This window comes from Vipera ursinii, assembly GCF_947247035.1.
Source record: "Vipera ursinii genome assembly, chromosome: 2".
Classification (NCBI taxonomy): Eukaryota; Metazoa; Chordata; class Lepidosauria; order Squamata; family Viperidae; genus Vipera; species Vipera ursinii.
The window spans coordinates 153,082,130-153,154,218 of record NC_139513.1 but is presented as its reverse complement, the minus strand read 5'-3'; the positions used below and the strand labels follow the sequence as shown (position 1 = coordinate 153,154,218).

Below are 72,089 nucleotides of genomic sequence, written 5' to 3'. Positions count from 1 at the left end.
GAAGGCCAAGAATGTGTTCTCGAACTGCAGGCTTCAGGCCTCAGCCTGTGATGCTGACCCTAGTAGCTTCATTTCCTCAACCTACAAAGAGTCCCTTGATACAACTTTTGCCCCCTCATAATTAAATGTCTTCCCCAGCTTCTGTGCTGGGTGCCATTTTCCATCTCCTTTGTTTTGATGACACCTTTATTTATTTCTGAATGTCAGTATGAAGAACTACAAGTGTCTGCTGGGCGCCATGGTGATGACCTTCGCAACACAAAGACAGAAATTTCTGAGCTTAATCGGATGATCCAGAGACTGCGAAGTGAAATCGATGCCTTGAAGAAACAGGTGATATTTTAATGGATCTTGTTGTGTAGCTTGTAGAATGGACTAAAGAATAGGTGCCCTTTGCTTTGCCAGAGCAGATTTTTACCACTGAAATGTGTTTATAAGGGGTGACTCAACAGTCTTCCAAGTACTAATTTAAAACATTCTTTGCATACAGAAAAGAAATACACTAGGGCTGTGGTGATGAACCTATAACACGCATGCCACAGGTGGCATGCAGAGCCCTCTCTGTGGGCACGTGCACTGTTGCCCCAGTCCTAGGCCTTCAGCTGGGTTTTATAAAACCTTTTCGCTTTAGGCCTCCACCGCTGTGTGCAAAAAAACCCCAAAGCATTCAATCAATAAATTTCAACTAGCGGGGAAAAAAAGATCTCACAAAGTTGGATTTGATTGATTGAACTTTTTAGTCCCACCCAGTCTGCCATGACCACCGCAGCCACGACCACCCAACACCATGCCCACCCAATGGGCCATGCCCACCCAGCACCCAATGATACATAAGTGGGTTTGGGGTTGCAGTTTGGGCACTCAATCTCTAAAAGGTTCGCCATCACTGCACTAGGGAGAAAACTACTTTGAATTATTTTTCAAGATACATCGTGAGTTTTTTCATGAGGAAGCACTCCTGAAGAAGTATATTCCCCCCCCCCAAAAAAAAGGAAGGGAGGGAGGGAGGGAGGGTGGGCAAGAATAAAGTAAGGGAGATTGGAGAGAAGGCAAACATTGAAAAACGAGATAGTTGTTAAGACTAGCAACAGTTAAATATATTATCTGAAATTCAAGCAGTTGCCATTTCTTGTTACCATTAACTGAAATTAATTGATTTGAATGCCAGTTATCACTAACCAGAAATGATGGTCATTCAGCATTCAAATGAAATAGATAAATAAAAATTATGGACTGTGGTTAAACACTGTGCAGTACCAGAAATAAATAGGAGGCATGTGAGGTGCCACTATACACAGCAAAGACTATGTCTGTGGAGATTCCTTGAAAACGTTTCACTTCTCATCCAAGAAGTTTTTTCAGTTCATGAACTGAAGAAGCTTCTTGGAAGAGAAGCGAAACATTTTTAAGGAAAAAACAAGTCCAGTTGCCTTTTGAAAAAGTACCCTTGGGACACCAAAGACTAGCACACTCAAAATTTCTTCTTTTTAAACACTACATTATTCTAATCATAACCACATTTTAGTGTTTCTTCTACTCTGTGGGATCTTGCTAGTAAATCCACAGATAGTACATCTCTCATTGTACAAATGTTGCAAGATATCCCCACAAGTTGAACAAGTTGCGGTTAGTTGCTTTGCAATAGCTCTTAGGCATTGCAAATTAAATCAGGAATCACCTCCTTCATCTTACTACAGCATAGACAAGCAGGCAGACAGGCAGGTTATTATATAAATTGTTCCACACCCTAATGTGTTCTAAAGGAAGGTAACCAAGCAACTACAGTGAGCCAGCTTTTCCATATTATTAAAATATTTTTGTTCTCTTATCATTAGTCTATAAAAAAATCAATGACAGATCAGCAGTTTCAACCGTTTCTTTTGGTATTATTCCATTTATGTCTATCTGGAGGAATTAAATACTTTTGCTCAGAGCCTGATAAATTACAGAAACTCTGTAAATAAATATATAAATTATCATGCAGTTGTTGAGAATTAGTGCTAACTAATTTGCAAGTGAAGCTTTATAGAATTCTTCTCAGTTCCATTGCATGGGACAGATCCGCTGTCACAATAGCTGAGTTTGTATATTCTTCTTTGCTATAATTGTTTAACTATAGTTTTAAGCCGTAATTGTCTGAATGTGCACATTATGCTAAGGCATAAACGGATTGTAACTAAAATGGTTTTAGATTACACAACACACTGAGTCAAAAATGAACAATCAAAGTCTGGCTTTCACAAAACCTTATAAATAGCTTGTTTCCATTCTTGGAGAAAACCTGAGCTAATGGAGTCACTTAGCCCCTTTTATGGAAATATTATTGCAGCTTTGATTCATTGACCCACAAACATTTGATTTAGAGGGAGATGTGTACTCAGCACCTATGTATTTTATATACTAATATTGGTAGTATACAATTGTTTCGTTGCCCAGAAATATGTTTTGTCTTTAAGAAGAGATTTTTCAGGTTTTCTCTGATTACAGGCTGGGAGAGATATTCTTCCTGAATTATCCAAAGAGAATCCATTGTAACAGTTTTCACATGAATGGCCTCCAATAATAACACTAATAATTGTTATACCCATTCCCAGTGTGCCCACCTTCAGTCAGCCATTGCGGAGGCTGAAGATCGTGGTGAACTTGCCCTCAAAGATGCTAAGCAAAAGCTGAATGAACTTGAGGAATGTTTACAGAAAACCAAACAAGAACTAGCCCGGCAACTCAAGGAGTATCAGGAGCTCATGAATGTCAAGCTGGCCCTCGACATTGAGATTGCCACTTACAGGAAGCTGCTAGAAGGAGAAGAAGTCAGGTCAGTTGGGGGGGGAGGGAAATCGCAGCACTAAATATAATCAGTGGTGGGATTCAAATATGTGAACAACCGGTTCTCTATGTGGATGCTGCTTCCAGAAGTCCATTTGGGGCCTGGGCAACAAAAAATTAGCTACCGGTTCTGCCGAACTGGTGCAAACTGGCTGAATCCCACCACCGAACATAATGCTTTTAACTAATTGCTAAACCCATAGCTTGCCTCCCGTTTTTCATTAACCTTCCTTTTCACTTTCTTCCAATAAAAAAGAGCACTCCCATGGATACTTCATCTGAACAGCTTGCACCTTGAAATGAAACTGGAAAAGCCCTTTTTAAAAGTTCCTGATGGCCTTAAAAAAGTCTTCTTTTTGTTAAAAAAAAATCTTGCTTGTAAATAGAAAGATTAAACTGATCTGAGCTGAATGCTGTTTTTCTACATTTGTCTCACTGATTGGAGGATGATGGAACTGCATGTTTCCATAATATTAAGATCATTTTTTTTTCTTCAAAAGAGAGACACATTGCTGTGGTTCATTTTTTAAATTTGATTTGCAAGGCCCACAGAGCACAAATCTGGTGGCATTTTTGAGCCCATCCTTTTCAGGTATCCAACATCCAAATAGCCAAATATTCTCAATCATCCAAGTCATGGTTGTCTCAAAGGGGCTTTTTCCAAAAGGCAACTGGACTCTCTTGTTGTTTTCTCCTTGACAACATTTTGCTTCCCATCCAAGAAGTTTCTTCAGTTCAATTCAGTTCACTTCAGAACAGAAGAAGCTTCTCGGATGAGAAGCGAAATGATTTCAAAGACAAAAACCAAGAAAGTCCAGTTGCCTTTTGGAAAAAGCACCTTTGGGAAATGCATTAAAAGTTTCATATCATCCATGGCTAGCCACAGTGACATAAACAAAAAAGATACATATGTGATGACCTCACAGTGCAAATTCCACCTTGCTACACTTCTGCCCCAATATGTGACGGCAGTCTGTCAATTGTGACATTTGTGCTGTGATATTATGATGCATGTTTCATCACTTGCCCCTAACCCTGTAGACACATGTTGAGTTCATATTTCTGTCATCGCAATACTTCTTTTTATATTAAAATGTAGTCATCTTACTGTAAGTTGAAGCATTAACTCCAATTATTATATTGCTTTTTAGGCTGCAAGAAGGCGTTGGAAATGTGAGCTATTGTAAGTATCATCGCCATTTATACGTTTGTGTGTCTGTGTGTGTGCTTTTTTTTTTAAAGGGACCCCGACATGAGTTTTCCCTTTAGAAATCACAGAAGCAACTTAACTTTCTCCCCACCCCCACCCCCACCCCTGTTTTCCAGCTGTAATCAGCAATACTACTACCAGCGGATATGGTAGTGGAAGTGGCCTTGCTTTGGGAGGAGGATTCGGTGGAGGAAGCACCGGCGGACTCGGAGGAGGATTCGGAGTTGGAATCGGTGGTGGTGGCGGCTATGGCATTAGCTCTGGCAGCAACTATGGAGGAAGTGGCTTTGGTTCAGGGTTCAGCAGCGGAGGTGGGAGCAGTTTCAGTACTGGAGGAGGTCGCCATTCCTCAGGGGGAGGAGGAGGTTCCAGTGTAAAAATCGTATCAAAAACCAGTACAAGCAGGAAAAGTGCCTATTAAAGTCGGGCCTCCTCCTGAATGACAATTTGCATGACCATGCTCATCATGCCTGATGTGTAAATAATGCAAAGGGAAAAAATGCGCTTTTCCTCTCTGACACATTCACCTTTTCCATAAAGGTCTAGCTCTAACATTAATCTGGATATTTGCATCCAAATCCAACACACTTGATCTGTTCCTCTATTGGAATTTGATCTGTCATGGCTTATAGAAGGAAATGCAACCACATTAAGTGAACCGTTGGTACAATCGTTTAAAGAAGGGTCTCAGATCAAGAGAGTCTCTTTGTAGATCAGTGAGTGGGTGGTGAGCATATATAAAAAAGAACGTCTATAGTATACCATTTGAACATTACTGCTACAATTAGAGCATCAGCCATTCAATGAACAGTAGAAATCTAATGGGGGCAAATCTTGTGCTAAACATTTCTCTAACAAAACCTGTTTCTGCAACCTAGCCATGTTCAACTGCCTCAGTATTTGTATTTTGCGCAAGAGGCATTCCAGTTTGCCAGTTATTGTAGTCCCAATTATGTGCAAAATAAATTGATTTCAGAGAAGAAAACATGGAGAAAACCAATAATTTTAAACACCTTCTTAGTTTCTTTGATATAATGTGTTATAAAAAAGTTATAATGAGGGTTTCCAGACTGGCAAACCTCATGGACTTGTCTCATTCCAAACAACATTTCTGAACTCTTCTTCTTGTTGAGCATATTCTTTGGGTTTTCAGATGGGGTCAGTATGAAGCTGCAAACTATTTTAACCATGTACTGTTCTACAGTAAATTAGCTTTGAGACACAAATGATCTGTTCCCTTGCAATGTTATGTTTCCACACACAGTTATAATACTCGTTCTCATTCTTTCTCTCTTTGTCACAAGACCTCTTTTCTTCCTTTCTTTACTGTGAAAGCAATATTGGAAAAGGTGATTGTTACTGCTGCTGCTATTGTATGAATTGTAATGCTTGATCCTATGCAAGTCTGCATGATAAATAAAGAGCAATTTTAATTTTTGAATGTGCTGTTTTCTTGTCATCTTTTCCCCCGTGAAAATCAAGATAGTTCCTGATCTGCTAGAGGTATTTCCATACCATATTTATCTTTTAAAAATAATCAAGCCTTCCCTTTTAGTATACCTGATTTGGGCCAACCCTATATTCCAAAGATAGCAAGCAATAAAGTCTAATTTCTTCCAGAATGGTGCTGTAAGCTTCATTATCTCTGCCCCTTCCAAATCTCTGACTCAAAAGGTTTTTGTTTTTCCCCCCAAAATTCTTAACGGGGATGCACTCATGCGAAATGTGATTTGAAAGGAGTGCTACAGGTATCAGACAAACAGAGTACCTCTCTATTATTCCTTAAGGAACTCATCCTTTTCTCAGGGCACAAACCTCACAAAAGATAATGATTCTTGAAGTGGTGGATTCATTAAAGGTGCAAGCCTTTTTTTTTCAAAATACCAAGGAAGTCTGAATAACAGAATAACAGAGTTAAAAGGGACCTTGGAGATCTTCTAGTCCAACCTTCTGCTCAAGCAGAAGGGCCTATACCAGGGGTAGGCAACCTCAGCTCTTTTATGACTCACGTACTTCAATTCCCAGAATTCCTGAGCCAGCTTGGCTGGCTCAGGAATTCTAGGAGTTGATGTCCATGAGTCATAAAAGAGCCGAGGTTGCCTACCCCTGGCCTATACCATTCCAGACAAGTGGCTCTCCAGTCTCAAAAGCCTCCAGTGATGGAGCACCCACAACTTCTGAAGGCAAGCTTTTCCATTGATTAATTGTTCTCGCTGTTAGGAAATTTCTCCTTAGTTCTAGGTTGCTTCTCTCCTTGATTAATTTTGATCCATTATTTTTTCTTGCCTTATTTGGAAAATAGGTTGACACCCTCTTCTTTGGGGCAGCCCCTCAGATATTGGAATACTGCTATGATGTCACCCCTAGTTCTTCTTTTCACTAGACTAGACACATGCAATTCCTGCAATCATTTTTCATATATTTTTTAGCCTCCAGCCCCCTTAATCATCTTTGTTGCTCTTTTCTGCACTCTTTCCAGAGTCTCAACTGTAAGCAGTATTCTAAGCGTGGTCTTACTAAGGCTCTATAAAGTGGTACTAATACTTCACAACATCTTGATTCTGTCCCTCTGTTAGTGAAACCTAGGCTTGCATTGGTATTTTGATGGGTGTTGTATGCTGCTGGCTCACATTTAAGTGATTGTCCACTAGGAACAAAGTCGAGCTGAAAAAAGTCAGGCTAATTTAATTGAGAGCTGCTGTGCTTATATGAGATCTGAAGCATTTCTAAATTGTTTTCAAAACATGCCCTGCTCCCATCTTTACTGTGCTTGTGAAGGTATTTGAGTTACTATATTTGTGGGAATGACTTAAGGGTGCTTAAATAGGACAATGGCAAAATTAAGTAATTCTTTATTTAAAATACAGGATGTGCTTTTAATAGCTTCTATTATGAGGGATTTGGCGGGTCGAATCCCGAGTGCCGCGTAACAGAGTGAGCGCCTGTTACTCGTCCCAGCTTCTGCCAACCTAGCAGTTCGAAAGCACGTAAAAATGCAAGTAGAAAAATAGGGACCACTACGGTGGGAAGGTAACAGCGTTCCGTGCGCCTTTGGCGTCTAGTCATGCCGGCCACATGACCACGGAGACGTCCTCGGACAAGCGCTGGCTCTTCGGCTTTGAAACGGAGATGAGCACCGGCCCCTAGAGTCGGAAACGACTAGCACGCATGTGCGGGGGAACCTTTACCTTTACCTTTACCTTATGAGGGATTACGCACAGGTTCTGTCACTGTAGGTTTATTCTACAAAATTACACTTGCTCGATTTTTCCTTGTTTAACTATCATGCTCTTATTATCCTAGGATGTTGTCCTTTCTAGTCTCCTGCATATCTCCTTAAGGCTCTATTTTCAGTATGAACGGCCGTTGAATAGAATTAGGATTAGTTTTTTCTTGTGTGAAAACTAGGAAACAGTATTAAGATCTCCACTGATATGAAGAAATGAAAGCCAATGTGGTACAATAATTAAGGTGCTGTATTAGAAGTGGGGACGCGGTGGCTCAGTGGGTTAGGACGCTGAGCTTGTCGATCAGAAGCTCGGCAGTTTGGCGGGTCGAATCCCGAGTGCCGCGTAACAGAGTGAGCGCCTGTTACTTGTCCCAGCTTCTGCCAACCTAGCAGTTCGAAAGCACGTAAAAATGCAAGTAGAAAAATGGGGAACGCTCCGGTGGGAAGGTAACAGCGTTCCGTGCGCCTTTGGTGTCTAGTCATGCCGGCCACATGACCACGGAGATGTTCTCGGACAAGCGCTGGCTCTTCGGCTTTGAAACGGAGATGAGCACCGGCCCCTAGAGTCGGAAACGACTAGCACGCATGTGCGGGGGAACCTTTACCTTTACCTTTATTAGAAGTGGAGATGTAGGTTCTAGACTCCTTCCATAAGAATGGAAGCCAGCAGGGTGATTTTTGGCCAGCCACTCCTAGTGACAAGATGACTAATAGATATATACACATGCATATACATATACCAACCTATACGCCATCATATCATGCACTGATACCTTCATTCTTTTTTACTGAGTGCAATCTAACTACCAGCAGATCCTGCCAACATGCAAGTCAAACACGAAAAAAACCACAATATTAATGTGAAGATTAATTTATATGGTATAATGTCAATGGCCTGCCTTTATTTTGGGTACTAATCAACCTTCTGTTTTGTAGACATGCACATATGGTATTAATATGGGATATCTTTTTTATAATTGATCTGAAATGCTTTGTCTAATTGCAACACTCAGTCCTGTAAAGTAATTACTAGGGTGAGAGGGGGCTACAGTAGAGGTATCAGGCAAAGAGATGCAAAGTAGACAAAACTATTGTGTCTTTTATTAGGTTTGTAGAAGAGATAATTTTAGCAAGAACAGTTCGTGGGTACAGGAGCCCTGCCGTCTTTACATTTGGCTGGAATTTTGGCAGATCCAGTATTGCTCCCAAGGCTTTCAAAGGAAACTTTTCCCGCCCTACCCATAATTTCCAGAGACTGAATCAAAAATATTCTGCCTTTACTAGCTGAGAAATCTCCACCTGTGTGGGCTTCAGCTCCCAGAATTCCATTACCATCGCTAAGATTTCTGGAAATTGAAGTCCACTGGACAGAGAATGCTTCCCTTAGAGAAGAACATTATGTATGGCCTCTTACTTTCCATCCTGAGACATATGGGGATAAGTATCAATAAAATGAATTAAAGTTCTTTTCAGATAATACTGTAATGCTATAAACCAGCATTGTAGTAAAGGTGCCCTATAAAACAGATATTTAGCTAGTTTTATATTCAGATCTTGGCTCTTCATCAGGAATATTATTATAACCTATAACAATAACACTTAGTAGGATAAAATTTTGGAGAAGAAAAGAGGCTAGTAATGATTAAATTTAGAGCTATGAATTCAGTAATTGTTGTTAGACAATGTTTCCAGTACAGAAGTAAAACTGCACTAAGTTAAAAATGGTGAATTCCTCATAAGAAAGTAAAAAAAAAATGGAGTCTCATCCTCACTTCTAATTAGGAGGAGAAGGATAGAAGAGCCACCAAGATGACTTTGGAGAAACTATACAGAGATCATTAGCAAAACATTAATTAAGCCTGGGAAGGGAAGAAGGTGCTAAAAAAGAAACTGAGAGTTCTCACCTGTTCCCTTTAGTATAAGCACTGCCAGGCTTTCAAGATCCTGTTATTATATATCAGTAATGGTGAACCTATGACACACGTGACATTTTAGGTGACACTCCAGCATTCACCAAAACCTGACAACTGTTCTCGAAATCATGCTCTGTTCTCACACAATTTTTGGAAACTGTGGAAGACCATGAAAGAGCTGGTTCAAGAATGAAGGTCTCATGCAACCCATGGCAGACTCAGGTAGCCGTAGGGCCCGTCAACAAAAAGAGGACGGCGGCTGAAGGTAAGGCACGTGGCAGATCATGGGGAGCACTGGGCCATGGAAGTAATTGTGCTGTTCCCCAAGTCTCAGGTGCCTTGGGGACTGGTGTGAGCTGGCCTTTTTGAGTGGCAGTGGGGGTTTTAGGGTTGAAGTCGAGGCCTGTGCCTCCACTTTAGTCTCAGCCTCAGTGTTGCTGCTGAGTGCCACTGTTCAGGATAGGCTAGATTGTGTGTGTGTGTGGGGGGAGAAACAAATCTAGAAAAGTGTTAATCTTTTGTTGGGGGAGGGGTAGCATGTTGTAATACTCCAGCAGAATCATTAGGCATTTTCCTAATATCCGACACCAAGTCCAAAAGGTTTGCCATCACTGACCTATATCAATAAAATAGAACATCTAGTATTTTTGTGGCATCTATTTCCTGAGCTGCTGTAAGAAAACAGCAGGCAGAGCTGGGTGGCAGAGTTAAGTGAATTATTAGCCTAGAGTCATTATATTCCCACAAATGGTCTAAGTCCAACCCTTCTTAAATTCTGTTGACCATTATCTGGTGCCAATTTAGTATTTAATGTTAGTTGACAAGGTTCTTGTATACATGTTTGAGCAATAAATCTTTCTAACTGCAATTAATGTATGGTCCTGATGTTTTTGCACTTGACACCTAGCCTACCTCAAAAAGCTAACAGGGGAGCCTATTTTAAAATATATTTTATTGTCAAACTCAGTGATAAAAAGAATGTATAAAACATTTGTATATTGCATATAAATAGAGTATATGTTGTGCCTTGGGTCTAATTCTGTCCTCAGAAATCTTTTTTAAAAAGTATAAAGAACAGCAACAAGGGTTACCAAACTGTAGAAACACGGCTGAAAAATGTCACTTTCCAAGGAATTCCACAGGGAGGCCCTCTGTGCTCTGAAGTTTTAGTGAGTTTAAGTATTATTTGGTTTGGCTTCAAAATATTTCTAGAAGAAATATTGAGGCAAGTATCACTGCTAAATAACAAAAAGGAAAGAGAAGCAAAGTGAAGGAAGAGAGGGGGGGAGGGAAAGAAAGAAAGAAAGAAAGAAAGAAAGAAAGAAAGAAAGAAAGAAAGAAAGAAAGAAAGAAAGAAAGAGGAAGGAAGGAAGGAAGGAAGGAAGGAAGGAAGGAAGGAAGGAAGGAAAAGAAAGAAAGAAAGAAAGAAAGAAAGAAAGAAAGAAAGAAAGAAAGAAAGAAAGAAAGAAAGAAAGAAAGAAGAAAGAAAGAAAGAACACAATCATTTAAAATATTTTCAAAAACATTGTTTTGGTACATCATTCTGTGATGTTCTTTGTTTTGAGGGAGTGGGGAATCTTTTCATGGCCAAATAAATTAAAACCTACCCTCTGTATTACAAAAACAACATTCTTTGAACATTCATCCAAGTCTCTTATTATCAAGACACAATGATTCTTGGAAGAGAAATGAAAGTATTTGCCTCCACCCCTATTTCCCTTGAAATACAATATTATTAAAAAAAATGGAGTATGGGACACACCTTTACCAAGTTTCATGTCTGATTCTCAGTACCCACACAGAGCAGTCCTAATTATAAAACTTCCTCTATACTCTCCACATCAAAGACTTCAAGATTTTTAAGAACATTGTTGCTATAAACCTGCTATAGACATAAAGACATAAAGATGAGGAAATGTTTTTTATATGATCTATTGTTGATGCTCTTTGAGCTTGAATGTTTGCTTGGAAACATTTCAATACTATCTAGGAGTACATTTTCCATTAGAAAAAACTAATCTAAATCAGCAGATGGTTATGGAAGAAAGGAATGGAGCAACAGAAGGTGGAAGGAAGGGAGGGAGGAATGGAGGGAGGAAGGAATGGAAAAAGGGACAGACAAAGGAAGGTACAGAGGAAGGGAGGGAGGGAGAGAAAAAAAGAAGGAAGGAAGGTAGATAGATTATAATGAGAGGGAGGAAGGGTCTGAGGGAAGTCCTGCCTTAGCAATTGGCCATGAGCAGCCCTGCTGCTCTTTTGCCATCCCTTGTCCCCTCCTCCTGACCTCTCCTGGTGGTCACCCATCCTATCGCTGGGTCTCCCGCACACACCATGGCCAAGGAGAGCAAGCACAGCAGCAGCAGCCTCAAGGAGGAGGTAAGTGCAGCTGGGTGCCCCCTTGGGGGCTAGGCTAGGCTGGGCTGCGGAATCCCTTGAACTCCACTGTCCACGGCTCTGGGCAGCCCGTGTCACAGTCTGGGGACCCCCTAGACAGCCTGAGAGGGATGGTGAGGCTCCTCCAGTGGACCAGAGCTCACCCCGGTCCCAGCCTCCTCTGCCGGAGACCCTCAGATCCGCCCCAGTCCTGCCTAGGCACCTGTTACGTGAGTGATGTCGAGCTGGCCATGGCCACCCAGTAGGCTATGCCCACCCCAGCCACGCCCACACAATAGGCCACGCCCATACTAGCCATGCCCCCCATCCCCCCAAGGACAACCACAATACTGATGCGGCCCTCAATGGAATTGAGTTTGACACCCCTGATCTAGCATGTCCAACATCAAGCAAACTAGCTTCAGGAGATTGATGAGATGGATAAAGGCTCCGGACTTTAGATTCTAACCCACTACCATAAGGAATCTCTTTCAAATTTCAGAGCAGATTTTCAAAATTATGCTAAGTAGGTTTACTTTTCAGACAAAGCTTCTTTTTGGCAAAGCTCACTGACCATAGAGGTTATACATTAACAGCCCGGAACAGTAGCATTCAAAAAAATCAACATCAGTTGCAACGTGGATAAGTCAAAAGGGAGTAGATGAGCTGGGCTGAAGAGTCTAAATATTCCTGTGATTATTTAGAAATATTTAGGAATCTAACCTGCAAGACTGAATGATAGATTGTTGATGATACAATTCCATAATGGAGCCATTTAAATTCATCCAGAGCAGTGGTGAGCCAATGCATTGTTTCAATGCAAAATACTTAGCCAATTTAATTTGTTACTAGTGTTTCCTTTAGTAACTCTCCAGCATGACAATGGCATTACACCTTCAGGAGTATCTGGTAATGAGGTAACTTTATCTTTGAAAGTTTAGGAGTATAAGGCTGCTCCACCTAGGACCTGGCAGTAAGTTACAAATGTCTTCTCCCACCATTTCATAACTCAGCTTCTCGGCTTGACTAGGAGGGAAAACTGCCTGATAATCTTGGCTAGACAAAAATCTTTATTTTAGACAAGTATAAAGCCATGCAAAGCAATTGACTGCCCACAGCCAGTGCCAATAGGAGGTGGCATTTATACCTTCATGGATTTAGAGCTTCTTCCTCCCACTCTTCAAAATTAACAGATGCGTGGCATATCTTGGTGGCCTCAAAATTGAGCAATTGCTACATGTTTACATAGTGGCCATCTGTTACCTGAGAGCTTTTGGTTTCTGCCTTGTCTATCTCAATTCATACACCCCTCTCTTTATTCTCCCTCTTCACTCCCCCTCTGACTGTAGAATTGCAATAGCAATAGCATTTAGGCTTATATACCACCCTTTACTGCTTTATATAGTACTCTCTGGGCTATTTACAATGTAAGCATTATGTGCATATTGTCCCCAAAAATCTGGGTCCTCATTTTACTGACCTTGGAAGGATGGAAGGCTGAATTAACCTTGAATCTCACCAGGATCGAACTCCAGGCTGTGGACAGAGTTTGGCCTGGAATACTGCACTTTAACCACTGTGCCACCAGAAGTGTTAGATGCTCCACGCAATCCTTCCTCTTGCTTTTGTGCAGTTAGAGAGGATTCTCCTTCTGTCACCATTTCTTATTCCTCTAAAACTCCCCCACCCTCAAAGAACTCCTCACTTCTTCCTCTTCTTAACTGGGGCAGCAGAAAGGGAGGGAAATTCAGGATCTCCCTCCCCCTACTTCAGCCCTCGTTTTCATGAGGCAATCCTGAACATTTTGTTTACTTGGCAATCATGCAGTTGTCACCTCCCACAATCAAGTCCCCCATCCCTTCAGTGTCAGACTATCTGGCAGGGGCAGATACCTTTTTGTTCAACCTGTTCAGCCACTTTGATTGTAGGGGCACTGCAGTGCAAATATAACTGTCAAAAGAGGCAGGGTGTGCGTGTGTGGTTCATCCGTCACCTCTCAAAAACATTTGGTATCTGAGTAGCCCACCCAGTGAAACAAATTAAAATCAAGCCTACGTCTCCTATACAGAAAATCAAAATACCCTCTGCCTTGAAGTCTTCCTCCACCCCCATCTCTTGCACCAAGCTGGCTGGTAGAGGAGAACAGATGCTATTTGTAGAACTGCCTTTCTGAGGCAGATTGGATAGGGTAGGTGAAAATTTCCCACCTTTTGGGACCTAAGGGATGTGGTGGTTCAGTGGGTTAGGATGCTGAGCTTGTCGATCAGAAGGTTGGCAGTTTGGCGGTCGAATCCCGAGTGCCACGTAGCAGAGTGAGCGCCTGTTACTCGTCCCAGCTTCTGCCAACCTAGCAGTTTGAAAGCACGTAAAAATGCAAGTAGAAAAATAGGGACCGCTATGGTGGGAAGGTAACAGCGTTCCATGCGCCTTTGGCGTCTAGTCATGCTGGCCACATGACCACGGAGACGTCCTCGGACAAGCGCTGGCTCTTCGGCTTTGAAACGGACATGAGCACCGGCCCCTAGAGTTGGAAACGACTAGCATGCATGTGCATGCGAACGTTTACCTTTAGCTTTTATTGGGACCTAGGAACGGTACCTTTTCCACAGCTGTCTCTATCTTGTGGAATACCCTCCCCCCCCAGTGATCCAGAAGACCTCCATCACACAAACACACCCTTTTTAGGTATCTTTAAGTCAGTCTTGACTCCTGGTGGCTGTCTGAACAAGTCCCTCCAGTTTCCTTGGCAAGATTTTGGAAGTGGTTTGCCCTCGCCTGCTTCCTGGACTTCTCAGGGCCAAGAGAGAGACTGGCCCAAAGTCCCCAGTTGTTTTGTGCCTAAGATGAAACCAGAACTCACAGTTTGCTAGTTTTTAACCTGATGCCTTAATCATGACACCAAATTGGTTCCTTCCCATACTTTTAGCTTTTCAGAAGTTCATTAAGACTTGACTGTTCACACAGGCACTGTGGTATGGTTGATGGAGGCCTATGGGTGATGTGGAGAAGATGACTGAGATGCCAGCTTTATTTCTTAATTTTGGTTTTAGTTTTGTGTTTATGGTTTTATGGTTTGCACTTTTATTATTTCTGTAAGAACACCTAAAGTTGTGTTTTAAAATGGGTGGCCATACAAACTTTCAAACAAACAAACAAGAAAAAAGTGCACAAGGAACAGGAAAGGTACCACGGAAGTAGGAAACTAGATGTAATGCAATCTGTAAATGAAGTGTTGCAGGATTAACCTGTCCTATGTATACTAGTCCTTTTAGACATCTCATTAGCCACCATATTCCTCCAATGTTTCAAATTCTAGTCCAGGAGTCAGAGCTCTCTGAAATTCTGTTCTGTTATCATATGGTTTTGCATTCAAAAATTCACATTTTGCGAGATCTCATAATCTCATGCAAGAACCATAAAATCATATGACTGCTCTCGCTATATTCCAGCCCTTTCCTGCAAAATTCCTGAAGTCTCTTGAGATTTGACCAACTCATGAAATTTCTGCCTTTTGCATTTTTAAATTATTTTTTTAAATATATTTTATTAATATTTGATAAACAGTGTGTTGTCTGAGTTTATATTTTACAACAGTCAATAATAATTTCTATAATTCCATAATCCACACAGTAGCTTTCCTTGATTTTCTCTTCTTCCAATAATATTCTCTTTTATCAACTTTAAATTAGTACATTTCTTAGTATTTTGATAGATAACAATTGAATATAAACATTTTTCTAGTATTACTACAAGTAACAGTCACATCAATATAAAGCTTCTTTTCTAATTGATCATCTTAATTACCTTACCAAAAATCCTGTTTTTAACGTTCTTATTTACGTTTGTATTCCCTGCAGTGTTCAAAACATTCTTACCAGTTGAGATTTTCTCAGAGTTAATTACATTTAAGTATTTAAATCTTTTTCCACATACAAGCCATCCCAACAATTTTACATTTCTCATTTCTTAAAACAAAAACAAAAAAGAGAGAAGAAAAAAAGAAGGAAATAATACACTACTTGAGAAACATGTCCCTCTTATGCTAAAATACATTTAAATCCAAAAATTTTCTATTATTTTTAACCATATTCCAACAAATGTTTAATCTTTAAATTTTCCATCTAATACATCCAATCATCTAATCTTTTAAAAACATTCTTATCGATTGAAATTTTCTCAAAATCAATTACACTTAAACGTCTAAAACATTTCCCTCATATAACCCATTCCAACATTTTTATATTTCTCATATCATTAAAAAATACTATATTACTATATGCCCATCCATCTTAAACTAAAATTCATTTATATCCAGAATTTTTCTATTTCTTTAACCATATTCAAACAAGTATTTAATCTTTAGATATTCCATTTGATATATCCCATCATCTAATTTCTTAATTTCTAACTTTACCCTTTTTTTGCCAAACATCTTTCCTAATCAGTATGCTCCACTGGACCAGAAGGTTTTCCCATAGTCTTGTACATGTTGTTGTAGGTACAAAAGACAAGTCAAATATGATGTTTTTGTAGGAATGTTTCACCCCTTTGTATTCATTGAAAATCTTTTTCTTTCATTCTCTCTTAATTTCTCTTATCATGTTTTGTCTCTCAAGTTCTCATAGTTCTCCTGACAGCTCTATAATCCATTTTGTTGAATCTTTTTTCTTGTCCTCAGACTTATTTTGCAATCTTGAACTGTAGGTTATCTTTTCCATGTCCACTATTTCCTGCAAGTTTTTCTCCATCTGGGTTAAGTCATAATTCCTTCCATTGTTGGGTTCCATCTTTAAATCTCTTTCCTCTGGTTTATGTTCAGTTGTCTGTTTTATTTGATCGCTCTTTTTTATTTTCTGAGATTTTTTTTGTTGTGAGGTTAAATTGAAGATGTATTCATTTATATTTTCAAAGTTGTTTTTAATTTCCTCGTAGTTTGAAGTCATTGTCACTTGTATTAGTTGCAACATAGCATACATTTCCTCCTGGAAAGTATTTGTTTTGTTTTTTCTTGATATGTTCTTTCTGTAGATCTCTGATGTTCCATGATAGCCAAAAATCAAAGTTTTCCTTTCTCTGCAAACAGCTTTAGAGTCACAGTTCAATAAATATTTATAATCCAGGAAGATCAAGTTTTTCCCCCTAAGGTTTATAGCTTTTCGTTTGTAGATAGCCCAAAAGGTTTTCTTTTCTTTGTTGCAGCGGTTCTTTGTTTAGTTAAAACCCTGAAGGTCACAAAAACAGGCTATCTTTTTCTGGGCTTTCTGCCAATTCCTGTATCAGAGCAACTACAATTGTATATTTTCATCCACCATTAGAAGTCAGAACCAGTTCATTTTTCAGTTTTCAAAACAAGCAATTACTTTCTTCTGGTTTCATCAGTAATCTTTTGAAAAGAAAATCTTAACTAATTCCACCAATTTCAAACTTATATAGATTTAAGTCTTATATTCATTTCATTTCAATGTATTTCTGTCCCCAATAAAAGTTTAATTTGCTGCTTCCGTCTGTGGGAGGGTGGAGCAAAAGTCCCCCTCCTTCTCACTTTCGGAGGATTTTTGCTTTTGGTTTTTTTTCCCCAGGAAGTCAGTTATCATGTAGAAGAGAGAGAATCAGTATTCTTACCCAATTCCAAACACGTTTATGATCAAGCTTAAATTAGTGCTTTTTGGCTTCAGCTGCTTATAGCTTGAGCTAGACTCTGAAGCAATGGTGGGATTCAAATATGTGAACAACTAGTTCTCTGTGTGGATGCTGTTGTGTCTGTAAATAGTTGCAAACATGTAAAATAGCAGGTTGCAAAAGTAGGTTCTTGAAGCGGGAGATTCTGGTGCAACCATTGGTTAAAGTAGCAAGAAGCGGGAAAATAGCGATTGATGATTGGTTACAGTTTAAACAGTTCTACTATAAAAGCTTGAAACATTTGACAGTTGTCAGTTGACTTATGTGTATTGAATAAACTCCTTTCATTGTGAACCACTCTGAGTCATTGTCTACCTGAACCAAACAACTGGCGACGAAGGTGGGATTGACGGCAGACCAGAGAAGGTTCAACGGAACAGCTGCGCAAAGGCGGCAAAATTTGAAAATAAGTCACAGTCAACCACAAGCGGCCGCGGCGGAATTCAACGATCCTCCGAATGGCGCAAATCGGGTCCTTAAAAGAATTCGACCCAAGCTTCCCAGAGGACTGGGAAGAATATGTAGGACAGGTCAAAGGATTCCTGCTTGTTAACGGGATAACGGACGACCGGAAAAAGGCGGCAGCGTTACTGACAATTTGCGGCACACCAGTATATCGGATCGCTGTAGGACTTTGTCAACCACAGCCGGTCTCAAGTGTTCCGTATGCCGATCTGTTAGCTAAACTAAAAGTACATTTCACGCCAAGGAGATCCGAACTCTTTTGGCGTCGTATTTTCGAAAAAAGGAACCAGAGGCCGGGCGAATCAATTCAAAAATTCGTCGCTGCAGTCAGAGAAGCCGCAGTACGATGCAAGTATGACAACTTGGAAATCAGAATTCGGGACCGAGTAGTACTGGGCTTGCGAGACGAGCATCTACAAAATAGAATAATCGCCAAGCCCACCGGCGATTTGCAAGAAGTACTGGACGAACTATTAACGTACGAATCCACCGGGTATCGCGACCCCCCCCCGCAGTAGCATGGCTGCGTCTGCCAAAATCAATCAAGAAGGCCTTGTGGACTGCGGGGAGGTGGACCAGCAATGGGAAGATGACATCGCCGAGGTCACCAGACGATTTGGGAAAATGGCGCCAAAACCATCCCGAAGTGACGGGCCTGAACCGAACCGCCGATTACAAACCGCAACACCACAATGACAAGGGACAATGACCCAACGACAATGGAGAGACACCGCAACGAGACCGCGCGACAACGACAACCGGTGTGGCAGCTGCGGGGGCAACCATCCCCGCGCAACTTGCAGATTTCGTACCGCCAGATGTAGATCGTGTGGGAAGACCGGCCACATCCAAGCCATCTGCAGGGGTCGTGCACGCGACAATCGCCTACATGAAGTCGACGTTTGGCCCGAAGGTAAGGTAACCCCTTACTATAGTGGCAAAGAGACCCCTAGACCGTGGGCTAAATTTTGGAACCGTGGGGTGGTGGCGCGAGTCAATCATAGTAGGAAGGGAAAAATTAATTTTCCGGAAGGAAAATTAAAAATCATAGTCCAATTGCAAGGGGTTCCTTGCAAAATGGAAATAGATTCAGGGGCCTCCGTGTCCATAATATCCAGTGAAACCCTGAAAATGATTGAACAAATAAGTGGCAGAAAAATTCCACTTAGTTCAACCAAAATCCATTTGACCGACTTCCAAAAACCCCCAATAAAAATAAAAGGGAAAATTACCCTTAGTATTAAATTTAAGGGGTTTAAGGGAGCTTTAGATTTAATAGTTACTGAGGGCCAGAGGACTAGTCTAGTTGGCCTTAACTGGTTTCCTGCCCTGGGCATTTGGATAGGGGGAATAAACACAGTTATTAAAAATAAGACCCTCGAATCAGTCTGCAATGAATTCGCAGACGTATTCGATGGGTCTTTAGGTAAATACAAAGGGCCCCCAATTAAATTTAATCTAGACCCATTGGTTAAACCCATCAGGCTTAAGGCCCGAAGGGTGCCTTTCGCCCTGAAGCAAAAAATCGAGGCCGAGCTCGATAAGCTTGTAGGCCAAGGCGTCGTAGAACCAGTCGAGGGTGGTTTGTGGGAAACGCTGATCGTCACACCCCTTAAACCTAACGGGGATGTGAGGATCTGCGCTGACTACAAAGCCACCCTGAACCTTGGAATGAAAAAACACGCTTACCCGGTCCTGACGGTGAAGACCACTCGGAGGCTTCAACTGGTGCAGAATGCGGCCGCGCGAGTTGTAATGGGGGTTTCCCGATACTCCCATGTAACACCTCTACTCCGCGAGCTGCATTGGCTTCCGGTTGCCCTCCGGGTGAAATTCAAGGTGCTGGTTATCACCTATAAAGCCCTACATGGCCTGGGTCCGGGTTATTTGAGGGAACACCTGCTGCCGGCATCAAACGCCCTTCGCCCAGTGCGCTCCCACAGGGAGGGGCTGCTCAGGGTTCCGCCGGTGAGAGATTGCCGGCGGGTGACACCCAGGGATAGGGCCTTCTCGGTGGGAGCGCCTGCCCTCTGGAACCAGCTGCCAGTAGAGCTGAGGACTGCTCCCGACCTCCGATCATTCCGCTGGGGCCTGAAGACCTGGCTCTTTGAGCTCTCGGGCCCAGGCTGAGGAGAAAATTTTAACTGGGGTTTTAATCTACAGGGTGAATTTAATGCTTTTTTAATTGGTTTTAACTTTTGTATGTTTCGATTTTAATTCCCTGTAAACCGCCCTGAGTCCTCAGGGAAAGGGCGGTATACAAATGCAAATATTAAATTAAATTAAATTAAGCAGGTCCTCGCCACGATACAGGACGGCGCCATATTTGCCAAGTTAGACTTGGCGCAGGCGTACTTGCAATTAACTGTTTCTGAAGAGGCTGCTGAAGCTCAGACGATAGTTACCCACAAGGGGGCGTTCCGAGTCCACAGACTGCAATTTGGTATTGCAGCAGCTCCAGGCATCTTTCAAGAAGTGATGGAGAGGACCTTAAAGGGCATACCTGGTGTATGCCCTTATTTTGATGATGTCCTGATAGCTGGAAGAAATGAAGAAATATTAGCAGAGCGTCTGGAACAGGTATTGGAAAGGTTTAGGAGGGCTGGACTGAAATTAAAAAAGGAAAAATGTTGCATTGGGGTTAAGTCCACTGAATTTCTAGGATTTAGGATAGACAAAAATGGAATTCATCCTACCCCTGATAAAATCAAGGCAATCAAATTGGCACAAGAACCAAAAAACAAGGCTGAATTACAAGCCTTCCTTGGCTTAGTTAATTTTTACCACACATTTGTGCCACACAAAGCTGCCATAGCAGAACCTCTTCATAGACTTTTAGATAAAAAGACCCCGTGGCAGTGGCTTAACAAACATAGAGTTAGTTTCCAAACATTAAAAGACATTCTTTCTAGCCAATCAACAGTAACCCATTTTATTGAAAATAAACCAATTTATTTAGCTTGCGATGCTTCACCTTACGGTGTGGGGGCTGTTATCAGCCACTTGGACAGTCATGGTGTTCAAAAGCCAATCGCATATTATTCCAGGACGCTTACTAAAGCAGAGCGGAATTATGCACAGATTGATAGGGAAGCATTAGCAATCGTGGCAGGAGTAAAAAAGTTCCATGATTACCTTTATGGTAGGAACTTTACCATACTCACTGACCATAAACCATTATTGGGACTGTTTACCACTGATAAACAGACACCCCAAATAATGTCGCCCAGAATGCTGAGGTGGTCAATTTTCCTCTCAGCATATTCATTCTCCCTTCAACACAGACCGGGCAAGGAAATGGGACATGCAGACGCCCTTAGCAGACTGCCATTAAATATAACTGAGGAAGACCCTGCCCCTGTGGGACAAATAATGTCTTTACAGGACATTCCTGAGTGGCCCTTAACCGCTAAAGATATAGCTGTGGCAACAAATAACGACCATATCCTAAAAAGAATTATGGCCTGGGTCCTTAGTGGGTGGCCAAGTACTAACCCGGATGCCAAGTACATTCCTTATTTTAGAAGAAAGGATGAACTGTCATCCCATTTGGGATGTGTTCTGTGGGGAAACCGTGTTGTCATTCCCGAAATCCACAGACCTACAATTTTATTAGAACTACACGAGGGGCACCCTGGAATAGTACGTATGAAGGCATTGGCTAGGAGTCACTTATGGTGGCCAGGACTTGACAAGGACATTGAAGAATGTGTTTCTAATTGCTATTTGTGTCAACGTTCTAGGCCTGAGCTGCAACACACACGTACTCATAAGTGGGAGTTAGCCAGGAATCCTTGGTCCAGGATTCATATTGATTTTGCTGGACCTTTCCAGGGGTTAACCTTTCTAGTAGTAGTGGACAGTTTCTCTAGATGGCTAGAGGTGGTACCCGTCAGTTCAATGACTTCTGGTAAAACAATACAAGTTTTAAGGGGCCTCTTTGCCACTCATGGGTTACCTGATGTAATTGTGTCAGATAATGGGCCCCAATTCACCTCTGTTGAATTCCAGGATTTCCTCAGGGCCAACTTGATTAAACACACGACATCAGCACCCTTCCACCCGTCCACCAACGGCTTGGCTGAACGAAATGTGAGGACCACTAAAGATGCATTAAAGAGAATCATCCGTGGCGATTGGCACCAAAGACTGGCAGAATTCTTGCTGACCCAACATACGACCCCGTGCATGGCTACCGGAAAAAGCCCAGCAGAAATGAGGTGGGGGAAAAGATTAACCACCAAACTGGACAGGTTACATCCTGACAGACTACCATCAAGTGCGGAACCGGACATTCCAAACAGATCATTCAAAATTGGGGACCTAGTCTGGGCCAGGAATTATGCACAAGGGGACAAATGGGTCCCAGGGGTGGTCACTGAGATATTGGGACCCTTGTCTTACACTATTGAGGGGGAAGGGAACAGGGTTAGCAAAAGACATATAGATCAGCTAAGGAAGAGGACTATTGGTTGTATGCCAGTTGAGGGGGATCAAAGTATACACGGGGGGAACATTGCATCAGGGCTTATTGATAACAACCTGCCAGTAAGTGGGGAAGCAGAAATGCAAACCAGCCCGTCCACAGCTAACCAACAACAACACAGTCAATTTGACTGGGAGCTGCCCCCTTTGAGCAGGCCGGCAATAGCTGAACATCAAACACAACAACAACCACAACTTGTTAGCAGAGAAGCATCTGAGCCAATTAGCCAAGAGTCCAGGTCCACCAGAGTAAGCCAGCCAAGCAGACAATCTGATAGAAATGACTTAGGTATCCAATGCAATAGATATCCTTCAAGAGTCCATAGGCCACCCAAATATTTAAAAGACTATGTCAATAAATAACAACAACTGGGGGGTAAGGGGTGTTGTGTCTGTAAATAGTTGCAAACATGTAAAATAGCAGGTTGCAAAAGTAGGTTCTTGAAGCGGGAGATTCTGGTGCAACCATTGGTTAAAGTAGCAAGAAGCGGGAAAATAGCGATTGATGATTGGTTACAGTTTAAACAGTTCTACTATAAAAGCTTGAAACATTTGACAGTTGTCAGTTGACTTATGTGTATTGAATAAACTCCTTTCATTGTGAACCACTCTGAGTCATTGTCTACCTGAACCAAACAGATGCCATTTCTGGAAGTCCATTCTGGGCCTGGACAACAAAAAATTAGTTACCAGTTCTGCCGAACTGGTGCGAGCTGGCTGAATCCCACCACTGCTCTGAAGTGAAGCTAGCCTTTCTTCTGATGGTTTCTGGAGGGCGTTCCCTGGATGACGGGATTGACCGCCATCTCTCTATGGTCAGCAGGGCACCCATCCTTCTTTGTTGCCTCTCCAGGGCATGTTTAGGCCCATTTAGGGTCCCCAAACAGAAAAAAAAATCAGCCATAGGGTGCAGAGCACGACAATCCTTCAGCTGCTGCACTATTGCACAAAACCAATTACACATTTTTTAATTATTTTATTTTAAATAAGTCTTGGAGAGCCATGGACATGTTTCAGCAATACAACAGATACCTTGCTGCTTACAGTGGAAAACTCTGGGTCCATTAAACCTTTCCCAGGATGAAACCACTTCAGTGGGGAGGTGGCTCATGATCTCAGGCTTATCAGCTCAATGACTTGGCACAAAAGAAAAAGGGATGGGGAAGAAATCACACTAAGATATCAGTTCTTATGAAAATAGCACAGATAGTATGGCGTAATGGCTGCTGCCAGGCGACACTCAACAAAAGCCTGAGGCAGTTAGTTTCTCAGTAGATCTTCAGTTTCTCTTCTCCTTCAGCCGTGCAGCATGTTGAAAGGAACCAACACTTCTGTGTTAGGAAACAAATAGTTTCTAAACAATCTCAGTGGTAATTCTGCTCTTATCATTAATCACCCCTTGACTTGTAAATACAAGTAGAATATATTTTGCTTTTTTTGTTTGATTTATATTTAAAATGTAAAGCCAACTTTGTCTTTAACAGTTAATGGACAGATGGTCTGGTCTGATCCATTAACTGTTAAAAGACAAAGTTGGCTTGACATTTTAAATATAAATCAAACAAATTCTCAAGTTCTCCTTGTTACTATTCTGCACCCCCAACCAACACCCCCCATATCACAACTTAGCATAGAATAGCTCAAATGCACTTCCAGTCATTCACGCCTATAACGAAACATCCTGACTGATGCATCGTATCAGAAAGTATTGTGCACAGGTCACAAAAATCTACCATTTTTTGTCTGATATACTCACCAATCAATATATTCCAAGAATTTCCAGATGGCAATAGTTCCCTAAATGTGGATCAATGAGTACTTTCTAAAAGTTAATTTGTGCTATTTTCAATGCTATCAAAATATTTTGAATAGCAACTCTACCAAATATTACAGCACGAAGAGTCCAGCTTCCTAGCATGACCCAGCCAATTTCCTCCATTTCAGCCTTCTTTCACCTCCCATTTCCCAATTCCAACAAACAGCAACAAACAGCAAACTTAGGCCTTAAAGGTTTGTCTTTGATTTCATTCACTCATTCATTCATCACATTTCTACACAGCCTACCTCACATAGGTTACTCACCTTCCCACCTCATATTTTGAACTTCTGAAAATAAGATTCCTCTTCTCACACTTCTGCATTGGAAGTTGCCATACACTAAGTATGTAACCCATATAATACCTCTACTCCGTGAGCTGCATTGGCTTCCAGTTGTCCTCCGGGTAAGATTTAAGGTGCTGGTTATGACCTATAAAGCCCTAAATGGCATGGGTTCGGGTTACTTACGGGAACATCTGCTGCCGGCATCAACTTCCCTTCGTCCAGTGCGCTCCCACAGAGAGGGCCTCCTTAGGGTGCCGTTGGTGAAAGAGTGTCGACTGGCGACCCCTGGGGGGAGGTCCTTCTCTATGGGAGCGCCAGACCTTTGGAACCATTTACTGGTGGAGCTCCGGACGGCTCCTGACCTTCGCTCCTTCCGACGTGACCTAAAAACATATTTATTTGAACAAGCCAGCCTGGTCTGATGGGTTTAGGGGTATTTTAACATTTTGCAATTTATTAAATTGGGCTATTGTATTTAATATTTTTTAATTTTTATATATTGTATTTTATTGTATTGCCCTGTACACCGCCCTGAGTCCTTTGGGAGAAGGGCAGTATAAAAATTAAATTAAATAAATAAATAAATAAATAAATAAATAAATAAATAAATAAATAAATAAATAAATAATAAATAAATAAGTAAGTAAGTAAATAAGTTGGGAGTGGACAACATTATAATTGCTAGAAAAGGATTCCTGCTTAGACAAGGATTGGGTTTAGCCACTGTCAATAAGTCATTATATGGTCAGGGTTTTTTGTTTTTTTTTTAAAATATATTCTTCCTCACCCCAGCCTGAGAAGAAAGGGAAGGGAGGGAGGGAGGGAGGGAGGGAGGGAGGGAGGAAGGAAGGAAGGAAGGAAGGAAGGAAGGAAGGAAGGAAGGAAGGACCATATCAGTTGACATCAAAGAGAAAGCAAAAGGGGAAAGACAATCTTGACCTATAAATTGATTGACACCTGTAAAACTTGAACCTACAACTCTCTTCCCTAGTGCAGAATGTTCGTACAAAAAGGAGCTTCAGCAGGAAGTTGTGGACCTCATTACTAGAGGAGAAAAAAGCCATTTCCTTGGCATGCCTGGCTTGCCTGTTGGGACAGGAATTTCTCTTACTAAAATGACTTATCTCCTCAGTAGGACATTTTCCTTTTTTAAATAATTTGGAAAAGTCAAACATTAAAGGACCCTTCCTTCCTTCCTTCCTTCCTTCCTTCCTTCCTTCCTTCCTTCCTTCCTTCCTTCCTTCCTTCCTTCCTTCCTTCCTTCCTCCCTGCCTTCCTGCCTGCCTGCCTGCCTGCCTGCCTGCCTGCCTTCCCGCCTTTCTGCCTTCTTTCCTTTGAAAGCCTTGTTCCTAAAAGCTGTCTTCAAGAATTTTCCTTTTTCTTGTGGAAGCCACGTACATTTCTCTTTCAAGAAAGGGGTCACTAACATATAAAGGAGCAGCCACTAGTTTAGTAATGGTTCTCTGGGTGGAAGAAGCACACAGTGTGTGCCTTTGCAAATGCAACCCTTATTTTCACAACAAGGCATCCATCACAATGTCAGAAATCTTGTCATTCATTAATAACTGTCTCCTCCTTCCCTTAATGAACTGCATACTTTATTTGTTGGAGAGAGTTGTTGGCATTACATAGGGTGTCTCAGCTATTCTTGTTTTTCTTAACGTCCTGAAGTAGGCTAGGTTCAGACAATATATTACGCTACAGTCTATGACTGTAAAATCATAATAGGTGGATGCCCATGAGAAGCAAAGCCAAAATTCAACAAGGAACATTATGCTTTAGTGGCAGTCTGTGGTTGAGTATTTTATTTTAATTTTCAACCTGGCTTATAATAAAAGTCAAGACTATTGGTAGTCTAATAATAAGATAACAACAAATAATGGGGCAAACAGAATTGATGGGAGACAAATGAAGAAATAAATAATATTCAGGGACAAAACTGCTTGTAGTTCAGAAGCACTAAGATAAGAAATAAGAAAAATGTACAGTGAACCAGTTTGATTACAAATTCTGGAATCCAGACGATTCCTTTATCCTTCTCCAAAACAAGGACTAAGTAATTCCAGAGCATTCCAACCTCCCAGGATGCTCTATGGCAGACCTCAAAGTATGTGTTTTAGAAAAAAAAAAAGGGACTTTAACAGCACCTGCTGTGAGAAGTTGCTGAACTCACATTGTTTAAAGAGTTTCAGTTATTTCAAAAGAACAAATAATGGAGATTTAGGCACTTAGCACAGAGAATTAAATTCTTGGTTATGTTATTAAAATGATCTAATGTTTTAAATGTAATGTTTTCCATGGATAACTTCTAATCAGATATACACTGAGCACAACTGTACAAGCAGGGTAATTCCTTTGTTCATTTGTAGATATTGTGTTTCTGGAGCCATTATGTTTTTCTTCTTTTTTTCTTTGCTTGTGGTTTGCCCCTATTTGCATATATCCTAGGTTGGAATACAGAATCGTCTGAGCAAATGCATGAGTTCTGCCCCTGAGTTATGACTACATGTTTTGACCTACATCAGCTCCGGACACTATGAACCATAGTAATGGCTTATGGGAGCCCAAACGTTAGAAGAACTCAGTTGAAGGAAAATTATAGTGGCTATGGAGGGTGGTTGATGTAGTGCACAGATGGAGTAGAGTTCTCGGTAAATAGGGATCCTTAGTTATCTCCTATTCACAGGAAAATCATGATTGCCAACGTGATCTCATTTCTAAGCTATGCTACTTTTACCACACACAACATTTGGGTTTGGATCATTTCTTCAATAAAGAAGTGAACAAGTGGAAATATCTTTGATTCATTTGTTTCAATGGCTTCTCTTTGTTTAGTTTTAGGACTTATATGGAGAACAGATCGTAGTTTAGGTTATATTTTAGCAGAAATATTGAATGTTCAAAAGAGTTTTGAATGTGGCAACTAAAACAGAGCAAAAGTGGGATGATGTATCATGGTAGAATGATGTTGGAATCTGCATAATTTCTTTGCACCCATGAACCTATTTTGACTACTAGGGCAAACAGCAGAGATAGTTGAGGAAAAGGTTTTCAGACATTCTCCCTGTATCTGTTTCTCAGCTGGCCTATGGTTGAATAAACACCCTTCTAATTTTAAAAAGGAAAAGGAACTGTCTGATCCTTTGTCTTTCCATTTCCTCCATGTTTCCTTTTTATCAAGATATAAAAGATTTTCAATTCAGATATATTAATAAGTCTAATGTTTATTTCAAATATATTGAATGCCTATTAGCATTCCCTCTGCATTGTGACAAATATTTTATGAGCCCTTTTTCTAAATGGGACATTCAGCTTCTTAGTATTCTTCCAGTACTCTCTTTATCTTCATAAATCCACATTTTAAAAGGGTTCCTGCTGAATTCAGATCTCCAAGCGGGGATGCATTTTGCATTCCTAAATAAAAAAAATGGGGAGAGGAGATCCGATTAGCCTCTGCTGTGACCAGCAACTTCATACCATCTACTAGGGTTAGAGCCATAGCCCAATATAATAACAATGTTCCATGAGCTAAGGCTTGTTGTACAGATGGAGTAGACCTCTTTTGCCATTATCATGATGGCTAGACAAAGATCCTATAACTGTGGGGGTGAAAGTAGTCAGTCTAGGACCTTAATGGCTAATCACATGGCTCTTCAGCACAAGGAGGGATTCAAAATGGCAATCACATGGCAGCAGCCATGTAGGGGGGCCTGTCTTTGGACAATTCAGTAGATTTTTTTTTCTTCATTTAATAGAGTGGCTGTGCTGCCTAGAAAGTCTAAGGGGGCTTACCGTCAGAGTCACTGTACTAGACACTATATATCTGATCTGTGGTTTGAGTTGTTTACAAGCTGATTCAGTATCAAAGGGAAAGGATTATTCAGGACGGTTAGGAATAATTGCTGTAATGTATATCAATTCTAGGCTGTTTAGCCAAAATCTTCAAGGAATGGGAAACAAAGAAAACAAGATCTTAGCTGTTGCGCCATCCCAATCTTGCAACCTGCAGACACTCCAGCAGTGAACTATGAGGTTCACTTTGTGGTATGTGTCTGGGAGACTGCTTGCATAAACCAGTTCAATCATCAGTCACCTTTGCATAATGTGGAAAGCTGCATATTGCAACTCAGACAAATAAAGTTCCCTCTTTCCTCTCATACTCTGCTCGTATACCAGATATGTTCTTGACAATCTGCCCATTACAAATTTTAATTTCCAAATTGTGCGGTGAGAAAGTAAAGGAGAAGAATTCTAAGCAGATTAATGTTTAGAAGAATAAAGGCATACATGCCCATCAAAAAGTCTGTACTTTGCACTGTTTGCTTGAAAAAAAAACTGCTCATTCCCTGCCTAAGGACTGGAGCTGCCATGTAGTTTTCTTCATCAGATTAATTAATTAAAAATAGATTGATGCCTTTTTAGTATGGCTGATCCTTTGAGTGATGCCAGCCAGCTGTGTTACTTGAGTAAGAAGCAGCACACAAGTGACAAAACTCAGTTTTTCACTCAGAATAGTTTCTGCAGATCGATGCAGTTCAGAACTGAAATGGAATGAAATTGCAACCATTAGATTTCTGAGAGCTTTAAAGTTGTTTTTTTTAAAAGTTCAAATTTGATATGTATATCAAATTCGAGATAAATTTCAGAACAGGTTTTGACATAAAAGTAAAGCCTTCATCCAGTTCACTTTCACTTTTGGTGTTTTCATTGATATCTCTGTATACTAACCAGATGTCTAAGCTAGTTTAACTTTCTTCAAGAATGAACCAAAGTTATTAGTTACTGTAAGCCATGGTTGTCAAACTCGCAACGTAACGTGACTTGTTGCAACGTATTGCGACTTTTTTGCTATTGCAGGCAAAGGGGTGGGCGCGGTTTCACTATGATGCATCTGGCCCACGGGCCAGCAGTTTAACACCCCTGCTGTAAGCAATTTTTTAAAAATAGTTCTCAAGGGATTGTATTTTTTGGCTGAATAAATAAAACTTGTCTGATTTGATTTACATGTCAGGTGACTGAGAATGTGAAATTCTGACTGCTGCTCCCTGTTAGGAAGACAAAATTCATTTGATCCAAGTTCAGTTCCCATGATCACATCCAGGTAACATTCTTGGCAACAGTAAAGAATTAGCTTCTCCTTGCCTTTTGAATGTCTACATCCAAGACCAGTGCATAGCCCTGATATTTACTAATAGCTTCTAATTCAAGTACTAAGTACTGCAGGACCAATCTTAGTGCTATCAAATATTGGCTGGATTCATGTGTAGTAGGAAGGTATGGTTGAACTGTGGTTTATTGAATATAGCTGAATTGGGTGTTTTGTACAATCAATCAGCATAGAGTTGGAAGGGACTTTGGAGGTCTTCTAGTCCAACTCCCTACTCAAGCAGGAGACCCTGTATCATTTCAGGTGGTTGTCCAGTCTTTTCTTAAAAACCTCCATTGATGAAGCACCTACAACTTCTGAAGGCAAAAGCTGCTCCACTGATCAATTGTCCTAAAACAGCTGGAGATGGGTGGGTTAGGCTATGTCAGGGGTCTTCAAACTTGGCCCTTTTATGACTCATGGACTTCAACTCCCAGAAGTCCATGAGTCATAAAAGGGCCGAATTTGAAGACCTCTGGGCTATGTAAACTAATTGAGGAAAATGGGGGAGGGGGAGACAATTTCATCCCTAAATACAATATATAAATATTTTTCAGATAGTTTCATGTCCACAAACAGAAAGACAGACACACACACAAACACACACACTCACACACAGAAACATGCTCTCCATGGAATTCAGTGGAATGTACTCAGTGGAACTATTTTTTTTTAATCCCATTTATATCCCACCCTTCTCCATAGACTCAGGGCGGCTTACAATTTAAAGCACAAATCAATGTGCTTAGCAATTTATCTGAAGCCTCACCATGAAGTCCACTGCATAATTACGCAGGAATAAGTGCTAAATGAAAACTATTCCCAAGTAAGAGATCCAGTGTGATAAATGATGGGCTGAGAGCAAGGAGGCCTAGTTAGGCATAGAGGCCAGCTGGGGGGGGGCTTTGCACCAGTCACTCTCTTAATTTTGGACTGGGGAGTAGAAAAAATAAATTTCCCAAAATAATAGCAAACAACCTCTGGAGAGTTGCCAAGGAAACAACATGGAGCTGTCCATAAAGATGCCAAGTGCTGGGATTGACATGAAGCCCCCACTCCCAAAACTCTCAGTCAACACAGAGATGATTTGCAGTGTTTATTTTGTGGTTGTTGAATTGCTTCACATGCTGCAAGAGAGTGATGGCATCAGGCCACACAATTTCTGCTGTGGAGTGGGTTTTTAAAAATGATCTCATAAACGTCTGGATGTGTGGCAACCTTATGTAGGGTTGCCAGAATTCTATTGAAAATATATATTTTTATTGATCTCTATTCAGGGGTATGGATTGATTTGGTGGATTATTTAGTGGACTCCAGAATCACTCTGGGCAGTTTACAATTTTATTTTTTTTAAAAAAACCAATAAAGAGGAACTAGAGTGACTGGTTCATAATATCCCCACCAACAAAACACCAATAGGCCTCCAAAAACACCCCATCCAATCCTGGGAGAACAACCATGTTATGAAAGACCTCCAGAACCTCACTTGTGTGGGAGCCATAACAATTTCTGGTATGATATCATTCAGACACTGTGAAAGAGAAGGCGTGCTTTCCTGGCATTGATTGATAGAAGGGACCTGAAGCAAAACTCTGTCTGATCTTAGGCGGAAAGTGTATGAAATAAACCAGGGGTGTCAAACTGCTGGCCTGTGGGCCGTAAGCATCATAGCAAAACCAGCCCACCCCATTTTCCCACCCCAGTGGAAAAAAAGTCGCGATACGTCACGACACATCACGTGACGTTGCGAGTTTGACACCCCTGAAATAGACAGTCCTCAGATACTCTCTACCAAGGAGGGTTTTATAGGTAATAATGAGCACAAAAATGCATTGGCTTACCAGAAGCCCTTCAGTAATTTATGCAACTTGTGGAACAATGGAGTTGCATGAGCATGTCCCACAATACCTGCACTACTGAATTTTGGACCATTTTTTTCTTCCAAATAGTCTTGAAGGGTATGTACCGAGTATATTGCAGGAATCCAGTGTGTGGTGATTATGGCATGAATGACTGTGTCAAGGACCTCCCAGTCCAAGAATGGATGCAACTAGTTTACCGGATGAAGGACCTACTGGCCACATGCTCTGCAAGCAGGAGCTGAAAGTCCAAAACTGCCCCCAGTCCATCTTCCTCACAAGCTAGAGCAACTGATGTGAAACAAGGTTTCCCACCAGTTTGGTATTTTTTTTTTCATTGTTGTTCCTTGGATACATTTCTCTGGCTCATTTCCATCATTTAGTGCATAACTTCAGGACAGTATTTATCATTCCCAAATGACAAGCAAGCATGTCTTAGCTGGTTGCACTTCCCTTTAGCTTTTATGTGGGGTGTGTATGGCAGGACAGACTGATGTCACCATTCAAAAAAGCCTTAGAGCATGCCCAGCAACATTAATCAGAAAGTTGATCAACTGCAATCACATCCAATCCCACTTCCTTGACAATATAAATAAAAGAAGAAACCTTAAAACGTAGAGCTCGCAACTACACCTGCCTCTGCAACACAGACTGCGTCCTCTCTTTCTCTCTGTACCTCTTTCTGCCTCTTTGTTCTCCAGCTCTTCGCCAGCTAACATGTCTCACCGAGCCAACATCAGAATTCAGAGGAAAGGCTTCAGTAACTCATCTGCCATCCTACCTAACTTGTGTCACACCAACTGGAGCTCACAAAGTGTGGGCAGAGGTGGAAACTGCGGCATTGGACGTGCTGGCTGGGGCCGGGCCGGTGGGGCTGGTTTTGGCAGCCAAAGCCTTTACAATCTTGGTGGACCCAGGAGGATAGCAGTTGGAGGCAGTTATGGCAGTGGCATCGGTGGAGGCTATGGGTACGGTGGTGGAGTTTGTAATGGCTATGCTGTTGGTGGTGGTATCGGTGGAGGCTATGGGCTAGGTGGAGCTGGTTTTGGTGGTGGGAGAGGGGACCCTTCCTTCCCAGTTTGCCCACCAGGTGGAATCCAAAAAGTAACGGTCAATCCTCACCTGTTGCTGCCTCTCAAGCTGGAGATTGACCCCACCATAGAGAAGGTCCGCAAAGAAGAAGGAGAGCAGATCAAGACACTCAACAACAAGTTTGCCTCCTTCATTGATAAGGTGAGGATAAATAAAGGCTTTGTTGTTTCAGAATGCAATGAATTGGGGAAAGAGCTCAAGAGCTTTCCCACAACTCCTTTTGCAATTTTCACTGATTTCATCACAGTTGTTATTTATCACTGGCTGGTACCAACTAGATGAAGTTACAAAGCTGCCAATTTTTGCCCGGTCTTGCTGCTTCACTTGGAATAGCAACATGACTGGAATAATGCAATGGGGATTTTTTTTTCCTGTTTCAGAAAGTGAGATTGGAAAGATTTCTAAAGTTAAGATTATATTTTCTCTGAAATGAATCTCAGTAGGTCAATAGAGTTTCTCACTATACAATAGTGGTGGAAAAATGAGATCTAAGCAAACTTTATTTATTTATTATTTATTTATTTGTTTGTTTGACTTATGTGGCCACCTACATTGTATGTTAACTCTAAGTGGCTCACAATAATCCATAAAAAACACAGTGAAAAGAAAAAAGTACTCTTCTCCCAGGTGCCAGACAATCATCCTCACAGCTCCACTCTCATCACAGCCCAATGCTTGGGGAAAGAGCCAGGTCTTCACAAACCCCCCACCCCACCCCTGAAGGTCAAAATGGTAGGGATCTGTCAAATCTCAGGTGGGAAGTGTTCCAAAAGACTGGGGTGGTCATTGAGAAGGCATGCCTCTGTTATACATACATACATTTTATTCTTACAGATAGTGGAATTTGGAGCCACTGAATCTTTTGTTTCCTGGCTAGTAACCATGAATCATTGTTTGGACAACCATTTGTCTGAAATGGTATGGGGATTCTGGCCTGAGCAGGGGGTTGGACTAGGAGACCCCCAAGGTCCCTTCCAATTCTGTTACTCTGTTAATCAAACTGCTTTGATGCACATGACTATGACCCTTTAGCCAGAAATATAAGTTGCGCAGATATGATGTAGCTCTTGCTCAAAACACCTTTAGGAGAGTTGGAGAAAGAACTGAATCATGATGAGTAATGTGGGATATAGAAGAGGCAGGTGCCAGATAATGCCTGAGTAGGCTTAGAGTTCATTCACTCATTCCTGCATTCACTCATTCATCTACAATTGCAATTTGCCTCATTATGCAATACTGGGATACTTTTTGAGATGAGACTTGCAGTATTGGTGACGTACAGAATTGCACGGGTAGCTACATTCCCATACACAGACTAGTCTAGAGGAATATGTTCTTATTTGTATACCGCCTTTATTATTATTTTTTACAAACACTTCAAGGCTGTGAACATATACTACACATGTTTCTCCTCCTATTTTCCCAACAAAAGAATACTGTGAGCCGAGTTGGGCTGGGAGACAGTGACTGGCTGAAGGTGAACTAACTAAATCATAGCTAGAGGGCATTAGGCACAGGAAGGTTAACTGTCAGAGAGTGCAGGTGAAAAGGGAAGGCAAGGAGGGAGGGAGAGAGGGAAGGAAGGAAGGAAGGAAGGAAGGAAGGAAGGAAGGAAGGAAGGAAGGAAGGAAGGAAGGAAGGGAGGGAGGGAGGGAGGGAGGGAGGGAGGGAGGGAGGGAGGGAAGGAGGGAAGGAAGGAAGGAAGAAAGGGAGGGAGGGAGGGAGGGAGGGAGGGAGGGAGGAGGGAAGGAAGGAAGGAAGGAAGGAAGGAAGGAAGGAAGGAAGGAAGGAAGGAAGATATTAAAGCAAGAAAAAATACGGTAGCCTTTTTTGTACAATCTGCTCAAGAATAAGTCAAAACAATTTTTAAAATATGCCAGGGATTAAAAAAGGATTTGCCTTTTAATCCCCAAACTCCCAAATCCATGTTTTTCTTCCTCCAGGTGCGTTTTCTTGAGCAACAGAATAAAGTGCTGGAAACAAAATGGACTCTGCTACAGGAACATGACCAGAAAACTGTGAAAAGTAACATTGAGCCACTTTTTGATGCTTACATCAACAATCTTAGGATGCAGCTGAATGATCTGGAGAAGGAGAAAGTAAGGCTGGGTGGAGAGCTACATAACACCCAAAACCTTGTTGAGGATTATAAGAGCAAGTAAGACTTTCATCTTACTCCCTCTTTTATGCATGTTTGTGCCAGGAAATCAGGTGGGGTTTTTTTTGTTTTTTTTTATGCCAGGTGACAGCCTGGATTGGTCCCTGTGGTTTTCTTGGGAAGGTTTTCCAGAAGTGGTTTGCCACTACTTGCTTGCTAGAGCTGAGAGTAACTGGTCCAAAATCATGGAGTTACTTTTGTACCTAAGATAGGACTTAAAGCCACAATCTCTTAGATTCGAACTTAGTGCCTTCACCACTATCCCAAACTGGCTCTTAAGATTTTGAGCCCTTTTTTTAATACCCTTTGCTTATATTGCAATGAAGGACCTCACACAGTTCATTGCACCTAAAAATCTCACAACAGGCTCTGTTAAAGAGAAATGTGCAGAGGTGCTTTACCAGGTGGTGCTCTGTACATAGCTGGATTTCAACTTCCTAGGATCTCAGCATAGTTAATATTCCTGGGTTGCACAAATTCGGATGGCCATTACACTGACACAGAGAATCATAGAATTGCTAACTCTTTGCAGATGATTGTTCAGCCTTGTCCAGGCAAAGTATGGCAGGCCTAAGTCAACAAGAATGTTGGTACAGAATGTTGGTAGTAAAAGAAACCGTGCAGAAACGCTCAAAACTTTGTCCATCTTTCTATCTGTCTGTCCTCCTTCAGACCTTGTAGGTCCAGTTCCAGAACAAAGCAGATTTTTCTCAGACAATTTTGTTATAATTGACCAGTCACTTCTGAAAATCACCTCTGGGATATTGTCAGGACCCTTTAAAAAAACTTTCAAGCAGTGCAGCATCTTTACCAGATTTCTCTAAGATGTTATTTTTCCCCCCTCCTCCGCTGGCCCAAATAGGTACGAAGATGAGATCAATAAGCGCACGGAAGCAGAGAATGACTTTGTACTCCTCAAGAAGGTGAGAGTCTGCATGCAGTGTGAACACTTTGCAAAAAGGCAGCCCGTTAAAAGGTGGGGCTATCCCAGAAACAAGTATAATCTCAATTAGGATATACATACATACTGTATACTGTACATACATACATACATACATACATCGCATAAGGATAATCAGGAAGTAATAATGGACTAATAAACAGTCCTTTAACTTCTCACCATGTGTTTCCTTCTTAGGAAGTGGATGCTGCCTACATGAACAAAGCAGACCTAGAAACTAGGTTACAATCTTTAGTTGATGAGATTGATTTTCTCAGACTCCTACATGAAACCGTAAGACTCAATATTATTTTCTTTGAATTCTGCTCATTGTATTATGCAAATAAATTTTATGTTCTGCCAAAGAGATAGCTACAATATTCATTTACTTTCTTGAACTAGTTTGAGAAGTCCCCTCCTCCTCACTCTTAGATAAGATGGTGCTATAAACAGGGTTGGTAAACAGAACTTTGTAGCATAATTTGTTATAAAATGGGAAGGAAGGAAGGAAGGAAGGAAGGAAGGAAGGAAGGAAGGAAGGAAGGAAGGAAGGAAGGAAGGAAGGAAGGAAGGAAAAGCACAAAGTAAAGAATATCAGAGGAAAGGCAAACATTGAAAATGGAGATAATTATTAAGACTAGCAATGGCGGGAACAAACTTTATACCTTTAAATTGTCATATTAAAATCAAAAGATGTTGACATTTCTCAAGGAGTTTAAAGAACTTTAAGAATTTCAAAATAGGATCAGAGTTAATTAAAGAATTTTCTTAGTAATCTGCAGTTTCAGAATCTAATGATAAATGCTCTCATCAGGAACAGTCATTTCATATTCTTTTACTCCAATATTTACTGATCCTTTATGGATACAATGAAAATTACTAAAAGTAAAGAAATTATGCAAAATGAACACCCCCTTCCAATTTCCTTACTTACCTACTAATAGAAAGGAACGCTAGCTCTAACTTTTGAATTAGGTTCTTGCCAAGGCCTGATAATTTTATGTATGTTTTCTGAGTGGACTATTCCCGTAACATGTGCAGGAACTGGCAGACCTACAGAGGCAGATCTCGGACACTTCTGTGATTTTGTCCATGGACAACAATCGCTACCTGGACCTCGACAGCATCATTGCGGAAGTCAAAGCCCAGTATGAAGACATTGCAAAGAAAAGCCGGGCTGAGGCTGAAGCTTGGTACCAAAGCAAGGTAAATCATCACCAAGGGAGTTGGGTGGGTGAGCTATTACACTGAAGTCACTGTAAGAGGCGGTCAAATGTTTTCTTCCAGAATTGGAATTTAGCAAAGTCAGGTGTTGAAGAGACATTGCCTCTTCTCCTTTCTCATTGTCCCCCCTATTGTAAATCTATTAGTAATTAGGGAAACCGCATGCCATTCTGTCCTCTTGTAAAATAGAAGGGAGGAAATTCTAACTCCTCCTTATTTCCTTTTCAATTTGCTGTACTTGCACTTTTAGAAAGGCACTTTCTCCAAAGGAGATTGTGGTAAATGTGTGTATGCAGCCTTTCTACTTCTCAGCTAGAATTCTCAGTTTGGGAAATGTAATTACCCAAATTTAATATCATCTTAGGATTTTTTTTGCCCTTTGATGTTATTATTCTATAATTTACAAATTTTTGACCCTAGTTTAGTTTTAGATTTAATGTCAATTATTCTTGTATTTACTGATTATATTATATTGTACACTGCCCAGAGCCTCTCTTTGAGGGAAATGGGTCATTTAGACTTATGAAATATAAATAAACAAATAAAAAATGTAAGATTTGCAATGCAAAATACCTTGAGGCACCAGATTGCAGGAGACCAATAGACAAACAGATGCATACACTCTCACAAATGAATCAAACTGACTCATTCAATTAAAAAATTAAACTACAGTAGCTGCTTTCCACTTTTTTTTTAGTACGAGGAACTCCAGAGTACTGCTGGAAGACACAGTGATGATCTTCGTAACGCCAAGCATGAGATTTCAGAACTAAACCGACATGTCCAGAGAGTAAAGGCTGATATTGAAAGTGTGAAAAAGCAGGTAGGTTACTGCATTGTTCCAGAGTTACGATAATACAGTGGTACTGCTCAGCCACATTTCTGGAAGAACATTGTAATATATATCATCATATTATGTTCCCAACAGATTATTCCCAGGTTGAAATGGGAATATTTATTTTTATCATAACATAGTGCTGTGGGGTTGTTGGGTTTGGTTTTTTTTGCATATATTTAACTTCAAAATTAGCCATACTTATACGTGAAACACAGAGATGCTGACAGACAATCACCTCTTTACATTACCTGCCTGCAAAACAAAGAATAGCACAGCATCTACGATGCTCATCCTCATGACTTTCACAAAACCAATTATTCTTTTACAAACAGCTGTAACTGTTTAATTCGTTCATTAATAATTAATTCATTGTCACTTAATTGGTTTTGTAAATTACTAAGTAGACAAACTCACTGGCCAACAGCCATCTTCTCCCTGGTTGTCTTCTTTCCTTTCAACCTTCCATTTAGACCACACTCCATCCTATCTAAGGAAAAAGCAACAGCAACATGGCTGATCCTATTACTGCACTAACTAGAATATGTTGGGGAAAGGGAAATCCTATCACTAGTTACAGTGCAACAGACCAATTGCTGCCTACAGGATACAGAAAATGCCCCATTTCATTGCAAGCTGAAATATTTCTCTCCTGGAGTTGTGGGTGCTCCGTCACTGGTGGTTTTCAAGAAAAAAATGGGCATCTATTTGTCCAGAGTAGTATAAGGAATCTTGCATTGAGCAGGGTATTGGACTAGAATTCCAATGCTTTTTCCAGCCCTATGATTCTTTACTTGAAATGGCTCTTTCAAAGCTGGACTATTTTGCAGATAGCCGTATTATTTCCTTAACACTATCCATGCTTATAATACATGTTAGTCCTCGACTAACAACAGTTCAAAGTTGCAACAGCACTGAAAAAAGTGACTAATGACCATTTTCCACACTTACAACTGTTGCAGCATCCCCATGGTCACATGATCTTGGCAACTGGTCCATATTTATGATACTTGCAGTATCCCGGGGTCATGCAATCAGCTTTTGTGAACTTCTGACAAGCCAAGACAATGGGGAAGCCAAATTCACTCGACAACTATGTTACTAATTTAACAAATGCAATGATTCACTTAATAACTGTGGCAAGGGGGGAGGATCGAGAGCATCCTGTCATGCAGCATCACAGTTTGGTTTGGAAGCGTCACTGCTTCAGACAGGAAGGCGGTGCAGAGAGTGGTGAGGATGGCCGAAAAGATCATTGGCAGTTCCCTCCCTCCCATCCAGGACATAGCACAGAAGCGTTGCTTGAGCAGGATCCATAAGATTATCTGGGACACTACTCATCCTCTTCACAACCTGTTTTCCTTGTTACCTTCTGGGAGGAGGCTTTGTGGTATCCGTAGCAGAACATCCAGATTCAGCCATAGTTTCAATCCATACAGCATTAACCTTGTGAATTCTCAGGCTTCCTCCTTCCATTATATATTCAAGATGGACAGTGTTTAATATGTATTTGTTATGTACAGTATATGCAGGGGTGTAGGTCTATACATATGTTGTATATAGTATGTTTAGGTGTATGTCATGTATGCGTTCACTTTGAGAGCGGACAGCTAAATTTCATTTTTGATGTGTGTCGTTGTGCCCAGAGTAAAAAAATGACAATAAAGGTTATCTTATCTTATCTTAAGAAAAGTCATAATATGGGGCAAAGTAGCCCTTGACATTTTAGGTAAGGCCTCAGACATCCTGCTAAAGGCCAAGGATGGTTCTTGGTCCAATAAAAGTTATATATCTCTGCTTATGGGATAATATAACTGAAGATATTTTGATCTGTTCTGAAGGGAAGACCCACTATGCTAATTTCTCTTTCCTTCCTCCCCTAAGTGTGCTAATCTACAGGCAAAGATTGCTGAAGCAGAAGACCGAGGCGAACTGGCGCTCAAAGACGCAAGGCAGAAACTGACTGAACTTGAGGATGGTCTTCAGAAAGCCAAGCAAGATATGGCCAAACAACTCAAGGATTATCAGGAGCTACTGAATGTTAAGATCACCCTAGATATTGAGATTGCCACCTACAGAAAGCTTCTGGAAGGAGAAGAAGATCGGTCAGTGATAGCCCATCTAAGTAGAATCTTTACAGATCTGTGCAAATCTTTGTACTCAAAGTCTGCCTTTTTACTATTATTACTTCAGTAATGAAATAATATGGTGTGGCCTCCAGAAGCCTTGGGTTCAGTCCACAAACTCCCCCCAAAATTTCATCCCATTAGCATGTAGTTCTGTGGGCACAGTGAGTCTTTTTCCCTTGATGTTCATCCTTCACTGTCCTGAAGGATTTGATGACTTTGCAACAATAGCCATACAACATTGGTTTTCTTTCAGCCAACTATATATGTTCAGAATACATTTGAATTCTTACCAATGCTTGATTCCTGTTTTGTTTCCTGCAGATTGGCAAATGATGCAGCGGATGCAGTGAACATCTGTAAGTATAATGAAGAATATTCACATTGTAGGACCTTTGCTATACAGAGGTGATTAAGAGGGTCCTTACCTCTATTTAGATGGAGAGAACGGCACGTTGTGTTGTCCTTTAACCCTCCTGCCTTTCCTCTTCCCTTGCAATTTTAGGTTTTGCAATCATAACTGCGGCAATTATGCTAGCAGTAGCACACCAAAGTTCTTGGTGTGTTATGTCAATATAGGGCCACAGGTATGGGATGAAAATTTGCATCTGTTTCTATCTACTGTTTTAAACACCTGTAGAATGCCATGGGGCAGAATTCAACCAATTTTTCAGGACTCAGACAGCAAGACGCAACTTTCTATGAATTCTGATCCATCACTAGATCTCACAAAGTGTTAGTAATTTCATCCTGTGGTCTCCTATGGCTTTGGAATTCTTGTATTTGATCTCAAGCAAGATCATCATACTCTTTCATCTGACCTTTGGCACCATTGAGAAATAAAATAAATAAAGAGGTTTTAAAATCAATTAATGAGTCCTTCGGGAGAAGGGTGGTATAAAAATTAAATTAAAATTAAAATCATTCCATTTGGTGGGAATGTTTGAAGGTCCCACAGTCCATAGTGATTACCCTTCTCATAATTTCCACAAAGTAGCTGCCTTTCTGAGAACTGAAAATGCCCGGGGTCTTCTCTAAGTCTGTCTCTTATTTTTTGCAGCCGTTTTCTCTTCACGTCTTTCACGAGGATCTGCTGCCGGCAGTGGTCTTGGCTACGGAAGTGGCCTCAGCATGGGTGGAGGTAGTTGCTTTGCAGTAGGAGGTGGCAACTGCAACATTGGAAGTGTCGATCTTGGAGATGGCAGCTGTTCTAGCATGAAGTTCATTTCCTGTCCTCCGACAGGTTACATAAGCTAAAGGTCCAATTCCTTGTACTTTGAAAAATGAAACACGTGAACCATGTCTTCCCTGGACCTCTCCATGCAGTATTCATACATCTGTCCTTAGCTTCATGTTCAAATTTTGTAAGACAGGCCATTTCTTTGCTTGTATGTAGACAGCATTCTGCTTTTCAAATGATTCAGACTATATTGAGGCTTGCTTTCTGATTTTTCCTTCTTTCATCCATGTCAGATTTCTACATTTTTCAAGGTTTGTGTAAACTAGGTAATCTTCTGCATTGTTTTTTTATGCTTGAAATCTGTACTTTGAAATATGGCTTTACTTTTCGATATGTATATTCAATAAAAACATGATTATGAGGCAATTCATTAAAAATAAGTCTTAGCATTATTGTAATGTTGTCAAGAAGCAGGCCAGAATCATACTACTGCAAATGGGGAATTTTGGACACCTATGATCTTCAAGGGAATATGTATCGGGAAGATTTGAACAAAGGTCAACCCAATTCTTGAACATTAAAGTTTTCTCTTTTTTATTTTGCTTCAAGTCAATGTTGACACCTGGCACCTGCCTGGAGAAGTCTCTGCCCTTTTCTTGGTAAGATTTCAGAATTGGTTTGCCAGTGCCTGCTTCCTAGGGGTGAAAAAGAGTGACTGGCACATGATCACCAAATTGGATTTATTTCTAAGGCATGACTAGAACTCACAGACTGATGTAATTGTTTTTCTAGAGTCACTTGGAAGAAATTAGTTTGCATTATATATTACATATACCGCTATGACTTACTGTAACCACATAAGAACCTGAAGGAAGCAAGTTTCTTGAAACACCTCCACACAATAAACCTCTTATAGTTTGAGAAGCTTTTGCTACTTTTTGCACATCTATCAGAAGACATGTATCATTCTGGAGCATGCAATCCTTCAGATACGTGAAAGTAATCTGCTCAGTGTTGGAAGAATGCATCAGTGTGTTGGTGACATGCCAAGTTGTTTTCTACACTGGGTGACCTTTTTCGACCCTTCCAGATTCTCCATGGAGGAAGCCTATAAATAAGGTGTCAAACAATGTAGCATCAATATTGGTTATAATAAGCATGAGATGCTATATGGATTCAGCTTTCTTTTCTCACAGTGGTTGATCAGCTTCCTCTGGGATGCCTGCAGAGGATAAATATTTCACAGCAAAAATGTGTTGCCTCTGATTTTGGAACTAATTTACTGCTACTAATAACCACCAATACCTTTGTACTTAATTATGACAACAACAACAACAACAACAACAACAACAACAATAATAATAATAATAATAATAATAATAATAATAATAATAATAATAATAATAATAAAAGTTGGAAGGGACCTTGGAGGCTTTCTAGTCCAACCCCCTGTTCAGGCAGGAAACCCTATACCATTTCAGACAAATGGTTGTCCAGTCTCTTCTTAAAAACCTCCAGTATTGGAACATTCACAACTTTGGGAGGCTGATTAACTGTTCTGTCAGGAAATGTCTCTTTAGTTCTAGGTTGCTTCTCTCTTTGATTAGTTTCCATCCATCTAGTTTAATGAAAAGAAGAAGTAGAGGTAACATGATAATGTTCCAATATCTCAGGGGTTGCCGCAAAAAGAGGGAGTCAAGCTGTTCTCCAAAGCACCTGAAGGCAGGACAAGAAGCAATGGATGGAAGGAGCGAAGGTCGGGAGCCATCCGGCGCTGCACCAGTAGACAATTCTCTACATGGGGCTGCCCTTGAGGACCACTCGGAGGCTTCAACTGGTGCAGAATGCAGCCACGCGAGTTGTGTTGGGGGTCTCCCGATACTCCCATGTTACACCTCTGCTCCGTGAGCTGCATTGGCTTCCAGTTGCCCTCCAGGTGAGATTCAAGGTGCTGGTGATGACCTATAAAGCCCTACATGGCATGGGTCCGGAGTACCTAAGGGAGCACCTGCGGCCGGCATCAACTTCCCTTCACCCAGTGCGCTCCCACAGAGAGGGCCTCCTCAGGGTGCCACCGGTCAGAGAATGTCGACAGGTGACCCCCAGGGGGAGGGCGTTCTCTGTGGGTGCGCCAGACCTCTGGAATCATCTACCGGTGGAGCTCCAGATGGCTCCCGACCTTCGCTCCTTCCGATGTGATCTAAAAACTCACTTATTTGAACAAGCTGGCCTGGTCTGATGGGTGATGGGTTTTGGGTTTTAATTATTGATTTTAACTAATTTGTTATATTTGGGCACAATTGTTTAATCTGTTTTTAATTTTTGTATTGTATTTTTTGGTATTTTATTGCCCTGTACACCGCCCTGAGTCCTTCGGGAGAAGGGCGGTATATAAATCAAATAAATAATAAATAATAATAATAATAACTGAATGTGCAATCCACTCTGGCTATAAAAATGAAAATCCAAGGGGACGTGTCAGCATTTTCATTGAAGGAAGTCCCTCATACAGAATGAGCATGGACCTCTCCATGAAAGACGTCAATGTTTCTCAGCTAGCTGGCCAGCTTTCCTGGGGTAAAAAGTTACCTTTCAGAGGATCAAGTGTTTAAAGAAGCACTGGGATGAGGGGGAAGAGCTTATCAAGAATATTTGTGTTAAATATTTGGTCCTTGAGGCATTAAGCGAGATGAAGTGTTGAAACAGCAACAAGTTTATTGTAACTCAGAACATAGCAAAAGCAAGCTAATAGCTGCTGCACAGCTATTTATATGGTTGGCCTCTAGGTGGCGACCAATAGGTTTAAAGTAGCAGTTTCTCACCCCAAACCTAATTAACAGCTTGGAGACAGCAAGTCTAGCTCAGCAACAGCAACCATTACATAACACACAGAAAGTAGGTCAGACATTAAGCAAGCAGTCAGACATTAAGCAAGTGAATTAAAACAGGTGAGGCCAATACATTACAGTTTGTCTTATCCATCACAAACAAAAGGTCCCCTGAGTCATTGGGAAAAAGGAAAACAAATCTTCCAACCTTCTGCTTCATCTCCTCCAAGCCAGCAGGAAGGATGATTTGATTACCTCTGCAGAAGGGGCACAGTGAGTCTGCCTCTTCCTGAGTTCAGCAGGGAACAGATCTCTCCAGTTGAATGTTTTGGGGAAGCCCATGCTCAGTGGGCAGAGGCCATAAATGGCACAGTCAGCCAAATCAATCTCCTAATGTGTGCAGTTAGAAAGAAGGACTTCTTAGACCTTCAGACACCACAATATTTCCCACAATGATGGATGATTTGGTAAAAGGCAGGATCAAAAAAGTGGGATGCTGATCTCTACTATTTTGGGGGAACATAAAAGAAAATAAAACAATGTTCTGCCAGCCACAGCTATCCAGAACAATCCTCCGGCTTCAGTTTCAAAAAGTCCTCTTATATTTCCACATCCCATAATTCGGTTGAAAAGGGTGAATGGTTGCTTAAGGCAGAAATGCTAAAACAGGCAAAGCTGGCCCACTGCTAAGGTCTACAGTGGCATGGAAAGTCCATTGCCATGCTAGAACAGCATGAACTAACAAGCATTCTGTTTTTTTTTTAAATGTTATCCCAGACTTGGAGAAGAGGAACATGGCAAGCTACATATGTGCTACTACCCTAGATTGGTATGGACTATTTTCTGTACTGATATATTTTTATTTTTTTATTTTAATTCCATTTATATCCCACCCTTCTCCGAAGACTCAGGGCAGCTTACAAGCTTAGCAGTAGCCTTCATTCTATGTATATGCCTGCTTATTAGGGCTTTCACACACACCCCAAGCGGCATTATTACAAAGTCAGCTTAATTGCCCCCAACAATCTGGGTCCTCATTTTACCTACCTCGGAAGGATGGAAGGCTGAGTCAACCTTGAGCCTGGTGGGATGCGAACCTGCACTAATCGCAGGCAGCTGGTGTTACTTAAGGAGGCATTAGCCCACTGCTCCACCAAGGCTCATATAATGGAAACTCAGTTCCAATGTGTTCGATGCTTTTCCTAAGGATTAGAATTTTATGCTGAATTCAAGTACCATTAGTCAGGGCTTTTCAACCTTTTTACCCATTGTACCACTTTTAGGATATGGCAACATCCAAGTACTACCAGTCACCTAGCAAGGTGTCAAAAACGTAATGACCAAAAAAAAAAGGAAAAAAGTGATGAAGTACAGGTAGTCCTTGACTTACAACAGTTCGCTTAGTGACTGTTCGAAGTTACAATGGCACTGAAAAAAGTCCCCCCCACCCCAAGCCACAGCTGAGCAAGACAGCTGCCTGCCCGCCCGGCGGTGCTCTTCCTCCTGAGGTTTTCATTGTTGTGAGCATTTCTGTTGAGGATTGGCAGCAGGTGTAGGGGGAGGGGTGTTTGGTTTTTATTCCCCCCCATCTGCTGGGTGGTTGCAGCAGGTTTGAGTCACTTCACATGACCCTGGGACACTGTGACTGTTATAAATAGGAATCAGTTGCCAAGCATCTGAATGTAAATCACAAGACCCTGGACATGCTGCAACATTCCAGCTGATCAGTGCTTCTTCTGGGCTCAGCAGAAGCGCCAGGATCAGTGCCGAGCTCCAGCTGGAGCCTGGCACTGATCCTGGTGCTTCCACTGAGCCCTGACAGCCCCGAAGAAGTGCTGATCCTGGCGCTTCCGCTGAGCCCTGACAGCCCTGCAGCTCCAGCCATCTCTCACTCAGGCTTGTGCGGTGCTGCCACCGGTTCAGCTCATTCCCCTCCCCCGCTACCACTTTTCTAGGATGGTCGCGTACCACCTGCCAGGTGCCAATGGACCACAGGTGGTACCCGTACCACTGGTTGAAAAGCCCTGCCATTAGTCAGGACAATCAGGAGATTAAATTGTCACCTGATAATCTAATCTAGATCAGATGTAGTGGTTAAGACATCAGGGTAGAAACCTAATGACGTCTAGTCTCACTTTAGGCTCAAAGCCAGCTTGATGACCTTGAGCCAGTCTCTCCCTTTCAGTCCTGGAAAGCATTTCTGAAAAACCTTGCTAAGAAAACTGCAGGGATTCATCCATGCAGTCACCAGGAGTGAAAAAACTGACTCAAAGGCACTATTTATATATATCTAGATCACCTCTTTCTCAAAATAGGATGTTTCTGGGTTGTTGTTGTTGTTGTTTTTACTGGACATATAGGCCACTCCAATCACAAACAGTTCCATGTAAAAGAAAATACAGAATGCAAAATTTATAGTTACATCTTATGAAGATAATTAATGGAGGAGCAATTCAATTAATGATTTCTGAGATCTCAATTATATGCCCATCTCAACTACATATTAGTTTCTTTCAAATGTTGCCTAAAAACAAGAAGAAATAGCTGAATCTGAATGAGAGTAACTCAGCCTTAAAAGCAGGCCAAGATTGGCTAATGTCTAAGAACAGTGTTTCCCAAAGTAGGAGTGCATTAAATCATCATAATAAGCCCTAATTCTGGCTTCAACAAGACTTGCTGATATCCTATCCCCAAAATGTGGATACGTTTAGCTTACTGAATAGTCTCAAGGTATTTTCGGTACTACAATAAACACCACCACCCCAAAAATGAGAGGAACACTCTCCTTTCAGCTGTGACTAGAACTACTCTGCAGATAATACAATAAGCTTTAAACAAACTCCACACAGCTGTTTATTCTAACCATCTTGCTCAAGGAGTGGAAACAGTGACTATAAGTAGACAAGCCAACCATGCAAACTGATTGAAAAATGAAATACTGTGTTTCCCCTAAAATAAGACCCACAAAGAAAATAAGCCCTAGCCTGATTTTTTGGCATGTGCCTAATATAAGCACTGCCCCCAAAATAAGCCCTAGTTAAGAGCCAGCCCACTCCGTCCCACTGTCTGCTCACTGCTGCAACAGGGCAGGGGAGCGCGCGAGGCAGGTGGGTGGGTGGAGCTGCCCCCCACACCCCACACCTCAGGGCCCCCACAGTCAGGCTGAGAGCAGAGATTCAATTCCCATCTTTACTTCCAGCCTCACGATCTCTACTCAGGAACCAGATTACTGGGCACTCTGGGCTCAGGATCACGCTACTGGTAATAAAACCAGCCACACCAGAGAATTGCCGTGTATTACAATGGAGAACCACATTGACAACTTGGAAAAGGTATCCAGAGACATTACTAAAATTGTAGAAAGACATGGTCTAAGTGCCAGAAACAAAGAAAACATTAGAAAGAAACTTAGCCTGGTTTTGCCCTAACTCTCTGGGATGTAAGGAGACAAGGGAAAATGCATGCAGGCTTTCAAGGTTTCTGTTACTATAGCCAATGTCAACATATCATTCCAGTCAAACCTGTAGAATCATTTTCTTGGTCTGGCGTACTTTAAAGAGATCACAATACTAAGACTTACCTGAATGAAGAGATGGCCCATGGAAGTGGGGGTGGAGAGGAAGTGTTCCTATTCATGGAGGTCAAATTCATTTTTTGCAGAGAAGAGGATATGTTGTGGCAAATGTATACTGCGATATGCTTCTGGGGGAATTTTCCATCCATATCATGGACAGATCACAATGATGTTAACTGAAATCATCAATCTCCACAAGGAGGCAGGACCTATTAAGGTGGTCCACCCCAAAAATCTAATGATCCAAATTTCTTGCTGGCACTTGGAGAATTTCCAAGCAACTTGGAAGATATTTCTGTCACCACCTTGTTGACCTCTAGAATACGGAAGCAATTATGGGTACTCAACCGGGTTACTCCGGAGCAGCCTCTCCCCCACCCTATGTCTCAGGCAGTTCTTTATTTTATTCTGGAGCTCGACGACATGGTGCAGTGAGGCTGGCACAAAACAAAAAAGCTAGTGCAGCCAGATAAGAGTAAGCACCCAGATTCAAGAGAATTATTGGCCACAAAGGTGGTGAAATATAACTACTACCATACCTTTCTGTCCTGCTTCTGTCCAGCTGCAGAACGCTAAATGGCTGCACTTACCAAGTGTCCTAGAAACTTTTGGGGAAGGATCAACCTGAAAATCCAGTCAGTGTAAGGTGAAGTTGCCTGGTAGACTATTTCATGGATAAAATCACATTTTCTCCAAATGTACAAAGTCTATTGAGATGATAAAGGTGCTGTTCAGTGGTGCTACTTGGAAGCTTTTGAACCTGTGAGTCTGAAGACATGCCCAGAATCACTGTGTTAGTTTAGTTCCATCACTTGTGGCTTGGCCTCCTGCCCCACCTAGCTAATTAAAGCAGACAGTAGTAGTGAGAATATAAGAGAGGTTTAGTTGCAGAGCACTCACAGGGATCCAGGTTATCTGGACCTTTGGCAGTCTGATCTGGGCACAGGATGGAAAGTACATTGGTTGTGCTTATGGGTGGTCAATGGCAGATTACTGAGCTGCTCATAAAATTGCCAAGAATCGAGATACACCCGCTCCCTTTCAATTTCAATAGACATGATTGCAGTGTTTATTTTTTGATTATTGAATTGCTTCAAATGCCGCAAGAGTGATGGCACCAGGCCTCTGCCAACACAATTTCTGCTGAGGAGTTGCTTTTTAAAATGATTTCATAAATGCCTAGATGTGTGGCAACCTTATGTAGGGTTGCCAGGTTTCTACCGACATTATTATTTTTAACTGATCTCTAGGACTGGGACTTTGAGAATCAGTTGATTAAAAAGACAGGCTGGAAGCAATTTAAATGGGTAAAACAGAACATCCATTTCTGACTAGATTCACAAACGGTATCGTTCAAGGTTTGCTTGAGTATATTTTTTTCAGTAAACCACAACTGGTGGATTCAAGAACATTCTCTTCAATTCAGATTCAGAAATGTATAAGTAATTTCTAATATTGGATATGTGATATATATTGATTAGTCTGGCTTGCTTTTGTTTTTTATCTTTTGTTTTTTTTTCTTCTCATTTTTTTTGTTTTTGGTGTGTGTGTGTGTGTGTGTGTGTGTGTTTTAACTTGTTATAATAAATTTAAAAGCAACAACTGATAGGCTTACCATGATAAGTCCTTACCCATGGTATGCAAATCACAAGCCATTTATGTACTAAGCGAAAAATCATGGTTTGCAAATATTCACAATTCTCAATTAAACAAAGCATGCTAGGTTCAAAGCAAACAAGTCACGTAATGGTTGAACCTAGGCTGCATCTATAGAGACCAGACTGTAGAACAATTTTGCTGTTGTGGATGGTTCAAGATCCCGAATCTCTCCCCCAACCCTCAACTCGTGGTGCAAGTGAAAGATACAGGATATGGTCATTGCTTCCCACCAATTCTCTCTTAAGGACAAGCCTTTCAATGGCCTACTTGCCTAGCATTACAAGCCTTGGATAAGTCTGTAGTTCAAGTTCTGCAAAGCATCCCCAACTTGGGAAAGATGCTATTCCAGAGCCAGTTTCCTCGTAACGGTCTGAAACTTTATTCTGCTTTGCATTTAGACATCAAAGGTGGGGTGCCTCCATCCCTGTGGTGATTTGTTTTTTCCCCTTGAAAGAAAGTGACAAATGAAAAAATCATCATCCTCACAAGGCACGAGGAACTGATTTGGAGCACAGCCTCTCATCAGTTCTTGTTCTCTAGCTTGATCACAAATTGAACTCAGTTCCCGGGCCCATCTTCATCATCTAGGGCAAAGCTTGAGGAGATTATTATTGTGAAACGACAACTAACAATGTCTTAGATCACTGGTGGGAACTAAGGGATCACAGTAGGTTTCTGAAATGACCACCCAAATTTAACTGCCAGGCAAATAACCAATAGACATTTCACCCTCCGTGCTAATCTCACAAGCATAAATACTAAAAATTACTACAATTTACAATATTGTATTGTAAATAAATTTGCAATAAATAATAGCAGCTATGAGGGGGAGCCAGAGAGAAATGAGGCTCAGAAGAGGGCCACGAGCAAGAAAATATTGAAAACCCTGGACTTAGCTGGTTGCGTCACCACTTAGCCTTAGTGTGGAGTGTGTATGGCAAAACAGCGATGTCACAATTCAAAAAAGCCTTAAGGCATGCCCAGCAACATTAATCAGAAAGTTGATCAACTGCAATCACAACCAATCCCACGTCCTTGATAATATAAATAAAAGAAGAAACCTTAAGACGTAGAGCTCACAACTACACCTGCCTCTGCAACACAGACTGCGTCCTCTCTTTCTCTGTACCTCTTTCTGCCTCTTTGTTCTCCAGCTCTTCGCCAGCTAACATGTCTCACCGAGCCAACATCAGAATTCAGAGGAAAGGCTTCAGTAAATCATCTGCCATCCTACCTAACTTGTGTCACACCAACTGGAGCTCACAAAGTGTGGGCAGAGGTGGAAACTGCGGCATTGGACGTGCTGGCTGGGGCCGGGCCGGTGGGGCTGGTTTTGGCAGCCAAAGCCTTTACAATCTTGGTGGACCCAGGAGGATAGCAGTTGGAGGCAGTTATGGCAGTGGCATCGGTGGAGGCTATGGGTACGGTGGTGGAGTTTGTAATGGCTATGCTGTTGGTGGTGGTATCGGTGGAGGCTATGGGCTAGGTGGAGCTGGTTTTGGTGGTGGGAGAGGGGACCCTTCCTTCCCAGTTTGCCCACCAGGTGGAATCCAAAAAGTAACGGTCAATCCTCACCTGTTGCTGCCTCTCAAGCTGGAGATTGACCCCACCATAGAGAAGGTCCGCAAAGAAGAAGGAGAGCAGATCAAGACACTCAACAACAAGTTTGCCTCCTTCATTGATAAGGTGAGGATAAATAAAGGCTTTGTTATTTCAGAATGCAATGAATTGGGGAAAGAGCTCAAGAGCCTTCCTACAACTCCTCTTGCAGTTTTTGCTCATGTCATTACAGCTGTTATTTATTACTAGATGGCACCACCTAAATGAAATTACAGAGCTGCCAATTTTTTTTTCCTGCTGCAGAAAGGAAGATTGGAAAAGTTAATGTATGTTCTCTAAAATGATTCTCAGTAGGTCAATAGTTTCACACTATATAGTAGTGACAGAAAAAATGAGAGCTAATCAGAATGGCTTCATCATTATCCTTTATGCATAAATCATATTTTTAAGATATATGAAGCGCATGAAACCATTTTGACAGGCATGATTACAAGCTTTTATCCTAGAGAAATTTAGCTTATAATATATACAGAGAACTGAGTGTTGATGAGTAATATGGGATGTGGAATAGGTAGGTATCCCATTCAAAGTACATACAAAGTAAGGCTTGAGAGTTATACATCATAAGTTAGTGTTGACTCTTAGCAACAATACATACACTACATACTACAAAAATACATAGATTTTTCTCCAGGTTTAGAACAGAATAGAGCTGGAAGGGACCTTGGAGCTCTTCCAGTCCACCCCCTTGCTCAAGCAGGAGGACCTCTACCATCTCAGACAAGTCTAGCCTCTTCTTAAAAATCTCCAGTGATGGAGTGCCCACGATTTCTGGAGGCAAGCTGTTCCAACTGGATCCTCAGATCTTCCAATAGGTGAACTCATTATCTCTGTAAATGTGTCTATTCACATTGCTGCTAGTCTTTTCTTCCACCTTTCTCAAGATTAGAACCTGCTCCAGGGAGTTAGACCTTTGCATAATGTGTCCAAAATAGGATATATTCAGCCTGGTTATTTGCCTCTTGAGTGAAAACGTTTGGTTGACTTGTTTGATGATCCATTGGGTTTTTTCCTTTGCTGTCCATGATGTTCTCAATTTTCTTCACAACACAAAATTTCAAAAAAGGGCAATATTCTTTTTCTATCTTACTTCCTCACAATCCAACTTCTGTTATTATAGTATCACATGGAATGTATTAGTTTGACTTTTCTTACAAGATCTAATCCATTGCATTTTCAATTATGAAAATAGTATCGTAAGCATAGCCTGTTACTGATGGTTCTTTCTCCAGTTTTAAAATAATGCACACCTTTTTCCAATCCACTTTCCCTTAATATATTATGTATGTATGTATGTATCCAGCATATTAAAAGAAGAAAAAGTAACATTTACAATCTGCTCAAGAACAAATCAAGATAAATTCTCTAAAACGTTTCTCAAATTATCATTTAATCCCTCCTCCCTTCAAAAAAAAAATCCATGTCTTTCTTCCTCCAGGTGCGTTTTCTTGAGCAACAGAATAAAGTGCTGGAAACAAAATGGGCTCTGCTACAGGAACATGACCAGAAAACTGTGAAAAGTAACATTGAGCCACTTTTTGATGCTTACATCAACAATCTTAGGATGCAGCTGAATGATCTGGAGAAGGAGAAAGTAAGGCTGGGTGGAGAGCTACATAACACCCAAAACCTTGTTGAGGATTATAAGAGCAAGTAAGAGTTTCATCTTACTCCCTCTTTTATGTATGTTTGTGCCAGCAAATCCGGGGGGGGGGGGTTATGCCTGGACTGGTCCCTGTGGTTTCCTTGCGAAGGTTTTCCAGAAGTGGTTTGCCATTACTTGCGTCCTTGAGTTGAAAGTAACTGGTCCAAAAACATTGAATTGGTTTTGTACCTAAGATGGGACTTAAAGCCACAATCTCTCAGTTACTAGTCTGGTGCTTTAACTACTAACCCCAGCTGGCTCTTAATGTTTTCAGCTTTGCTCCCTCTTTTATACCCTTTGCTTATACTGTAGCTAAGGATCTCACACAGCTCTTTGCACCTAAAGATCTCACAACAGGTTCTTTTAAAACTAAAAGTGTCAAAGTGATTTACCAGCTAGGTGTGAGGGGGTAAAACAGCCACAGATTGGCGCTTGGCCATCAGGTGCTCTGCATGTACATGGATTTCAACTCCCTAAGATCTCAGCATAGTTAATATTCCTGGGTTGCACAAATTCAGGTGACCATTACATTCACAGAGAGAACCACAGAACTGCTATTTGCAGATGACTGAACAGGCCAACGATTCACCAGCCACATCTGAGAATCGGGGATATTGTCAGGACCCTTTAAAAAACTTTCAAGCAGTGCAGCATCTTTACCAGATTTCTCTAAGAAGGTGTTATTTTTCCCCCTCCTCCGCTGGCCCAAATAGGTACGAAGATGAGATCAATAAGCGTACGGAAGCAGAGAATGACTTTGTACTCCTCAAGAAGGTGAGAGTCTGCATGCAGTGTGAACACTTTGCAAAAAGGCAGCCCTTGCTATGACGTTAAAAGGTGGGGCTATCCCAGAAACAAGTATGATCTCAATTAGGATATACATACCTACTGTAGACTGTACATACATACATACATCGCATAAGGATAATCAGGAAGTAATAACGGACTAATAAACAGTCCTTTAACTTCTCACCATGTGTTTCCTTCTTAGGAAGTGGATGCTGCCTACATGAACAAAGCAGACCTAGAAACTAGGTTACAATCTTTAGTTGATGAGATTGATTTTCTCAGACTCCTACATGAAACCGTAAGACTCAATATTATTTTCTTTGAATTCTGCTCATTGTATTATGCAAATATATTTTATGTCCTGCCAAAGAGATAGCTACAATATTCATTTACTTTCTTGAACTAGTTTGAGAAGTCCCCTCCTCCTCACTCTTAGATAAGATGGTGCTATAAACAGGGTTACTAAACAGAACTTAGCATAATTTGTTATAAAATGGAAGGAAGGAAGGAAGGAAGGAAGGAAGGAAGGAAGGAAGGAAGGAAGGAAGGAAGGAAGGAAGGAAGGAAGGAAGGAAGGAAAAGCACAAAGTAAAGGATATCAGAGGAAAGGCAAACATTGAAAATGGAGATAATTATTAAGACTAGCAATGGTGGGAACAAAGTTTATACCTTTAAATTGTCATATTAAAATCAAAAGATGTTGACATTTCTCAAGGAGTTTAAAGAACTTTAAGAATTTCAAAATAGGATCAGAGTTAATTAAGAATTTTCTAAGAAATCCTGCAGTTTCAGAATCTAATGATAAATGCTCTCATCAGGAACAGTCATTTCATATTCTTTTACTCCAATATTTACTGATCCTTTATGGATTCAATGAAAATTACTAAAAGTAAAGAAATTATGCAAAATGAACACCCCCTTCCCATTTCCTTACTTACCTACTAATAGAAAGGAACGCTAGCTCTAACCTTTGAATTAGGTTCTTGCCAAGGCCTGATCATTTTATGTATGTTTTCTGAGTGGACTATTCCCGTAACATGTGCAGGAACTGGCAGACCTACAGAGGCAGATTTCGGACACTTCTGTGATTTTGTCCATGGACAACAATCGCTACCTGGACCTCGACAGCATCATTGCGGAAGTCAAAGCCCAGTATGAAGACATTGCAAAGAAAAGCCGGGCTGAGGCTGAAGCTTGGTACCAAAGCAAGGTAAATCATCACCAAGGGAGTCGGGTGGGTGAGCTATTACACTGAAGTCACTGTAAGAGGCGGTCAAATGTTTTCTTCCAGAATTGGAATTTAGCAAAGTCAGGTGTTGAAGAGACATTGCCTCTTCTCCGTTCTCATTGTCCCCCAAATCGTTTATTGTAAACGTATTACTAGTCAGGGAAACCGCATCCCATTCTGGCCTCTTGTAGAGTATAAGGATTGAAAATCCGATTCCTTCCTATTTCTCTTACAATTTGCTTCAGTGTTTACATGCCTGCTTTCCCAACCTGGTGACCTCAAGAACACCCTCCCTACTTCTCAGCTAGCATTGCCAATGACTTTTGACTAGGAAATCTAAAGTTTCCTTTCCAAAGTACACTAAAGCACCAGACTGAGGGAGACTGATAGACAAACAGATAGATATACTTTCAGAAATGAATAAAACTGCCTCATTCAGATAAATGAAAATTAAGCTTTGGTGGCTGCTTTCCACCATGTTTTCTTCAGTACGAGGAACTCCAGAGTACTGCTGGAAGGCACAGTGATGATCTTCGTAACGCCAAGCATGAGATTTCAGAACTAAACCGACATGTCCAGAGAGTAAAGGCTGATATTGAAAGTGTGAAAAAGCAGGTAGGTTACTGCATTCTCCCAAAGTTATGATCATACTGTGCTCCCCAGTTGAAAAACTTTACTTTTTCATCCTTAATATAATGCTACCTCCTCTGTGATCATCGCCCTCTTCCTTATGCAACATGCTAAATCCCAATGAAACTACAAGTACCGACACCCAGGGCTTTTTTTGTCATAGAACGCTCAGAATGGCGTTCTGGCACCTTTTTTGGATGGAACCTTGTAGGGTAGGCAAGGCAGGTTGTATGATATGTGTGAGTTCCGGCACCTTTTTCTTTTACAAAAAAAGCACTGCCGACAACATTTTTGTATAATAATAATAATATATCAACTACCAAATTCGAGAAGCTTTAAAGTAGTCGAATACCAAAGTACCACTATAGATGAAACACAATAGGACACACAGATAAACTACCTCTTTACATTACCTGCCTGCAAAACAAAGTACAATGCAGCATCTATCATGCTTATCCACATAATATCCACATAAAGCTGTAAATTTCCTGGCTAGCATGTAACTGCAAACAGTCATCTTTTCCCTGGTCCACACACTTCTTTCAACTTTCCATTACAGGGAACCCTTGACACATGACAGTAATGACGCCTGCCCATTATCATTGTAAGTTTTTGCAGTTGTCAGGCAAGGTGATGTAATTGCTTCACTTAACAATTTTGTGATTGCCTTGCTTAATGCCCCCCCTTAGCTTTCCCCAATGCTGTCATTAAGCAGAGCGTGGAATGCCTCAGGTGTGGGAGGCCCTGTGAGGCCTAGCATAGGCCCAGGAATGCTTGCCGGATTCTCCCAAGATCTCCCTGACCCCTGAGGCACCCTCCCTTGGGGTCCCCACATACCATGGGATGCTCACCCCCCCTCCCCTTAGGCACCACACCCTCCTCATACCAATCACACACTTTAGAAAAGCCCTGGAGCTTGCACTGGGTAGAAGGGCAGGCCTTTCTGCCCCACAGCATCCCTGGGCTGTGTGACCTCATCCCATAAGGGGGCACCATTTTCAGAGGAACCACAATTCATATGGGGTTTAAGGGGCCTGGTGAGGTGGGAAGCAGGCCCAGGACAGGACAGAGGGTGGGAGAGATAGGCAGAGGGAGCAGCTGCAGCACACCTCCAATCATAACTTCAACACTGGGTTGGAAGTAATTTGGGTGGTGGTTTTTGTCATAACTTCAAACAGTCATAAGTTATGGATTACATGTAGACAGTACTTCATCCTGTCAAGAATAAGACAACATGGCTGACACTGCTACTGCACTAACTGTCCTAAAAATTGTTGGGAAGAAGGCAATCCTGTCACTGACCACGAAACAATAAACCAATTGTTCCATATAGGATACTGAAAATTTCCCATTTGATTGCAAGCTTAAATACTTCCCTCCCGGAGTTGTGGGTGCTTCATCACTGGAGGCTTTCAAGAAAAAATTGGACAACCATTTGGTATAAGGACTCCTGACTTGGGCAGGAGGTTCAACTAGAAGACTTCCAAGATTCCTTTCAGCCCTATGATTTTATACTCAAAATGGTTCTTCCAAAGTTGGAATATCTTGCACATAATCATATTATTTCTTTAATACCATCCATGCTTACAATGTTTGGAGCAGGTGGCCCTTGACATTTTGGGTGTGCCTTTAGAGATTCTACAAAAGCCCAAGGATGGGTCTTGGCCCAATATAAATTAGCTTATGGGATAATATAACTGAAGATATTTTGATCTGTTCTGAAGGGAAGACCCACTATGCTAATTTCTCTTTCCTTCCTCCCCTAAGTGTGCTAATCTACAGGCAAAGATTGCTGAAGCAGAAGACCGAGGCGAACTGGCGCTCAAAGACGCAAGGCAGAAACTGACTGAACTTGAGGATGGTCTTCAGAAAGCCAAGCAAGATATGGCCAAACAACTCAAGGATTATCAGGAGCTACTGAATGTGAAGCTCGCACTAGATATTGAGATTGCCACCTACAGAAAGCTTCTGGAAGGAGAAGAAGATCGGTCAGTGATAGCCCATCTAAGTAGATCTTTAAAAGTCTTGCCGTTTTTTGGTGAAAGTCCTCAAACTCCGTAAAAAAAAAATCCATCCTCATTAGCATCTAGTTCTGTGGGCACAGTGAGCCTCTTTCCCTTGAAGTTCATCCTTCAGTATCCCCAAGGACATGATGACTTTGCAACACTAGTCAAGCAACATTGGTTTTCTTTTAGTCAGCTGTATATACTCAGAATATGTTTGAATTCTTACCCATGCTCGACTTCTGTTTTGTTTCTTGACAGATTGTCAAGTGATACAGCTGGTGCAGTGAACATCTGTAAGTATAGTGAAGAATATATTGGATCTTTGCTGTACAGTAGTGATTAAGAGGTTCCTTGCCTCTATTTAGATGGAGAAAACTGCACTTGGTGCTGTCCTTCCATCCTCCTGCCCTCTCTCTTCCCCTACAGTTGTAGGGTTTTCAGTCATAACTGGGGCAATGACACTAATTAATTTAATAATTTAATAATTTAATTTGTATACCGCCCTTCTCCCGAAGGACTCAGGGTGGTGAACAGGGCAATACACAATAAAAATAGAATACAAAAATTAAAAAGCCATTAAACATTATGCCCATAAAATTAATACATATTAAAATTAAAACTATTTATAAAAACCCAACCCCATCCCGTCAGACCAGGCCAGCTTGTTCGAAAAAGAAAGTTTTGAGATCGCGCCGGAAGGAGCGAAGGTCGGGGGCCATCCGGAGCTCAACCGGCAAGCGGTTCCACAGGTCTGGCACGCCCACAGAGAACGCCCTCCCGCTAGGGGCCACCAATCAACATTCTTTGATCAAAGGCACCCTGAGGAGGCCCTCTCTGTGGGAGCGCACTGGACAGAGGGAAGTTGACGCCGGCCGCAGGTGTTGCCGTAGGTAATCCGGACCCATGCCATGAAGGGCTTTGTAAGTCATCACTAACACCTTGAACCTCACCCGGAGAGCAACCGGTAGCCAATGCAGCTCGCGGAGCAAAGGTGTAACATGGGAGTATCGGGAAACTCCCAAGACAACTCGCGCAGCTGCATTCTGCACCAGTTGGAGTCTCCGGGTGGACCTCAAGGGCAGCCCCATGTAGAGAGCATTACAGTAGTCTAGACGAGAGGTCACGAGCGCATGAGTGACTGTGCGCAAGGCATCCCGGTCTAGATAGGGCCGCAACTGGCGCACCAGGCGAACCTGGGCAAAGGCCCCCCTAGTCACAGCTCCAATATGCTCTTCCAAAGAGAGCTGTGAATCTAGAAGGACCCCCAAGTTGCGGGCCCTATCTACGGGGGGTAATAGCTCACCGCCCATGGCCAATGATGGAATAATCGGAATTTCCCGGGATGCCGGCACGAACAGCCACTCAGTCTTGTCAGGGTTGAGTCGAAGCCTGTTCCTCCCCATCCAGACCCGGACCACCTCCAGGCAACGGGACATCACGTCGAGGGCATCACTGGGGTGGTTTGGGGTCGAAATAAAAAGCTGGGTATCATCAGCATATTGCAGAGCACTAGCAGAGCACAGCAAAGTTCTTGGTAGTATATTATGTCAACATAGTAGCACAGGTATGGGGTGAAAATTTGCATCTGTTTCTATCTACTTTTTTTAAAACATCTGTAGAATGCCATAGGACAGAATTCAACCAATTTTTCAGGCCTCAGACAGCAACACACAAATCTGTAGGAACTCTGATCCATCACCAAATCTCACAACATGTTAGTAATTTCATCCTCAGATCTCATATGACCATGGAGTTCTTGCATTTGATCTCAAGCAAGTTCATCATACTTTTTCATCTGACGTTTGCCACTATTGAGAAATCAAATAAACCATCAAGTTTCAAAATCATTTAATTTGGGGGAATGTTTGAAGGTCCTATAGGAAGGATGGACTTAACAAGAGTCCATAGTGATTACCCTTCGTATAATTTCTATACAAGGTACCAGTAGCTGTCTTTCTTAGAACAGAAAATGCCTGGGCTCTTCTCTAAGTCTGTCTCTTCTTTTCGCAGCTGTTTTCTCTTCACGTCTTTCACGAAGTTCGGCTGCTGGCAGCAGTCTTGGCTACAGAAGTGGCTTTAGCCTGGGCGGAGGTAGTTACTTTGCAGTAGGAGGAGGTGGCAGCAGCAGCAACATCAAAAGTGTGGACCAGGGAGATGGCAGCAGCAACATCAAAAGTGCGGACCAGGAAGATGGCAATTCTTCTAGCACAAATTTGGCCTCTTCTCCTCCAACAAGTCACACAAGCTAAAGTTCCAGTCTCTTGCACTTATGAAATGAAACACGTGAACAATGCCTTCTCTGGACCTCTCTCTGTATAGTATAGGTAGCCCTCACCTTATGACCAGAACTGAGCCCAGATTTATGGTTGTAATTGAGCCCACACGATCACCTCACTTAATGATCACCATGCAATCTCTCCATTGTGGTTATTAAATGGACCAATGGATCCCTTAGAGACTGGTAAAGGTCCTGGGAGGCCAGACGCAGGCCTACATTACAGCAAATCACACCTGTCTTGCATTGGAGCAGTCCCCCTCCCCCCCCCCCCCGAATCTGGAGGCCTCTCTTAAACAGCTTCCCATCACTCTGGGTCCCACACCCTTGGAAACCCCCTACTCCGCTCTACTTACTTTTTCCGAAAGCCACCTTACCCAAGGAGATTCATTGTGCGATCATCCTACACAGAAGCCATATGATACCATCCTGGAAATAGGTGTCATTTTGTAAGTTGGATAGCCCAAAACAACCCCTGCATAGGAACACTGCATAGTGGATTGGCTGCTTTTTCTGAAAGGCTCTCTGAAGATTGCTTTTCAGAAAAGCAGCTGCTTTGCTGCTTTCTCTACAGAAGCCATATAGTGTCATTCCAGAAGCAGGCACCATTTTGGAAATGGCTGCAATTCTTGGATTCGAGAATTATGGCCGCTCCCAAAATGGCGCCTGCTTCAGGATGATTTAAAGTGGCCTCTGCCACTCCCAAAATGGCACCTACTTTGAGATGGCACCACACAGCCCTTTTATAGGAAGACCAAATGGCAGATCAGCTTTTTTTTTCCAAAGGTTGATCTTCAGAGATCGCTTTTCAGAAAAAGCAGCAGTCTATCCACTGTCCAGCCTTCCTATGCACAGCTTGCTTCATGCCATCCCTAAAATGGGTACCATTTTGGGAGTGGACGCAATTCTCAGAATGTGAGAATTGCACCATCTTCCAAAACGGCACCTGCTTCCAGGATGCCATCATGTGGCTTCTATGTAGGAAAGCCACATGGCACATCAGCTGCTTCTCCTTGGGAAATGTGATCATTGAAAAAAGTAAGTGGAACAAGTCATGACTGGGGGGAAGGAAGCCCAAGGATATGGGACTCATTGAGGCAGGAAGCAGGCCTAAGGGACCCAGCAGGGCGGGATGAGGGGGAAAGATAGGCAGGTAGGGGCAACTGCAGTGATCCTGTGATCAGTCGGAAGAGTGGCAGATTGCAAAGCACCCTAATTTTGTTCATGTGACTGCCAGGCATATAGTAGCCAGAATTTTGGATACAGATTGTAAATCCCTTTGTTCATTGCCATTGTAATTTCAAACTTGAATGAGTGGTTGTAAGTTGAGTGCTATCTGTACTCATACATGTGTTGTTTGCTTTGTATTCAGCTTTTGTATAAGACAGGCCATTTCTCTGATTGTATGTAAACAACACTCTGCTTTTCAAATGAGTCAAACTGTACTATAGAGGATAGGCTTGTGTTCTGATTTTGCCTTCTTTCATCCAACTCAGATTTCTACATTTTTCAAGGTTTGTATAAACTATCTGATCTTCTGGGGGGTGCTTTTGTGCTTGAAATATATACTTTGAAACATGCCTTTACTTTTCAGCGTGTATCCAATAAAATAGACATCGTAATTTATAAAAAATATCCAGCTATTTTAAATATCCAGTATAAACATGATTATGAGGCAAGTCATTAAAAATAAGTCTTGACACTACTGCAATAGTTAGGAAGTCGGCCAGAACTATAATGATTACTGCAGATAGGCGAGTTCAGACACCTATGATCTTCAGGATGTTTTGAGATGATCTGAACAAGGCTCTTCCCAGTCAACAAAATTCCTGGCCATAGAGGACTTCTGGGAGGGGGAATGATTCTTTCAAGTCAGTGCTGTCTCCTGATGACTGCCTGGAGAAGTTCCTGCAGTTTTCTTGGTAGGAAAACTACATTCAAGCGTCATTGAATGGATTCTCTGCCAATATGCAAAAACAAATAATTATTGATTGGCCATGTATGGAATGGATGCCTGTTTCTGCTCTGACTGCAGGGGCTGACACTTTATCAGTTCCCAGTGCACTTCCCGGTATTTGAGTGGTTGCCACAAAGAGGAGGGGATCAACTTATTCACCAGAGGGCAGGACAAGACACAATGAATGGAAACTAAACAAGGAGAGAATCAACCTGGAATTAAGGAGAAACTTCCTAACAGTGAGGACAATTAACCAGTGGAACGGCTTGCCTTCAGAAATTGTGGGTGCTTCATCACTGGAGGTTTTTAAGGAGAGACTGGACAGTCGCTTGTTTGAAATGGTACAGGTCTCCGGCTTGAGCAGGGGTTTGGATTAGACCTCCAAGGTCCCTTCTAGCTCTATTCTGGTTCTTAAAAAATGGGTCTGAAGTGGTTCAAGTGAGTTAGCATTGGGACTATTTTTGCCTTGAATACTTTTAGTATAGAGGTCAAGGTTAAACTATTTGTAATTAAATAGTTTAATAAAGTTGCTGTACATACCAGCATCCCGGGATATTCAGAATATTCCACCTCTTTCCATGGGGGGTGAGCTTTTACCCCCATAGATAGGGCTCGCAACTTGGGAGTCCTCCTAGATTCGCGGCTTACTTTGGAAGACCATATAGTGGCTGTGACTAGGGGGGCCTTCGCCCAGGTTCGCCTGTTGCGCCAGTTGCGGCCCTATCTAGACCGGGATGCCCTGTGTACGGTCACTCATACGCTCGTGACCTCTCGTCTGGACTACTGCAACGCTCTCTACATGGGGCTTCCCTTGAAGACCACTCGGAGGCTCCAACTGGTACAGAATGCAGCCGCGAGAGTTGTCTTGGGAGTTTCCCGATACTCCCATGTTACACCTCTGCTCCGCGAGCTGCATTGGCTACCAGTTGTCTTCCGAGTGAGATTCAAGATTTTGGTTATGGTTTTCAAGGCCCTACATGGCATGGGTCCGGAGTACCTCAGAGATCACCTGCTGCTGGCGTCAACTTCCCTCCACCCTGTGCGCTCCCACAGAGAGGGCCTCCTCAGGGTGCCACCGGTCAGAGAATGTCGGCTGGTGGCCCCCAGGGGGAGGGCCTTCTCTGTGGGCGCCCCGGACTTATGGAATCAGTTGCCGGTTGAGCTCCGGACGGCGCCTGACCTTCACTCCTTCCGACGTGATCTGAAGACCTATTTATTTGAACAAGCCGGCCTGGCCTGATGGGGGATGTGTTGGGGTTTTTATTGCGGGTTTTTTATACTATTATTTATTGTTTTAGCTCGGGCTCCTATTTAATTCTCTTTTAACTTTTGTATTTTGTATTTTATATGTGCCCTGTTCACCGCCCTGAGTTTATATATAAAAATGGACGTGGTGGCTCAGTGGGTTAGGACGCTGAGCTTGTCGACCAGATGGTCGGCAGTTTGGCGGGTCGAATCCCGAGTGCCGCATAGCAGAGTGAGCGCCTGTTACTCGTCCCAGCTTCTGTCAACCTAGCAGTTCGAAAGCACGTAAAAATGCAAGTAGAAAAATAGGGACCACTACAGTGGGAAGGTAACAGCGTTCCGTGCGCCTTTGGCGTCCAGTCATGCCGGCCACATGACCACGGAGACGTCCTCGGACAAGCGCTGGCTCTTTGGCTTTGAAACGGAGATGAGCACCAGCCCCTAGAGTCGGAAACGACTAGCATGCATGTGTGGGGGAACCTTTACCTTGTTTATATATCTTTTAATACTTGTCTCAGCCCTTGCAGAACTTCTTTTAAAATCATTTATCCATGACCTTATGTTGGTAAAAACCATTCTTAAAGAAATTTGCTTATTCAATAGGTTCCCCATTTATTTGCCAATTACATTTCATGTCTTTTTGGAAATGTCATCACTTTTTATTTAGTCTTATTGATGTTTAAAAAATTAAGAACAGTCATTTTGTTATTTTTCACAATAGATTTCTCAGGCTTATTTGACTGTGCCAATGGAACCATATCATCAGCATATAAAAGGATATTATTGAATTTATTATGGATTTTTGGCATATGAATATCTGAAGCATACAGGAATGCTGGAATAACATTGACATATAGGTTAAAAAGAATCGAGGCTAGAATACAACCCTAACAGGATTATGGGTAGGTATACTTTCAGTTACAGAACCATTTACACCGGTATGGACTTTCAAACGGGTGTTTGAGTACAGGGACTTAACCAAGAGTAAATGTTTGAGTTCCATATTTAAGTTAGCCAATTTCTTCCACAAAATATTTGTTTATAGGATCAAAAGCTGCAATGAGATCTATAAAGGTAGTAAGCAGTTTCTTGTCATTAGTTAGTTGTTTTGTTATAAGATGGTGTAAAATAAAACAATTGTCTATTGTGGAACACTTTCATATAAATTCAGCTTATTCCTCCACTAAGAGATCTATTTTCAGTCTCCTATTTTGTCAAAAGATGTTTTGCATATATTTTATCCACAATTCCAATAAGGCTTATTAACCTATTAATTTTTTGGGTCACCCTCATCTCCCTTTTTATATATAGGGACTATTATGGCAACATATGATTGGGATAAAACCTTTTACTTATATATGGGAGAACAGCCCTGCTAACAATGGTGCCCACCAATCAATATATGTCTTGAAAAGTTCTGGAAGTAGAAAATCTTCTCCAGATGCCTTATTATATTTCAGGTAATGAATTTGATTTCTGATACTAACATTGGAGGACAAAAAATAGCAGTAATTTGCTTACAATGGGAGGCCCTGGTTAGGTTTAATAAATAGATTTGCATAAAAATCCTCCAAAATTGAAGGTGCAGCATGAATATTGAATTGGAATACACCTGGTGTAATATTCTAGAAGAAAATTAAATTTGTCCCCTTTGCTGAAAATTCCAGATCTAACCATATTTTAGCCATGTATGAAGCTTTTTTAGAGGCATGTTTTTAAAGTATTAACAGAGGGATAGAATCAAGATCACGTGAAGTACTAATACCACTTTACAATGCCTTGGTAAGGCCACACCTGGAATACCGCATCCAGTCTTGGTCACGATGTAAAACAGATGTCGAGACTCTAAAAGAGTACAGAGAAGAACAACAAAGATGATTGGGGGACTGGGGGCTAAAACATATAGGGAACGGTTGCTGGAATTGGGTATGTGTAGATTAACGAAGAGAAGGGTGAGGGCTGACATGATAGCAGTTCCAATATCTCAGGGGCTGCCACAAAGAAGAGGGAGGCAAGCTATTCTCTAAAGCACCTGAAAGCAGGACAAGAAGCAACAGATGGAAACTAGTCAAGGAGAGAAGCAACCTAGAACTAAGGAGAAACTTCCTGACAGTTAGAACAATTAACCAGTGGAACAACCTGCCTCCAGAAGTGGTGAATGCTCCAACACTGGAAGTTTTTAAGAAGAGACTGGCCAGCCATTTGTCTGAAATGGTATAGGGTTTCCTGCCTGACCAGGGGGTTGGACTAGATGACCTCCAAGGTCCCTTCCAACTTATTATTATTAGTAGTAGAATGTCCCTGGGGCTGGTATTATGTATAAGATATAGTACTTGCTGTAATCATATAATAATCTAGAAGAAATAGTTTCCTTATAACATTTCCTCACAATAAACATCCTAATGTGTGAGAAACTGGAGCTACTTTTGTAAATCAGAAGATGTGCATTGCTTTTAAGTCAATAGTGTGTGAAACTCAATCCTCAACTATGTGTCTTATAATGCAGAAAGACCACATTTTTTTTTCTTATGGAAGATGACTAGGCCCCATAACAGAAGTACTAGGGACCAATTATCATCTCCCTGACCACTGGTCAAGCCAGAATGGAATCTGCATAGAACAGCTTAGGAAGTCACCAACACACTGATGCATACTTCCAACAGAGAGCAGATCACTTTCACTTCTGTGAAGAGGTAAGAATACTACGTTGGTTAGGTTCTAATGACAGATTAGAGAAGAGTATAATCAGTTTAATCACAATATACAGCATGTACATAATTTACAATGATAAATAAATGGTAGAAAACTTTCACATGCTTTACTACAGAAGCAGTCCTTTGAAATGTAGTGATAAAACAAAATTAAAACAGTGTGAGTTACATTCAAGGCCCGCTATTAAATGTTTACATTATTGGTACATACTGTAAAGCTTGGAATGTTGCCATTTACAACCTCAGAATAAACAAAATGTTTGTTACAAAATTTAAAGTATAATGTTCTGTGTGAAACGGGCTAAATGACCAGTATATAATTAAATTGGGATATTGGTCTTCTCAAACATTCCAAAGTAAGAATTGACACATTATGTTTCATGGGGAATAACAAATGCCAATTGCAGGGTTTAATCACAAAAGAATTGATATCAGTTAAATTAATATAGTATCCCAACTCCAAATAAACAATTTATAAAAATAAACAGTTGTAACCAATAGTTTCCAAAAAAAAGGAGGGAAGGAAGGAAATTCCAAAGCAATTAATACTGCCATTCTGTAGAAGAATAAAGACAGTGGTAGGTGAAGGAATTGGCAATACTCTTCAATATAGACCTATATTTTAGTGACAATGACTCCACTGCCCACCTGCCATTAATTCTTCTGTACTGAAAAAGTACTCAGGTAGGTGCAGCATTTTTGAACAATGCTTCCATTTTACACTTTCTTCGCTCAAGAGCTTCTTGCTTTTTCCGTGCAATTTCTTCTTGAGAACACCTCCCACTTTTATAGTCTGCAAAGAGAAGGCAAACAGTCTGATGTGGCCACATTTACACAGTACCTTATGTTCGGCTGATCAGGAGTAAGAGGAACTTTATTAATAATATGTTAGAATAATTCTTGCCCTCTAATTCTTGCAGAAACATCTACCAAGTAAAATGGGAGGGAGTTGCTTGTATCAAGGGCACTTTTAAAATCTTGCCCTCTTCAAGAACCAACTTACAGAGTCTAAGGGAGTGAAGCAGGAAGAGCAATTACCGTACTAAAATTTCAACTATTAGCTGTAAGTATAACTTGCACTGTCTCATTTCTAAACACGGATTTTGGCAACCTTGTTAAATAATTGTTACCATGCTGCAAACGATTTAAAAAAGGCAGAATGAAATTACTTCTAGCTAGATCCAAACATCAGAACAGATAACATCAATGTCAGGCAGATAAATCATAAACTAATACACCATGAAAAAAACAAAGGGGCTGTAGGGAGGAACTAGCTCCTATAGCACAAATAAACTTGAACCCACACTACTACAGGATTTCTGCATTTTCTTTCTTTTTTTCCAACATAAAGCCCAAATGATATCAAAATGCCCTTCCCTTATAAGAAATCATTATATTCATGCCCCTGTAGTGGGTGCGCCAGGGAATCTGACTGATCAATAGAGGAACAGAAATTCATTATGGATGAAAAACATACTTAATCTCATCTACCATGCCTTTATTCAGATACAGTACCTTATCTAGGGCAGAACAAACTTCAGATTTAACTAATGCTGCAGTTCCAGTGTGCATTCTATAAAGTTCCAGGGATTCCCAGAGGATTCCATGAGTGAAGATGGCTTATTTGTAAGAACTGTGTTACTTTGAGAAGAATCCAGCAACACCTACCTTTTTCTGATGGTGCACAATCAATGCTCTTAACAACTGGCTTGCCATTCATGACCTTCTGAAATGGAATGTTTGGTGCATTTTTGCTTTCCCACAACCCTTTGTTAGTTCCAGAAAGACTGCCTACATTCACATTTTTATGGTCCAAAACAAGAGCTTGGGAACAACTGGTCTTTTTGAATATATATTTGGATTTTTCAGAAGATAACTGATTGCAGTTAGTTTTTATTTTGCTCACATCGTGGCCGTTCTGCCATTGCCTATTATTAATATTTATCTTCGCACTGGACATAGTGGCTTGGCCAGTTCCACACGCAAAGCTGCCTTGATGCCCTGTAGACGTATTTGTAGAATTTTCATTCTTCCTTGTTGCAATGGGTGGATCCAACGAAAAAGTCTTCCTGCCTGAATTCTTCTCAGTCTGCAGGCAAACGGAAAGCCCTTGACTTGGTCCTGACTGACGAAGGCTCTGCTCCAGATTGGAAGTATTCTTTGCCATTGATTTCATTTTTCCAGTTTCCTTCATACCCATTTGGCTCTGTGTTTTCCTTTCTACATCATCACAAACCTGATAAAGCAAGTCGTCATCATCGTTACAGTGGGTGCCCCAAGAGGTATTGGATTCACAAAACAATTCTAGAACTTCATCTGAAAATTTGGGCTCGCTCCAATCATCAAATGAAAACATGCCTTTCTTTGACACAGATGTCTGTTGTGGACAATCAGAGCTTCTCTGGTTAACTGCTGTCTTTAGGTCATGGTGGTTTTTATCGGTAGAAACAACTGAGGCCTTGTAGCTTGTGCCATGCAGATGGCTTTTGAATTTCCCAGTTGACAGTTCAGCAAGATCAGAATATGAAATAAAAGTTCTTTTTTCAGAACTGGTATTTGTAGCATTTTTCAGGTGGGAAGGGCCATGAGGCACATTCCTGTTTCCAGATTTCACTGAAGTAAAATTATAGTCCAGAGTGTTGTTTTGCCTAGTTTTAGAAAATGAATCCACTTTGTTGGTTTTTAATGAGCTATCTTCGTGAAAAGGAATGATTTTGGTTTTTTCTGACTGAATGATTTGGTTTGACATGGAAACACACGACACTGGTATGGTACTGGAAGAATTAAAAACTCCAGCCTGGGCGATAGATGGCTTCTTGGAATTTACAGACCATTTTTTGGATTCTCCTTTTTCCTCAGAAATACAAGCTTCTTCTGCACTCTTCATCAATTCAGGCTCCTGACTAATTTGCATGAGAAGCGAATCATCAGGTAACATATCAGCATCCCAGTCATAGCTGTCGTCACTGAAAGTATTGTCAGGATTATTATTAGAAAGCTCTACACATGAAAGTGTTTGTACAGGGATTGTTTTAGATTTTTCAGTTAGAAGGCATTCTGAATACTGTTTAAGATTCATGGCACTTTGCCCTTGAGGTTTATCACTAACCAAAGGCTGCTCTGCCTCCGGCAAAGTACCCTTATCCTGCACAACAGAGATCAAGGAACAATTTAACACACCTTGGCTCAACCGGCCACTGCACTTTTGGGTAGAACAATCAAAAAGGTCATTTAGCACCCCTTCAGCATCTAGGTCTATGGATTTCTGGCTACTGCTCTTAGGACTGTTAGCTAGCTCAGTATTCTCCTTAATTATTCCATGGGACAAAGTAGAGTTAATTGCAAGATGTTCATTCATCAATTGCCACTGATCTTCTCTCTGGACCGTGATATGATGCTCAGTTGATAGTTTTGATGCTGACGAAACATGAATAGAATTTGGCTGCAAAAAGTTTTGTTCTTGGACTGCATCGATCAGATTTTTATCAAACTGCTTTGCTAACTTCATAAGTTCCTCTTCTCCATGTTTTAATTGATGAACTCTACATGAACAAGCAATGGGAAAAATATTACCAACATAAAGTATTTGGAAATGGCTTATCTATTTTATAATTATTGGAAGATGATCAATTGTTTCAAAATAAGATTCAACTCCTGCAAAAATTTAAATTTTAAAAAATTGTTCTTCATTTTTCAACAAAGAGCATACAAAGCGTTTTATATATAAATATCAGTAAAGAACAAAATTTATGCTTAAATACAAAGTATTTAACATAAATTGAAGCATTGTTTTTAAAAGGAAGTAAATGCCAGCAATACAACATATTCTAAAAAGCTGTCTGAAAGGTTTTAATGCTTGTCTAAGTTATGAATTTTAGCATTGCCCAGAACAGGATTAGTCTGAGGCTTCAGATTCAAAAGCTGAAGATGACCAGCCTGCAACCAAGAAACTAGCAGAAGAGAGCACATCTGAGGGGACACAGAGCAGACTGACCCAGCTGATGAAGACCTTGAATTTGGCAAAATCCCAAGGCCAGCAAAAAAAGTCCCAAATTAAAAGAAAACAGGTTGTTTATTTAAAAGTAAGAATTGAGACTCAGAAGATAATTAAACTGATAAAAGGGCTGTATAAAGGAAACTATGGCTTAAATCAGTGATGGTGAACCTTTTAGAAACCGAGTGCCAAAAATGCAACCACAAACCCACTTATGTATCGTCGTGTGCCAGGTGGGCGTGGCCCATTGGGTGGGTGTGGCTGCAGTGGTAACGGCAGACTGGGTGGGACTAAAAAGTTCAATCAATCAATTCCAACTTTGCGAATCTTCCCCCCCCCCAAGTAGTTGAAATTGATTACCGTATTTTCCGGCGTATAAGACGACTGGGCGTATAAGACGACCCCCTACATTTCCTGTTAAATTATAGGGTTTGGGCTATACTCGCCGTATAAGACTAATCCTTCTTCCAACGCACACCAAATAAAAATTAAAAAACATCAGAGTTTATTTTAATATGGTAATTTTAATTCAAATGCTTATGACATGCAGGTACTTAGTAGGAAAACTGTCACTTATAAACATAAGGCTGTTTGTCATCAAACATGTAAACATAAAACACTGCAAGTGGATTAAACTTTTCCTAATTCACTCTAAAGCTTTCCCGGCGCAGAGCCTTAAGTAACACCAGCTGCCTGCAATTAGTGCAGGTTCGCATCCCACCAGGCTCAAGGTTGACTCAGCCTCCCATCCTTCCGAGGTAGGTAAAATGAGGACCCAGACTGTTGGGGGCAATAAGCTGACTTTGTAATAATGTTGCTGGGGGGGGGGGCGAAAGCCCTAATAAGCAGGCATATACATAGAATGAAGGCTATTGCTAAGCACATTGATTTGTGCTTTAAATTGTAAGCCGCCCTGAGTCTTCGGAGAAGGGTGGGATATAAATGGGATTTTTTTAAAAAAAGACCAAATGGGAGATCGGCTCCAGGTTTTCCAGCCAGCCCGCCCAGTTCCTGAGTCAAATGTGTCCTTAGAGCTAAGCAGCTGCTCTGACTGCTGCATTCCCCACCTGCCTTTCAAGTTGGGATAGACTGCAGCTGCTCTTCAACTTTAGAAGGAAAGACTCCAGACCCTAGCCTGTAAAAAATCACGGACTGCAGCTTCTTCTCCAATTGGTCCCGCTTTCCCTGTGCAGACAAAATGGGAGATCCGCTCCAGCCCTGTCCCTAAAGTTTCAGCACCCAGCGTATAAGACGACCCCTGACTTTTGAGAAGATTTTCATGGGTTAAAAAGTCGTCTTATACGCCGGAAAATACGGTAATTAATTAAACCTTTTTTCCCCCACATGGTGACAGAGGCCTAAAGTGAAAAGGTTTTATAGGGCTGGGGCAACAGCGCTCGTACCCACAGAGAGGGCTCTGCATGGCACCTCTGGCACGCGTGCCATAGGTTCGCCACCACGGGCTTAAGTGTTCTTTGTGGCAATCAGTGTTCCACTCAACCCCCTCTTCACCCCTCTCTTGACGTTCCTTTGGACGTTCAGGATAACCCAGAAAAACTCTACATCTGGAACTGGAACCCTCTTAATTAATTTCTGATCTGGTGTTTTGCTCTCTGGACTATCTGAAAATTAAGCTTTTGTATTTAAGCAGAAAGTCTGCAGTTTGTAATGTGTTGATATCATTATAATTCAGCATTTATAACTGCAACAAGCATTTAGGTTTGCATCAGAAGCTGGTTGACACAGGTTATATTTTGATTTTTATCTCACTTTTACTTTGTTCAGCTCAAGACAACATATTTGATGCTCCTGCATCTTATTTTCTTTCCCAAACTACCCTGAGTTGAGAGAGGGTGATTGGCCCAAGGTCACTCAGTTTGCTTTCATGTCTAATAGAAGAGCTCATAGTCTCCAGCTTTCTAGCTCAGCACCTTTATCACCATGTTGAACTGTTCTCTGGTTTTCCTACATAGAAGTTTTGTGATGATTCCAAAAACTAAATAGCAAGTTTTGCAACATACCTCGCCATATTTATTTTTGTTCTAGATCGTACTTTTGTTATTCCAGGAGTACAAGGAATTGCATCTTCACCAATCCACAGCCCAAGAAGAGATCCTTCATAACAGGCAGGTTTTTCATCCTAAATAGTAAGAATACTATCAATTTGATTAAATGGACATACAGTACCTATCTAATTTACCTTGGTGTTATGAATTCTAAATGCATTTCTGAATTTTCCAATAGTGAGATTGTCCTCAGGGCAAATGACAAATCTGCATTATGATATTACAACACATGCTGCATTTTACATACTTGTATCAGATATTAGGATACATAATCATGGGATTTTTGCAAATATATCATTGCACATGTATAATGATTGTGGCATCATCATGTTCTCTAGTGGATACTATTTTCAAACATTTATATCCTGATCTTCTATCAGACCTAATCTCAGAGTAGCTGAGTGATTAGTTTTAATACAATTACATGAAATTAGCTGTTTTTATTATTCAAATGCTACAGGTTGGACAATGTAAAAAAAAGGATAGCCAGGTAGAGGGAGATTTCTATACAGAGAACAAAAGTTTAGCTACTTTTTTGGATAATCTTATTCCATTTGGGATAGAAATACTTGCCACAAGCCTGACATTCCTGGAAATTTGTTGGTTACCCTGGTTGCCCTGGACACGGATCTTACAGACCTTTTTGACTTGGAAAGAGGAATCATTTTGAAGGGCCACTTCATGATCTTCCTCCTCCATTGGCTCGCCCTTCAATCTATTTAAAGGCTGGGGAAAAGAGCGCCATGGGAAAAGCCAGTGCCCAGGAAACTTGTGCTTTGTGTCCAAGGAGATACCTCTTCCCGTTGCACCTAACCAACTGAATGAGCAGTCCACTCTGGCTATAAAAATGAAAATCCAAGGAGAAGCATCTTTTCAAAGACTCTCATACAGACTGAACGTATTTTCATCTCTTGACTCTCTCCATGATAGAAGCCAACTCCATCCAGTGCGCTCCCACAGAGAGGGCCTCCTCAGGGTGCCGCCGATCAAAGAATGCCGATTGGTGACACCCAGGGGGA

The 72,089-nt window shown here is 41.4% G+C and overlaps 4 protein-coding genes across 5 annotated transcripts in view; 3 read left to right on the top strand and 1 right to left on the bottom strand.

Moving 5' to 3' along the window:
* LOC310634258 (keratin, type II cytoskeletal 6A-like) overlaps positions 1-5,455 on the top strand; it is a 15,420-nt gene extending 9,965 nt beyond the window's left edge. Inside the window, exons 6-9 of the mRNA XM_083352463.1 lie at positions 208-333; positions 2,595-2,815; positions 3,978-4,009; positions 4,153-5,455. Coding sequence (XP_083208589.1) covers positions 208-333; positions 2,595-2,815; positions 3,978-4,009; positions 4,153-4,457 — 684 coding nt within the window. The 3' untranslated portion in view covers positions 4,458-5,455. The remainder of the gene's footprint in view (positions 1-207; positions 334-2,594; positions 2,816-3,977; positions 4,010-4,152) is intronic.
* A 26,550-nt stretch (positions 5,456-32,005) lies between these two features.
* LOC310633417 (keratin, type II cytoskeletal 6A-like) lies at positions 32,006-40,920 on the top strand (the record flags this gene model as incomplete). Its single annotated transcript, XM_083351122.1, has 9 exons — positions 32,006-32,521; positions 34,324-34,538; positions 35,401-35,461; positions 35,677-35,772; positions 36,520-36,684; positions 37,400-37,525; positions 39,422-39,642; positions 39,988-40,022; positions 40,724-40,920. The coding sequence occupies 9 exons, from the start codon at positions 32,006-32,008 to the stop codon at positions 40,918-40,920; spliced, it is 1,632 nt and encodes a 543-aa protein (XP_083207248.1).
* A 9,154-nt stretch (positions 40,921-50,074) lies between these two features.
* LOC310634262 (keratin, type II cytoskeletal cochleal-like) lies at positions 50,075-59,071 on the top strand (the record flags this gene model as incomplete). The annotated part of the gene is made up of 9 exons (XM_083352470.1): positions 50,075-50,590; positions 51,963-52,177; positions 52,883-52,943; positions 53,161-53,256; positions 54,004-54,168; positions 54,676-54,801; positions 56,584-56,804; positions 57,081-57,115; positions 58,833-59,071. The coding sequence occupies 9 exons, from the start codon at positions 50,075-50,077 to the stop codon at positions 59,069-59,071; spliced, it is 1,674 nt and encodes a 557-aa protein (XP_083208596.1).
* Positions 59,072-65,042: 5,971 nt separating this feature from the next.
* The window catches only part of ETAA1 (ETAA1 activator of ATR kinase), an 11,791-nt gene continuing 4,744 nt past the window's right edge, over positions 65,043-72,089 (bottom strand). For both annotated transcript variants that reach the window (XM_083357098.1, XM_083357099.1), the window contains exons 4-6: positions 71,026-71,144; positions 66,679-68,552; positions 65,043-65,803 (exon numbers count right to left, since the gene is read on the bottom strand). In XM_083357098.1, coding sequence (XP_083213224.1) covers positions 65,691-65,803; positions 66,679-68,552; positions 71,026-71,144 — 2,106 coding nt within the window. In that variant the 3' untranslated portion in view covers positions 65,043-65,690. The remainder of the gene's footprint in view (positions 65,804-66,678; positions 68,553-71,025; positions 71,145-72,089) is intronic.